The sequence below is a fragment of the Squalius cephalus genome (genome assembly GCF_949319135.1).
Source record: "Squalius cephalus genome assembly, chromosome: 1".
NCBI lineage: Eukaryota > Metazoa > Chordata > Actinopteri > Cypriniformes > Leuciscidae > Squalius > Squalius cephalus.
The window spans coordinates 24,880,948-24,953,036 of record NC_137122.1 but is presented as its reverse complement, the minus strand read 5'-3'; the positions used below and the strand labels follow the sequence as shown (position 1 = coordinate 24,953,036).

Sequence of the window (72,089 nt, the reverse complement as noted above, 5' to 3'; positions counted from 1 at the left end):
TGAGAAACAGAAACAAAACACAGAACAAACTTATAACAATGTAATGTTTAATAGATTATTGCTAGAGTTCAATAAATTACAGACTAACAGACAGAGAGACAGGAAGAGAGACAGGCAGACAGACAGACAGGAAGAGAGACAGACAGACAGACAGGAAGAAAGACAGGCAGATAGACAGGAAGAGAGAGACAGGCAGATAGACAGGAAGAGAGACAGGCAGACAGACAGGAAGAAAGACAGGCAGACAGACAGAAAGAGAGACAGGCAGACAGGAAGAGACAGGCAAATAGACAGGAAGAGAGACAGGCAGACAGACAGGAAGAAAGACAGGCAGACAGACAGGCAGATAGACAGGAAGAGAGACAAGCAGACAGACAGGAAGAAAGACAGGCAGACAGACAGGCAGACAGACAGGAAGAAAGACAGGCAGACAGACAGAAAGAGAGACAGGCAGATAGACAGGAAGAGACAGGCAAATAGACAGGAAGAGAGACAGGCAGACAGACAGGAAGAAAGACAGGCAGACAGACAGGCAGATAGACAGGAAGAGAGACAAGCAGACAGACAGGAAGAAAGACAGGCAGACAGACAGGCAGACAGACAGGAAGAAAGACAGGCAGACAGACAGAAAGAGAGACAGGCAGATAGACAGGAAGAGACAGGCAAATAGACAGGAAGAGAGACAGGCAGACAGACAGGAAGAAAGACAGGCAGACAGACAGGCAGATAGACAGGAAGAGAGACAAGCAGACAGACAGGAAGAAAGACAGGCAGACAGACAGGCAGACAGACAGGAAGAGAGACAGACAGACAAGATTCAGGACACAAATATATTGACAAACCTCTGTAGAAGGTACGTGAGTAAACACAAGCTGACTCTGCTCTGTAGTCAAAGTTAAGGGCTGATGAAGACCCTGAGAAACAGAAACAAAACACAGAACAAACTTATAACAATGTAATGTTTAATAGATTATTGCTAGAGTTCAATAAATTACTGACAGGCAGACAGACAGGAAGAGAGACAAGACAGACAGGAAGAGAGACAGACAGACAGACAGGAAGAAAGACAGGCAGATAGACAGGAAGAGAGAGACAGGCAGATAGACAGGAAGAGAGACAGGCAGACAGACAGGAAGAAAGACAGGCAGACAGACAGAAAGAGAGACAGGCAGACAGGAAGAGACAGGCAAATAGACAGGAAGAGAGACAGGCAGACAGACAGGAAGAAAGACAGGCAGACAGACAGGCAGATAGACAGGAAGAGAGACAAGCAGACAGACAGGAAGAAAGACAGGCAGACAGACAGGCAGACAGACAGGAAGAAAGACAGGCAGACAGACAGAAAGAGAGACAGGCAGATAGACAGGAAGAGACAGGCAAATAGACAGGAAGAGAGACAGGCAGACAGACAGGAAGAAAGACAGGCAGACAGACAGGCAGATAGACAGGAAGAGAGACAAGCAGACAGACAGGAAGAAAGACAGGCAGACAGACAGGCAGACAGACAGGAAGAAAGACAGGCAGACAGACAGAAAGAGAGACAGGCAGATAGACAGGAAGAGACAGGCAAATAGACAGGAAGAGAGACAGGCAGACAGACAGGCAGATAGACAGGAAGAGAGACAAGCAGACAGACAGGAAGAAAGACAGGCAGACAGACAGGAAGAAAGACAGGCAGACAGACAGGCAGATAGACAGGAAGAGAGACAAGCAGACAGACAGGAAGAAAGACAGGCAGACAGACAGGCAGACAGACAGGAAGAGAGACAGACAGACAAGATTCAGGACACAAATATATTGACAAACCTCTGTAGAAGGTACGTGAGTAAACACAAGCTGACTCTGCTCTGTAGTCAAAGTTAAGGGCTGATGAAGACCCTGAGAAACAGAAACAAAACACAGAACAAACTTATAACAATGTAATGTTTAATAGATTATTGCTAGAGTTCAATAAATTACAGACTAACAGACAGAGAGACAGGAAGAGAGACAGGCAGACAGACAGACAGGAAGAGAGACAGACAGACAGACAGGAAGAAAGACAGGCAGATAGACAGGAAGAGAGAGACAGGCAGATAGACAGGAAGAGAGACAGGCAGACAGACAGGAAGAAAGACAGGCAGACAGACAGGAAGAAAGACGGGCAGATAGAAAGGAAGAGAGACATACAGACAGACATGAAGAGAGAAAGACAGGCAGACAGACAGGAAGAAAGACAGGCAGATAGAAAGGAAGAGAGACATGCAGACAGACAGGAAGACAGGAAGACAGACAGGCAGACAGACAGGAAGAGAGACAGGCAGACAGACAGACAGGAAGAAAGACAGGCAGATAGAAAGGAAGAGAGACATGCAGACAGACAGGAAGACAGACAGGCAGACAGACAGGAAGAGAGACAGGCAGACAGACAGACAGGAAGAAAGACAGGCAGACAGACAGGAAGAGACAGACAGACAGGCAGACAGACAGGAAGAAAGACAGGCAGACAAACAGGAAGAGAGACAGACAGACAAGATTCAGGACACAAATATATTGACAAACCTCTGTAGAAGGTACGTGAGTAAACACAAGCTGACTCTGCTCTGTAGTCAAAGTTAAGGGCTGATGAAGACCCTGAGAAACAGAAACAAAACACAGAACAAACTTATAACAATGTAATGTTTAATAAATTATTGCTAGAGTTCAATAAATTACTGACAGGCAGACAGACAGGAAGAGAGACAGGCAGACAGACAGGAAGAGAGACAGACAGACAGACAGACAGGAAGAAAGACAGGCAGACAGACAGGAAGAAAGACAGGCAGATAGAAAGGAAGAGAGACATGCAGACAGACATGAAGAGAGAAAGACAGGCAGACAGACAGGAAGAAAGACAGGCAGATAGAAAGGAAGAGAGACATGCAGACAGACAGGAAGAAAGACAGGCAGACAGACAGGAAGAAAGACAGGCAGATAGAAAGGAAGAGAGACATGCAGACAGACAGGCAGACAGACAGGCAGACAGACAGACAGGAAGAGACAGACAGACAGGCAGAGAGACAGAAAGAAATACAGGCAGACAAACAGGAAGAGAGACAGGCAGACAGACAGGAAGAAAGACAGGCAGACAGACAGGAAGAGAGACAGACAGACAAGATTCAGGACACAAATATATTGACAAACCTCTGTAGAAGGTACGTGAGTAAACACAAGCTGACTCTGCTCTGTAGTCAAAGTTAAGGGCTGATGAAGACCCTGAGAAACAGAAACAAAACACAGAACAAACTTATAACAATGTAATGTTTAATAGATTATTGCTAGAGTTCAATAAATTACTGACAGGCAGACAGACAGGAAGAGAGACAGGCAGACAGACAGGAAGAGAGACAGACAGACAGACAGACAGGAAGAAAGACAGGTAGATAGACAGGAAGAGAGACAGGCAGACAGACAGGAAGAAAGACAGGCAGACAGACAGGAAGAAAGACAGGTAGATAGACAGGAAGAGAGACAGGCAGACAGACAGGAAGACAGGCAGATAGAAAGGAAGAGAGACATGCAGACAGACAGGAAGAAAGACAGGCAGACAGACAGGAAGAAAGACAGGCAGATAGACAGGAAGAGAGACAGGCAGACAGACAGGAAGACAGACAGGCAGACAGACAGGAAGACAGACAGGCAGACAGACAGGAAGAAAGACAGGCAGATAGAAAGGAAGAGAGACATGCAGACAGACAGGAAGAAAGACAGGCAGACAGACAGGAAGACAGACAGGCAGACAGACAGGAAGAGAGACAGGCAGTCAGACAGGAAGAAAGACAGGCAGACAGACAGGAAGAAAGACAGGCAGACAGACAGGAAGAGAGACAGGCAGACAGACAGGAAGAGAGACAGGCAGACAGACAGGAAGAAAGACAGGCAGACAGACAGGAAGAAAGACAGGCAGATAGACAGGAAGAGAGACAGGCAGAAAGACAGGAAGACAGACAGGCAGACAAACAGGAAGACAGACAGGCAGACAGACAGGAAGAGAGACAGGCAGACAGACAGGAAGAAAGACAGGCAGACAGATAGGAAGAGAGACAGGCAGACAGACAGGAAGAGAGACAGACAGACAGACAGGAAGAAAGACAGGCAGACAGACAGGAAGAAAGACAGGCAGACAGACAGGAAGAAAAACAGGCAGATAGACAGGAAGAGAGACAGGCAGACAGACAGGAAGACAGACAGGCAGACAAACAGGAAGAGAGACAGACAGACAAGATTCAGGACACAAATATATTGACAAACCTCTGTAGAAGGTACGTGAGTAAACACAAGCTGACTCTGCTCTGTAGTCAAAGTTAAGGGCTGATGAAGACCCTGAGAAACAGAAACAAAACACAGAACAAACTTATAACAATGTAATGTTTAATAGATTATTGCTAGAGTTCAATAAATTACTGACAGGCAGACAGACAGACAGACAGGAAGAAAGACAGGCAGACAGACAGGAAGAGAGACAGACAGACAAGATTCAGGACACAAATATATTGACAAACCTCTGTAGAAGGTACGTGAGTAGACACAAGCTGACTCTGCTCTGTAGTCAAAGTTAAGGGCTGATGAAGACCCTGAGAAACAGAAACAGAAACAAAACACAGAACAAACTTATAACAATGTAATGTTTAATAGATTATTGCTAGAGTTCAATAAATTACTGACAGGCAGACAGACAGGAAGAGAGACAAGACAGACAGACAGACAGACATAGAGACAGGAAGAAAGACAGGCAGACAGACAGGAAGAAAGACAGGCAGACAGACAGGAAGAGAGACAGACAGACAGAAAGAAATACAGGCAGACAGACAGGAAGAGAGAGGCAGGCAGAAAGAAAGACAGGCAGACAGACAGAAAGACAGGCAGACAGACAGGAAGAAAGACAGGCAGACAGACAGGAAGAGAGACAGGCAGGCAGACAGGAAGAGAGACAGGCAGACAGGAAGAGAGACAGGAAGAGAGACAGGAAAACAGGAAGAGAGACAGGAAGAAAGACAGACAGACAGACAGACAGACAGACAGACAGACAGGAAGAGAGACAGGCAGACAGACAGGAAGAAAGACAGGCAGACAGACAGGAAGAAAGACAGGCAGATAGACAGGAAGAGAGACAGGCAGAAAGACAGGAAGAGAGACAGGCAGACAGACAGGAAGAAAGACAGGCAGACAGGCAGGAAGAAAGACAGGCAGATAGAAAGGAAGAGAGACAGGAAGAGAGACAGGCAGGCGACAGGAAGAGAGACAGACAGAGAGACAGGAAGAAAGACAAGCAGACAGGAAGAGAGACAGACAGGCAGACAGACAGGAAGAAAGACAGGCAGACAGACAGAAAGACAGGCAGACAGACAGGAAGAAAGACAGGCAGACAGACAGGAAGAGAGACAGGCAGGCAGACAGGAAGAGAGACAGGCAGACAGGAAGAGAGACAGGAAGAGAGACAGGCAAACAGGAAGAGAGACAGGAAGAAAGACAGACAGACAGACAGACAGACAGACAGGAAGAGAGACAGGCAGACAGGAAGAAAGACAGGCAGACAGACAGGAAGAAAGACAGGCAGATAGACAGGAAGAGACAGGCAGATAGACAGGAAGAGAGACAGGCAGACAGACAGGAAGAAAGACAGGCAGATAGAAAGGAAGAGAGACATGCAGACAGACATGAAGAGAGACAGGCAGACGACAGGAAGAAAGACAGGAAGAAAGACAGGCAGACAGACAGGAAGAAAGACAGGCAGATAGAAAGGAAGAGAGACAGGCAGGCGACAGGAAGAGAGACAGACAGAGAGACAGGAAGAAAGACAAGCAGACAGGAAGAGAGACAGACAGGCAGACAGACAGGAAGAAAGACAGGCAGACAGACAGGCAGAAAGACTGACAGGAAGAAAGATAGGCAGACAGACAGGTAGAAAGACAGGCAGATAGACAGGAAGACAGACAGGAAGAAAGACAGGCAGACAGACAGGAAGAAAGACAGACAGACAGGAATAAAGACAGGCAGATAGACATGAAGACAGACATTAAGAAAGACAGGCAGACAGACAGGAAGACAGACAGGCAGACAGACAGGAAGAGAGACAGACAGACAAGATTCAGGACACAAATATATTGACAAACCTCTGTAGAAGGTACGTGAGTAAACACAAGCTGACTCTGCTCTGTAGTCAAAGTTAAGGGCTGATGAAGACCCTGAGAAACAGAAACAAAACACAGAACAAACTTATAACAATGTAATGTTTAATAGATTATTGCTAGAGTTCAATAAATTACAGACTAACAGACAGAGAGACAGGAAGAGAGACAGGCAGACAGACAGACAGGAAGAGAGACAGACAGACAGACAGACAGGAAGAAAGACAGACAGAGAGACAGGAAGAAAGACAAGCAGACAGGAAGAGAGACAGACAGGCAGACAGACAGGAAGAAAGACAGGCAGACAGACAGGCAGAAAGACTGACAGGAAGAAAGATAGGCAGACAGACAGGTAGAAAGACAGGCAGATAGACAGGAAGACAGACAGGAAGAAAGACAGGCAGACAGACAGGAAGAAAGACAGACAGACAGGAATAAAGACAGGCAGATAGACATGAAGACAGACATTAAGAAAGACAGGCAGACAGACAGGAAGACAGACAGGCAGACAGACAGGAAGAGAGACAGACAGACAAGATTCAGGACACAAATATATTGACAAACCTCTGTAGAAGGTACGTGAGTAGACACAAGCTGACTCTGCTCTGTAGTCAAAGTTAAGGGCTGATGAAGACCCTGAGAAACAGAAACAGAAACAAAACACAGAACAAACTTATAACAATGTAATGTTTAATAGATTATTGCTAGAGTTCAATAAATTACTGACAGGCAGACAGACAGGAAGAGAGACAGACAGACAAGATTCAGGACACAAATATATTGACAAACCTCTGTAGAAGGTACGTGAGTAAACACAAGCTGACTCTGCTCTGTAGTCAAAGTTAAGGGCTGATGAAGACCCTGAGAAACAGAAACAGAAACAAAACACAGAACAAACTTATAACAATGTAATGTTTAATAAATTATTGCTAGAGTTCAATAAATTACTGACAGGCAGACAGACAGAAAGAGAGACAGGCAGACAGACAGGAAGAAATACAGGCAGACAAACAGGAAGAGAGACAGACAGACAAGATTCAGGACACAAATATATTGACAAACCTCTGTAGAAGGTACGTGAGTAGACACAAGCTGACTCTGCTCTGTAGTCAAAGTTAAGGGCTGATGAAGACCCTGAGAAACAGAAACAAAACACAGAACAAACTTATAACAATGTAATGTTTAATAGATTATTGCTAGAGTTAAATAAATTACTGACAGGCAGACAGACAGACAGACAGGAAGACAGACAGGAAGAAAGACAGGAAGAGAGACAGACAAACAGGCAGAGAGACAGTAAGAAATACAGGCCGACAGACAGGAAGAGAGACAGACAGACAGACAGACAGGCAGAGAGACAGACAGGCAGACAGACAGGAAGAAAGACAGGAAGAAAGACAAGCAGACAGGAAGAGAGACAGATAGACAGGCAGAGAGACAGGAAGACAAGCAGACAGGAAAAAATACAGGCTGACAGACAGGAAGAGAGACAGACAGACAGACAGGAAGAAAGACAGGCAGATAGAAAGGAAGAGAGACAGGAAGAGAGACAGGCAGACGACAGGAAGAGAGACAGGCAGACAGACAGGAAGAAAGACAGGCAGACAGACAGGCAGAAAGACTGACAGGAAGAAAGATAGGCAGATAGACAGGAAGACAGACAGGAAGAAAGACAGACAGACAGACAGGAAGAAAGACAGACAGACAGGAATAAAGACAGGCAGACAGGAAGACAGACATTAAGAAAGACAGGCAGACAGACAGGAAGACAGACAGGCAGACAGACAGGAAGAGAGACAGACAGACAAGATTCAGGACACAAATATATTGACAAACCTCTGTAGAAGGTACGTGAGTAAACACAAGCTGACTCTGCTCTGTAGTCAAAGTTAAGGGCTGATGAAGACCCTGAGAAACAGAAACAAAACACAGAACAAACTTATAACAATGTAATGTTTAATAGATTATTGCTAGAGTTCAATAAATTACTGACAGGCAGACAGACAGACAGACAGGAAGAAAGACAGGCAGACAGACAGGAAGAGAGACAGACAGACAAGATTCAGGACACAAATATATTGACAAACCTCTGTAGAAGGTACGTGAGTAGACACAAGCTGACTCTGCTCTGTAGTCAAAGTTAAGGGCTGATGAAGACCCTGAGAAACAGAAACAGAAACAAAACACAGAACAAACTTATAACAATGTAATGTTTAATAGATTATTGCTAGAGTTCAATAAATTACTGACAGGCAGACAGACAGGAAGAGAGACAAGACAGACAGACAGACAGACATAGAGACAGGAAGAAAGACAGGCAGACAGACAGGAAGAAAGACAGGCAGACAGACAGGAAGAGAGACAGACAGACAGAAAGAAATACAGGCAGACAGACAGGAAGAGAGAGGCAGGCAGAAAGAAAGACAGGCAGACAGACAGAAAGACAGGCAGACAGACAGGAAGAAAGACAGGCAGACAGACAGGAAGAGAGACAGGCAGGCAGACAGGAAGAGAGACAGGCAGACAGGAAGAGAGACAGGAAGAGAGACAGGAAAACAGGAAGAGAGACAGGAAGAAAGACAGACAGACAGACAGACAGACAGACAGGAAGAGAGACAGGCAGACAGGAAGAAAGACAGGCAGACAGACAGGAAGAAAGACAGGCAGATAGACAGGAAGAGACAGGCAGATAGACAGGAAGAGAGACAGGCAGACAGACAGGAAGAAAGACAGGCAGACAGGCAGGAAGAAAGACAGGCAGATAGAAAGGAAGAGAGACAGGAAGAGAGACAGGCAGGCGACAGGAAGAGAGACAGACAGAGAGACAGGAAGAAAGACAAGCAGACAGGAAGAGAGACAGACAGGCAGACAGACAGGAAGAAAGACAGGCAGACAGACAGAAAGACAGGCAGACAGACAGGAAGAAAGACAGGCAGACAGACAGGAAGAGAGACAGGCAGGCAGACAGGAAGAGAGACAGGCAGACAGGAAGAGAGACAGGAAGAGAGACAGACAAACAGGCAGAGAGACAGTAAGAAATACAGGCCGACAGACAGGAAGAGAGACAGACAGACAGACAGACAGGCAGAGAGACAGACAGGCAGAGAGACAGACAGGCAGACAGACAGGAAGAAAGACAGGAAGAAAGACAAGCAGACAGGAAGAGAGACAGACAGACAGGCAGAGAGACAGACAGACAGGCAGACAGACAGGAAGAAAGACAAGCAGACAGGAAGAGAGAGATAGACAGGCAGAGAGACAGGAAGACAAGCAGACAGGAAAAAATACAGGCTGACAGACAGGAAGAGAGACAGGCAGGCAGACAGGAAGAGAGACAGGCAGACAGGAATAAAGACAGGAAGAGAGACAGACAAACAGGCAGAGAGACAGTAAGAAATACAGGCCGACAGACAGGAAGAGAGACAGACAGACAGACAGACAGGCAGAGAGACAGACAGGCAGAGAGACAGACAGGCAGACAGACAGGAAGAAAGACAGGAAGAAAGACAAGCAGACAGGAAGAGAGACAGACAGACAGGCAGAGAGACAGACAGACAGGCAGACAGACAGGAAGAAAGACAAGCAGACAGGAAGAGAGAGATAGACAGGCAGAGAGACAGGAAGACAAGCAGACAGGAAAAAATACAGGCTGACAGACAGGAAGAGAGACAGACAGACAGGCAGACAGACAGGAAGAAAGACAGGAAGAAAGACAAGCAGACAGGAAGAGAGACAGATAGACAGGCAGAGAAACAGGAAGACAAGCAGACAGGAAAAAATACAGGCTGACAGACAGGAAGAGAGATAGACAGACAGGCAGACAGACAGGAAGAAAGACAGACATACAGGCAGAGAGACAGGAAGACAAGCAGACAGGAAGAGAGACAAACAGACAGGCAGAGAGATAGGAAGAAAGACAGGAAGAAAGACAAGCAGACAGGAAGAAATGAATGGAAGTGAAAGTTCTGACACAAAACAAAGTTGTTACGTATCCTCAGGATTTTTTAAGTGGGTATACGGAAATCCTTGGCATTTTCTAGTGGGTATACGGCGTATACCTGCGTATCATGTAGACTACACCATTGCCGATACCTGAATTTGGATATCAGCCGATACCGATACTATTCCGATACCAGAGCTGTGTTTGCTTTAATATTATTATTATCATTATTGTGTATTTTATATGACAGGAAATCCTGTTAATAGGAAAAATCCCATTCTGAAAAGAAATGCAACTGTAAGGGTTTCAAATTGATTGTCATGTCAATATTTATTACATTCCCAACATGTCAAATACTTGAGTATTGAAATATAAGAAAAGTGTAAGTGTAAACATCTCACACACACACCATCTGAAGGGTGATCCGATGCGGCAACTCTCTCTCGATGAATGCTCGATCAACATAAGCATCTTGCTAACAGACAAGCAGATTTTGCCTCAGACGCGCGTCAATTTTGTTTCAAACTTTTAACGTTACTTTTTACACGCGTCAATTTTTCTCTGGACGCACGAATTGATTCAAAATATTCAAGCGTCCGGTTTACGTGAATTTGACGCGCTATTTGCGTTTGGTGTGAACGCACAGTAACATGGTGCTTTTTTAAATGTTTGATTGCGTTCGTTGTGTTGTACGACGCGAGGGAGTTTCAAAGAGCTCTGAATTACGGCTTTGCAAATGTTGCATTTTGCTGTCTTGCTCTGCAGTGTTTTCCACTGTGAAGTATTTCCACACAGCGGACGTTGTTGGCTAGCCGAAAACTGCGGAATGGATTTTCTGAGCGGGGGCGTGTCTCATAACTCTGTGTCTCATTGAGCCACGCCTCCGTTCAGGAAATCCATTCCGCAGTTTGCAGCCAGCTAGCAGACTCGCCGGCGGGAATCGCTTGTTTTGGAGTCATTTCAGCAGACAACGTTAAAGCGCAGACATGACTCGTGGATATCTCCGCAGGTTGGATCGGGAAAATCCGATATGTGAATTACGCTGGTATCGGTCCCGATACCGATACTGGATCGGATCGGCTCCATCCCTATTTTTCACAAGTTATTGAGTTTGTCAGCATAGGTTTGACACTTCTGCATTTAACACTACTTATAGTTAAAAATACATTATTTTTTCAATAAAAAACCATTATACCCTACCTTCTTTATACTGCGTTTAGAACGCCATGGCAAGTCATCTCCTCCGTAGTCGTAAGTAATTTCTTGACCTTCATTTATGTCAGTAATGGCGAATAAACAAAGATGAGGTACACCATCCAGCACAATTTTCTTCATCTTGGAATTTGGCTTTGTATCATCATTAAGTAGCCTTCCAAGCGATACATCCTCTGCAGATGCATCAATGCTACAGGGGTCATAAAAACCAACCATTATAAATATCAACAAATATTACACTTAAGAAGATAAACCATAATTGGTAAGCATTTCAACCTGCCTCAGAGCATTGGTTTCAGGGTTAAGAAGATAGCTGGCATAGTACCAAATGAAAATTTATTCAATATTTGCTCAACTTTTGTTTTTATTTGTTTTGTGTGATACGGCTACTCACCAGTATTCACTTCCATTGTGCTTAAAAATATATGTGTATTCAGTTGTTGGTTCAAAAGGGTGCGTTATCTTGCTTAAAACACCACGGTATTCAACAATGAATGACCCTTTTGTAATAGGGCCTTTTGCAAACACACCTCGTCCTGTTAAAACAAAATTAAAAGTATGGTAAACAGTTGTTTTATTATGCAAAACAATGTTTTAAAATTAACCACAGAGCTGGGGCTCGTTCTTCGTACGTTGCTTAAAACATCCGAGATCAAATGAGACATGCAAGATGATATTATTGTGCTAATCATGATCCGGCTAATTAGGTTCTTCGAACACACTTGCCGGATATGATTAGTATAGCTGGATTGAGTTATCTGAGATAATTGCACGTTCATGCGCTGGTTAAAAGGGGATATGTATCGATAGTAGAAACATTGATCAGCAACGCTGCTATTGGCTGTTCAGCGTGGCCAAAGTGCGGGCTCAGTTTTTCTCCTCAGCAGAGCAAGAACTAATAATCGAAGTTTATTCGGAATTTTAATGTTTAATCAAAACGGCAGGGAACACCTCAAAGTCTGCAAAAGCCAGGAGAGAGGGCTGGCAAAAAGTAGCAGACAATTTAAATCCGTTAGAAGTGGCCATGTTAGATGTTTTTAAAGGGATACTCCACCGTCTTTTCATATTAAACTATGTTATTCCCTTAACTAAGACGAGTTGATACATACCTCTCTCGTCTCAGTGCGTGCACTCAATCGCTCTGGCGTGCGGCGAAACTTTGTTCACTCAGTTCATTTAATACGGGCCAAGCAGAGAAGCTACCAAACACCTCACATTTTCCCTATTTAAACACAGTTACTCGCGTAGTGTAACTCGACCTAGGGCGGTGACACAAAACAAACCGTTGCGCTTTTCTAAGCGTGTAAAATGGATAACTATATTGTATGGCGGAATACCATAGCAAGTGCTTATGAGCACTTCGACTTGGAAAAGTAATATCTTCACTCGTGAAAAATCCTCTCACCGGCCTCCGCTCCCTCTGGTGAAGATATTACTCCGCCAAGACGAAGTGCTTACAATGGTAATAAAATATTTCTAATAATACTTTATTATATGATAATTTGATTAAAAAAAAATCTAACTTTAAAAATGTAAGGGTCAAGAGCCCAATGAATACAAACACTGACCACTATAATGGTTACATACAAATTTAGTTTTTCTTCTTTGGTGATTCTGCTTGTTCACATCAGGTGTCTTCAATAATGATCAATCATCACTCAATTAATCACCTAATTATCTCATTAACTTTAACTGTGCTTCAGGGTTACTTTAACACTCTTATTTTAACACTTTCACACTCTTGAGTGTGAAAGTGTCTTGTATGTACTCTTGTATGTCTTGTATGTACTCCCAGGAGAGTTAAATTCACTCTGGATTTTTTGCTGTGATAACTGTGGTTAACCTGCAATGAGACAAAGTTCACAAAACAAATATTACCTTTAGTTTGACTGATATATTTCCAAGTGATGCTTTCCTTGTCTTTAGCCAGCCTCACGTAATATTCAGCCTCTTTGAGAGGATTTAATCCTCTCAATCGACTCCTCACCAAATTCACTATTAAAACATTATATCAGTTTATAACATTAATAACACATAATATGCAGTGCAATAATAATAATACAAGATACTGTAATATTTCTCTATGAAAGGGACCAAAATAGAACAGAGTAACAACAGTTAGGCTACCTAATTTAAAACCATTTGACAAAATATAGGCTAGTACTATAAATAGAGTGCTTTCTGAACTCTGTTTACCTCCTTCAGTTTAAGATAACTTAAATGTTTATGTAAATGTAAATCAATAAAAATGAATCATTTTATATTGATTGACTACTGGTTTATATTCAAGCTTTGATTATAAGTTAACTCCCTGCATCAACACTTTTAAGGGTAAATTCATCCACATGTACAGTTTAATTGAACAAGGTTATCAGACACAAGGCTTTTGGGAAAATATAGCGACAAATTCATATTAATTCAAAAGTTTAGTTCAATCGTGCTTAATTCACATTTGGTTAAATTGTGTCCACGTAATACTAATGTGTACAAGACTTAAACACAGATCACGGTTGGATCACATACAGTCACTATACTGAGTCCTCATATACCAAATCATGGCCTCATAACCCATGACTATAACACACACACACAATAAACACAGATCACTGTTGGATCACATACAGTCACTATACTGAGTCCTCATATACCAAATCATGGCCTCATAACCCATGACTATAACACACACACACACAATAAACACACACAAGACTTAAACACAGATCACTGTTGGATCACATACAGTCACTATACTGAGTCCTCATATACCATATCATGACCTCCTAACCCATGACTATAACACACACACCAGGGCTCGACATTAAGGCTTGTCCGCTTGTCCGGGACAAGTGGATTTTTTTGTAGGACAAGTGGAAGAGAAAATTAGTTGTCCCACTGGACAAGTTAAATTTCAAACAAAATAAAATGCCAAGTTACTTCACGTTATGTGCCACTCATTACGTCTATAATTTTACAGATTTAATTTTACCGATTTGAGACGTCGCATAACTGCCGGATTCAAACTGTGCTTTCGCGCGTTGGCTGGCGCTGAGCCAGAGTCGGACGCGTTCAGCGCTGTCATATATCACAGCTAAGCAGTGTTTTCAACCTCATAATGTTTATTTTAGGTTTCAGATATTTAAATACACATAAGCACGAGTAAAACAATACATTTGGAGTTTGTAAAATACACACTGATGTCTGTGGAAGCAGCAATAACAATCTGTTAAAATATAATTTGCCGAAATGTGTTATTCATATCAGTCAAACAACTCTATTCTTCTCAGTTCACCGGCCATTTTCTTGCATTTATTTTGGGAGAAACTGATGAATTCACGTGCTGTAAGTTAAATCCGACAGGACAACATTGCGGCGCCCATCTCATAAGTTATAGATCAAGATTTATAAAGGTTTTAAGACCAAACACTCACTTACACGTATTTGAGAATCGGAATATCAGATAGGCTAGTTGATGACATGGTAAGCAAGTTTGAATATTTTTAATAAAAAAGGAAAAGCGAAATAAAAGCGACACATCTGTCATACAGTATTATTGTGGCTGCGGTGTATCGCGTGACGCGTCGCCATGGAAACATTAAAGGGAACGTTCGCCTTGAAAACTCTCTCTGGGGGTGGGGGGGTCAGTTAGAATATTTTAAACTTGCGCGTGAAAGGGTTAAAGAAAAGGTAAAAAATAAATATTTGTGTGTGCTGTAAAGTGGTTTGAAAAAAAATAAATCGGAATCGGCCTAGAAAATTGTAATTAGGGGTGCACGATATTGACAAAAAGTGATATTGCGATATCGATAATGAATATTGCGATATCGATATTAATTTCGATATTTTTAAACATATGTAAAACTACAAAAGTTATGGGAAAACGCATCAAAATAGATTCATAACAAATAAAACAAGTTTTCTTTCAACAAGGTTTATTGAGCGCATTCGAGACGGATTTGAATCTGATCGCTGAACCATGAGGAGATCTGGGCCGCATTCCAGACGAAACTGGACAAGTGTAAATGCATCTGGTTGTTGAAACCACATATGTAAAATGTACTCCTCCCAAAAACACAAAAAAATAAACGTGTGAGAACGTGTTATAGGCTACATGTCATGTTATGGCCAGATATGACGACGCTACGTCTGCAACACGCATCACCGCATGAGCAGCTGAGCATCTACCGGTCAAGCCAACGCACAAACTATCGCAAATCAAAGTGAAAGTAAGTTGCAGACGCTTTACACACAAGTTATCTTAATTAAAAGTAAAGAAGCGAAATTATCTTACCAGGGCTGTTGCCGTTCTCTATTATTGCGGTATTTGATTTTGACATTTTAGCTGATGATCTATAAAATGCAGCTCATAACTGTGTTCGGTGACGTGAACTCCATTAAATCTGCATATAGCGCGGGAATTGAAGATCGGATTTATATCCGTTGTGCAAAAAACACATTTATGTGAACAGGTGTAAAAGGAATCGTTTTGATAAATTAGATAGCTATCCGATCTGTGATAACGCATGAAGTGGCCAGGTGGCCTGATGTTTATACTTGCACGCTGGTGTGTGCGTCGAGCCGGCAAGTGTGTGTGTTGTGGGGACTGTGTGGTAGAGCAAGGGAGAAGTGAAACAAAGTGTCTCCCCTGTTCTTTCTGACCACTGTTGGAAATCTGTATCATGAAAAGTTAACCCTCTCCTTGATTTCATGTTTATGGAGAAGGAGAACCAGGAAATCAGTCGGGGGAAATGCAACGGTGCATGTCGGACGGGACGCATCATAAACAAAATATCGCATAAATATTGCGAGACTTTCGATATGATATCGAGCAACGTGATATCGCGATAACGATATTGATTCGATATATCGTGCACCCCTAAATGTAATCGGTGCATCTCTATGTCTACAAAATTATTTTAGATATAGTATACAGTAAGTCTAGCTAGCTTGCAAATACTGAGGATACCTACAAGAGTCACCACTTCCTCTGGTGATACACTGCGCACCAGTGTGCAAAGTATTACTTTGTATTATGGAGTCTGGAGATCCTTATTTCTTGTTGAAGGGGAACTCTGTTCTTGGGACACATTCCTTTCTACAGTTTCAACTGAATTTGATTAATATTGATAGTGTTTGGATGCTTTCAATGGTTTGTTCGAATTCTGCATTAGCAAAACACACACAAAAAAAAAGATACAATTATAAATCTTTACCCGGACAAGTGACTTTTGTGCATGGACAAGTAAAACATAAATTTACTTGTCCGAAGGACAAGTGCCTCAAAAAGTTAATGTCAAGCCCTGCACACACAATAAACACACACAAGACTTAAACACAGATCACTGTTGGATCACATACCAAATCATGGCCTCATAACCCATGACTATAACACACACACACACACACAAACACACACAAGACTTAAACACAGATCACGGTTGGATCATATACAGTCACTATACTGAGTCCTCATATACCAAATCATGACCTCATAACCCATGACTATAACACACACACACAATAAACACACACAAGATTTAAACACAGATCACGGTTGGATCACATACAGTCACTATACTGAGTCCTCATATACCAAATCATGACCTCATAACCCATGACTATAACACACACACACAATAAACACAGATCACTGTTGGATCACATACAGTTACTATACTGAGTCCTCATATACCAAATCATGACCTCATAACCCATGACTATAACACACACACACACAATAAACACAGATCACGGTTGGATCACATACAGTCACTATACTGAGTCCTATACCAAATCATGACCTCATAACCCATGACTATAACACACACACACAATAAACACAGATCACTGTTGGATCACATACAGTTACTATACTGAGTCCTCATATACCAAATCATGACCTCATAACCCATGACTATAACACACACACACAATAAACACAGATCACTGTTGGATCACATACAGTTACTATACTGAGTCCTCATATACCAAATCATGACCTCATAACCCATGACTATAACACACACACACAATAAACACAGATCACTGTTGGATCACATACAGTTACTATACTGAGTCCTCATATACCAAATCATGACCTCATAACCCATGACTATAACACACACACACAATAAACACAGATCACTGTTGGATCACATACAGTTCAGGGCTTGAATTTCGGTGCGGGATTGCGGGTATTGCGCATATTTTTTATCATTCCCGCAGGTCTCCCATTTATAATGCGGGAAATTCCCGCAAACATTGATTCACTTTAGCATGTAGGTTCAGGTTGTATTAGTAAATTAATCCACGCAGATGGAAAATCAAATCAGTCATTTTAAAACTGTCTGCGAGACGCAATTTCACAAACAGCGTGAGTGATTCAGCGGCGCTGCGTCTTCTATCTCGCGTCTCTCAAAATGGGTTGCACAATGCAATCGTTAAGCGCGCAGCAGGCGGCGGAAATACACTCTCGCGTTTCGGGAGTCGATCGGGCCAGCATTGCATCACGAGTAACTAAAGTTTACCATTTGCACGTCTTTTCAAGTCTCACCAGTTTAAACAGTCACGCGATTTTAAACTCTTCGGTAGGCTACTTGCGCGCTGTCTGAGAGATGCTTTTTTCTCTGCACACATACATAGAGTAAAGCAGCCTCACAAACAGCTCGCGGGTAACAAAAGTTATTTTTCGTGGATTATAAATCGCTTTAACAGTCAAAAACATAAGAAAATGATGTCAATTTCGGTCTTGGAGAGTATCCTCTAATCTAAACACAGTCGGTTATGTCTTAAATAAGCATAAATCGCACGTGACCGTATAATGAAAACAGGATCCGTGTTCGGGAGTCGATCGGGACTCTTAAAGGGACAGCAGCCATATGTGTCTTTCATTAATTTGTTTGTCAAAACAACAAAACATAGCTTTCATTTTAAGGAATCAGGATTAATAGCCTATGAATTTAATTTAGTCAGGACTAAAATACTACCCAGTGTTATTTTACATTTGATTAGGCTACTTTATTCAGTCTCTGTAGTATTTCTGAATAGCCTACTAGTTTTAGACCTAAGCAAAAACTTTTCTCTTTATTTCTCTTTATTGATATCTTTATTCTATTGTATTTATTTGTGCTACTTTTTTCAATTTAATTCAAAGATTGAAATCAAGCTTCCTTGAGTTGTGTAAATTCTTAAGAACAAAATGACCCCATTGTAAAAATGCAATGAGTAGGCTAAGCATACATTTAGGCGAGATAAATGTAATTTAAAAAAAAGTCTAAACTCCCCCCTCAAATTAAAAATTCCCCCCCATAAGAATCACCTAAGGGGGGATTTCCCCCCCATTTTCCAAAATGAAATTCAGGCCCTGCAGTTACTATACTGAGTCCTCATATACCAAATCATGACCTCATAACCCATGACTATAACACACACACACAATAAACACAGATCACTGTTGGATCACATACAGTTACTATACTGAGTCCTCATATACCAAATCATGACCTCATAACCCATGACTATAACACACACACACAATAAACACAGATCACTGTTGGATCACATACAGTTACTATACTGAGTCCTCATATACCAAATCATGGCCTCATAACCCATGACTATAACACACACACACACACACACACACACAATAAACACAGATCACTGTTGGATCACATACAGTCACTATACTGAGTCCTCATATACCAAATCATGACCTCATAACCCATGACTATAACACACACACACAATAAACACAGATCACTGTTGGATCACATACAGTTACTATACTGAGTCCTCATATACCAAATCATGACCTCATAACTAAGGCTGGGCGATATATCGATATAAAAAATATATCGATATATTTTGAAATGCGATATGGAATTAGACCATATCGCATATATCGATATAGTTCAAATTTTCAAATAGTCCGCCCCTCCTTCCACTCTGCGTGCGTGTTTAGAGCATGTTATGTTATGAGAGGCGAATCATGACTACTTCAGAAAACCCAGCACAATAGGAACTACCAGGCAGTGACATAAGTGTACCTATTTTTCACCTCAGAAACACGGACTTTCTTGTCCTGTCAGCCGTTATACTGTTCTCGGAGCGCACCGCACACTCTTCAATTGCGCGCGCTGTGTAGCCTATCGCTTCACTGTAGGCTATATAAAGTGCAAAAGAAACTACGAGCATGCAACACCGTTACGTTGTAAATTACACGAAATAAAAGTAATGCAGGTATGATTTTCATTCTATTCACCAGGAGCAGTTTCCATGTTTCATTAACAGTTATTGTTAATATTGTGTATTCACCATGGTAACTGTCGTTCTTAACCCCAAAATGCCACTTTATTTTTCTTTGTGTTATTTTTTAGATTTTTAAATGACTGTAGTGGCTCATACCACATTGTATTAACAAAAACTAGTTTGGGACTGCTATTTAATAGCTTTAGCATAGACCTACTGTTTATTTATTAGTAGCCTACTAGTCTTTACTAGTCATATTCTTACAATTTATGTTAAGTAAAGGGGGACAGTACTTGTCATAATCGTGCAGCCCTAAGGTGAAGAAACCTGTTTATAATTTATTCATTTGATTTTGCAACTGTTCACTGAAATAGCCAGTTTCAATAAAACTACTTGTGACATGTCATATTTGGCTTTGACTTTGACTGAACATTTGCTCTCACTTTGCGGAAAAAATATCGGGATATATATCGTATATCGATATTCAGCCTAAATATATCGGGATATGACTTTTGGTCCATATCGCCCAGCCCTACTCATAACCCATGACTATATTAACACACACACACAATAAACACACACAAGACTTAAACACAGATCACGGTTGGATCATATACAGTGACTATACTGAGTCCTCATATACCAAATCATGACCTCCTAACCCATGACTATAACACACACACACAATAAACACAGATCACGGTTGGATCACATACAGTGACTATACTGAGTCCTCATATACCAAATCATGACCTCCTAACCCATGACTATAACACACTAGGGCTGTCAAAATTGCTCAAAAATGACGTTCGAATATTCCCTCTAAAAAACACACGAATATTCGAACTATTCGAACAACTGGTTGCGCATTTTGTCAATGACGCGCATTACGTCAATAACAGGACAAATTAATACAAAGAGACATAACTACTTGTATAGGTAGTTAATTTAAGTTTAAACATATTTGACAATGTATTACCAACACAAAACCAAGTAAATAAACTAATGGCCAAGACCGCAGACCTCACTCTCGCTCTCTCTCTCTCTCTCTCTCTCTCTCTCTCTCTCGCCCGCCCTCGCGCTCACGCTCTCTCTGCGCATAACGGTTTAAATTAACAACAACAATAAGCACATGTTGAGTGCTGATCAAGAGTTTTGTGCAAGCAATTTAAGGTCGCGACTCTTGTCACAAATATAGCAGGCTTCATTCAGTGATTGAAACAAATTTATTAACATTAATTGAAGTTTTACAGTATAGAACCGACATTGAACGCTCCGAGCGAGCTGTGCTGTGGTAAACATGGAACTTTTCTGTTTAACGTTAAATAAAATGAGGCACACAATTCTGAGAAATGTGACAACAAAGAACTTTTACCCTGAGGTTCATAAAAAATAAAGTGCTATTCAAAAAGAAAAAGGCTACTTACATTCTTGGTGCTTGTATTAAAAAAAGGAAAAACTGACTGCAATTTATTCCATTGTCTTTTTAGTGCACGGTCAACTTTCAGCAGTGACGCTGTGCTAGACAGTGCGACTCGTGTGACCTGTCCCTCAGGCAGCGCGCGCGCCCACTCGCAAAGCAGAGAGCCGCGCATCTGCTTCCGCGGGCGTGTTTTTCCATATTCGAAATTCACATTCGAATATTAATTTTCACGTTCGAATTTCTGTTTTTTAAAACTATTCGAATATATATTCGAATTTAGAATATTCGTTGACAGCCCTATAACACACACACACACAATAAACACAGATCAATGTTGGATCACATACAGTTACTATACTGAGTCCTCATATACCAAATCATGACCTCATAACCCATGACTATAACACACACACACAATAAACACACACAAGACTTAAACACAGATCACGGTTGGATCACATACAGTCACTATACTGAGTCCTCATATACCAAATCATGGCCTCATAACCCATGACTATAACACACACACAATAAACACACACACAATAAACACACACAATAAACACACACACAATAAACACACACACACAATAAACACACACACACACAATAAACACACACACACAATAAACACAGATCACTGTTGGATCACATACAGTTACTATACTGAGTCCTCATATACCAAATCATGACCTCATAACCCATGACTAACACACACACAATAAACACAGATCACTGTTGGATCACATACAGTTACTATACTGAGTCCTCATATACCAAATCATGACCTCATAACCCATGACTATAACACACACACACAATAAACACAGATCACTGTTGGATCACATACAGTCACTATACTGAGTCCTCATATACCAAATCATGACCTCATAACCCATGACTATAACACACACACAATAAACACAGATCACTGTTGGATCACATACAGTTACTATACTGAGTCCTCATATACCAAATCATGGCCTCATAACCCATGACTATAACACACACACAATAAACACACACAAGACTTAAACACAGATCACGGTTGGATCACATACAGTGACTATACTGAGTCCTCATATACCAAATCATGGCCTCATAACCCATGACTATAACACACACACAATAAACACACACAAGACTTAAACACAGATCACGGTTGGATCACATACAGTCACTATACTGAGTCCTCATATACCAAATCATGGCCTCATAACCCATGACTATAACACACACACAATAAACACACACACAATAAACACACACAATAAACACACACACAATAAACACACACACACAATAAACACACACACACACAATAAACACACACACACAATAAACACAGATCACTGTTGGATCACATACAGTTACTATACTGAGTCCTCATATACCAAATCATGGCCTCATAACCCATGACTATAACACACACACACAATAAACACAGATCACTGTTGGATCACATACAGTTACTATACTGAGTCCTCATATACCAAATCATGACCTCATAACCCATGACTATAACACACACACAATAAACACAGATCACTGTTGGATCACATACAGTTACTATACTGAGTCCTCATATACCAAATCATGACCTCATAACCCATGACTATAACACACACACAATAAACACAGATCACTGTTGGATCACATACAGTCACTATACTGAGTCCTCATATACCAAATCATGACCTCATAACCCATGACTATAACACACACACACAATAAACACAGATCACTGTTGGATCACATACAGTCACTATACTGAGTCCTCATATACCAAATCATGACCTCATAACCCATGACTATAACACACACACAATAAACACAGATCACTGTTGGATCACATACAGTCACTATACTGAGTCCTCATATACCAAATCATGGCCTCATAACCCATGACTATAACACACACACAATAAACACACACAAGACTTAAACACAGATCACGGTTGGATCACATACAGTGACTATACTGAGTCCTCATATACCAAATCATGGCCTCATAACCCATGACTATAACACACACACACAATAAACACAGATCACGGTTGGATCACATACAGTCACTATACTGAGTCCTCATATACCAAATCATGGCCTCATAACCCATGACTATAACACACACACAATAAACACACACAAGACTTAAACACAGATCACGGTTGGATCACATACAGTGACTATACTGAGTCCTCATATACCAAATCATGGCCTCATAACCCATGACTATAACACACACACACACACAATAAACACAGATCACTGTTGGATCACATACAGTCACTATACTGAGTCCTCATATACCAAATCATGACCTCATAACCCATGACTATAACACACACACACAATAAACACACACAAGACTTAAACACAGATCACGGTTGGATCACATACAGTCACTATACTGAGTCCTCATATACCAAATCATGGCCTCATAACCCATGACTATAACATACACACACAATAAACACAGATCACTGTTGGATCACATACAGTTACAGTGTTTCCCCTACAATGTATTAAGCAGCGGCGGATTTTCAGCGCCGCTGCAAAATCTTCACATGATCAGTAATATCACGACATTCACTTACACACACCTAAAAACACTGAAACATGGCGACCGGCGGCGCTGCTAATGCGATGGCTCAGAATCCACTTGTTGACAAGAAAGGAGGAAAGAGCCACAAAATGGAAATATTTTTGATTAGGCTCATGTCACGTTGCCAAGGGGCCGTTCACGTGCACATGCAAATATTTCAAATGTGGGCGCGCGGCAAGAAGCTCATAATAGAAGCGACGCGGCGCGTTCGTTTTCTCAGGCGCGCCTCTGTTCATGGTTGGATATTAACGACAGATGCCACGGGAGAGCAAGCACGCGCTTGTGGAAAGGAGAAAGCGGCAGGGATGGAAATTAACTTTTTTGTCCACCGGCCACTGTGGCTGGTGGATTTCAAAATCTACCAGCCACTCAATGTTTTTACCAGCCACTTTCTTGTTTTTAACCGACAATGTGTAACTGCATGTGAAAATTAATACTACAAGATCTACTATACTCAAGCAGTTTATTTAATCTCAAGTCTCAATGAAATACTGACATTTTCTCTTTCTCTCTTATACACACACACCATGAACTGATATACATTTCATTAAATGAGTAGGGCAGATTAAAAATTTGGATGATTCGTGGTCTTTTATGGCTTCCAGTTAGGGCTGCACGATTATGACAAAAATCATATTTGTCGATTATTCCCTTGAAATTGTAATTACGATTATTAATTACGATTATCATAATTCACATTGAATGATGTTTTGAATAGTGTGGCTATGGAACCCACATTTCCCCATGATCATCAAGCTGCGACCCACCCTTTTAGGAATTATGTAGGCCTATTATAATACATTTGTTTACACAAAAATTGTTGACACACACAAGTTATGTCCCCCTTTACTTAACATAATAAAATATAAGAATATGACTAATACTGATAAATAAACAGTATAGGCCTACAAAGTTAAGCTATTAAATAGCAGTCCCAAACTAGTTTTTGTTAATACAATCTTGGTATGAGCCACCACAGTCATATAAAAATATAGAAATAAACAATAAGTGGCATTTTGGGGTTATGGAAACAACAGTTTGGCTACCATGGTGATACACAATACTTACAAGAACTGTTAAAGAAACATGGAAGCTGCTTCTGATAAATAGAATGAACATCATACCTGCATGCAAAACACATGACGTACCAATAATCTAATTTATTGGTATTTTACTTTTATTTCGTTACTTACTAATTTACGATGTTGCATGCTCGTATTTCTTTTGCGCTTTAGTGAAGTGATTAGGGATGTTAACCGATGACCGTTTGACCGATGGTTGACCGTATCAACGTTGACCGGTCAAAGTTGTCGGTAGTCGGTTAAAAAAAAAAAAAGTGATCTCTAAATTAGGCTATTATAGACAGTGGACTTTACTCTACTACAGTTAGCCATCTCATTCCAAGATGTTTTTGTGTGAAGTGAACAAATCCCTCACACTTAATTTTTCATAACTCACCTGTTTGTATTTAATAAACCAATAAAAACATTTGGCCCGAGGTCACAGCGTTTGGGTTCGCGCGCTCACAGGGTTTGCGAAAAGTAAAGGCTACAGGCTAAAACACTCGAGGTTAGAGCCAGGGCAGACGACAGGATGAAGCGTGTAAAGAAGTGTGTGGGACCATTTCACCAAAAAGAATGACACAGATGTAAGTTGCAACTTGTGTGATACAGTGCTTAAATACAGTTAACTCATCAACTATGATCACCTTAAAACGCGACACCCGCAAGCCTCTTCGGGTGAGAAAGGTAGCCAAAGCGGGAGGCAGAGCGGCAGAGAGATGCGAAATTGCAGGCACGATATTGTACAATATTGGGAAAATATTAGATAGCCTATTGGGAAAAAATTAGCCTACATTTCGATAGTTTTTTTCCCAACGATATATATTGCGAGTCATGATCAATCCAGGCTAAAGTCAATAATTACCATTCCATGATATTAATAATTTCACTAATAAGCAAGCTTCATTACAAGTGACAAAAAGGTCACTTAATATTTTATTCCAAAATTAGAACATATTTCTGTCAGAATTCGGTGAACGTTCTACGCAGTCCAACGTGGCGGCGCTCTTAAAGGACAATTCCGGTATTTAACACTTTGAGTCTATTTTGTAGTTTGTTTTGGATGAACAAGAGTGGTGGACAAAGAAATTTTGACAATGGTTCCTGTCGCAACTTTTTGACTATTTTAGAATTGCCCATGACCGCTTTAGAATGGGAGTCAATGGCCATGCACGAACATGTCCTTAAAACAACCCTTAACGTTCGTTTTCAAAACTGTGCAACTCACCGAGTGGTTAGTGGTGTTCGTTGATGATCAAAAACAAGTAGCGTAGCGAAATACAGTTTCTGTCGTGTTTTATTTGGCATTTTGTAAAATCCATTGATTTCCGTTGGAGGACTCATTGCTCGCTGATATTACTGCGCTACCGGAAACTGAAAGGGGGCTGTTTACATTTGATTGTAGTCTTTTAGGTCTTTCCGCTCGGTTCTCTGTGCTAGCGTGAGCAGAGCAACGGAAGTTGCGGAAGAGCGGAAGTTTATACGTGGTTGTGAGGTATCTGAAAAAATAGTTCCACTATAGAAAAATAAACGGATTGAAATCATACATTGCGCCGATATTTGTTTTTAATCATCAACGAACACCACTAACCACTCGGTGAGTTGCACAGTTTTGAAAACGAACGTTAAGGGTTGTTTTAAGGACATGTTTGTGCATGGCCATTGACTCCCATTCTAAAGCGGTCATGGGCAATTCTAAAATAGTCAAAAAGTCGCGACAGGAACCATTGTCAAAATTTCTTTGTCCACCACTCTAGTTCATCCAAAACAAACTACAAAATAGACTCAAAGTGTTAAATACCGGAATTGTCCTTTAACAGATGTTTGTTTGTTCATTCCTCAAAATAGGTACAAAAAAATCTTATTCTCTCTCTCTCTCTCTCTCTCTCTCTCTCTCTCTCTCTCTCTCTCTCTCTCTCTCTCTCTCTCTCTCTCTCTCTCTCTCTCTCTCTCTCTCTCTCTCTCTCTCTCTCTCTCTCTCTCTCTCTCTCTCTCTCTCTCTCTCTCTCTCTCTCTCTCTCTCTCTCTCTGGTGCTGGTGCAGTGACGCGTTCATGTAAACGGCACCTAAAAGCTGTCACAAAGAACCAGCAAAAGTAATGATTATGAATATGTAAAATATTGCGATGAGACATTTTAATTATCTATTAATAAACAAGTGTTTTCTGTGTCGGCTGCAAAGATGAAATCTGACTCGCGATCTTCGCAGTAGTGAACGCGCCGGAGAGAAATACACATTTCACGGATTAAATCGTTTTATTTTGTTTTGAATGGTTCTTTTTTTTTAGGTGTGTGAGACGAGTAAGCTATACCTTATACGTTGAGTTTCGGTTTATGGATGATAGCTTAATGTTAGCTCCAGTTCAGGCGCTGGCGCCTCCGTGTCGTGATATCTATCTGCTATATTTACTTTTTTTTATTAAATCGAGAAAATTGGATAATGAAACGCTGATTAAAATTAAGATACAATTAATACAAAACGAAATTCGTTTTAAAGAAAGGCTTTGTGCTTTCTGTTTGAGGTCTCTGTGAAAGTTTTAAAGCAGTCTTTTAGTGCCGCTTTGAGCGGTCACGTCCGTAATGGAGAACTGTCACGTAAAATTGTTTTTTCCTCATAAATGCGAACACGAAAAATAAAAGACAAAAGACTTTTTAAAAAAGACAACCATCCACAACTTTATAACACTCCAGTCAACATCCTCCTTTTTGTAGACGAAATAGTCCCAAATAGCTGATTTTGACTTTCTTTTTAGTAGCCTACGAAATATCATTCTCTTAATACACCATGGGTGCTATACCCTTCACATCGCATGTTCCGGCGATGTGACTATTGCTCATGCGCACAGCCCTATATTTTAAACTAATCGGTTAACCGGTTTCAACCGGCTAATGAGGCTCGGTGGTCGGTCAAGAAAATTTTTAGTTTTCGCCATCCCTAGAAGTGATACAGCACGCGCCGGCGCATTTGCGCGTGCAATTACAGAGTGCAGGCTACGAGCACAGTATAACGATGACAGGACATGAAATTTGGTTTTTCTGAGATGAGATTTTTTTTTTCGTAACAAGTTATGAAAATAACGATAGAATAATGACACTGACATATAGCCTGACACCATCTCGTCTGACCGCAGATACTGAATCTGGACAACGCGGGTTTTTTATATAGTGAAGCGATATACAGCGCGCTCCACCGCATTTGCGCTTGCAATTGAAGAGTGCGCGCTACTGCAATATAGCGGCTGAGAGGACAGGAAAGTCCGTTTTTCTGAAGTGAGTTCATGTTTTCTCTGCAGACCTCTTAACGAACGCCTGCGATGTAACGCCACTTTTTTTTTTGAAGGGTGTGCCTTCTCTAAAAGTGTCCGCCGTCCGGGTGAAACAGTATGCTATTTTTATTTACCCGCCACGGTGGCCGGTAGGTGAAGCGAGTTTACCCGCCACAACACAAAATCACCCGCATTTGGCTGGTGGCGGGTGCTAATTTCCATCCCTGGAAAGCGGTACGAACTTTTCTCCGTTGAAGTCTATGGGGTCGCTGTGTCCATTTTTTTTTACTGTCTATGGAAAATATGGCGTCCCGCCCCTCCGTGTTCGGCGATCGGGTTTCATTTTCGCGCAGGTTGTTTAGTAACTTCACGTGCGGGTCTTTTCCGCTCTGTGTTTGCGCCGCACTCTCGTTCCGTGTGTGTGTGTCGGCGCACTGCGCTCTTTGTTTGCGCTGCGCGTTCTGCTCTGTGGTTAACGGCCCAAACGCTCCAATCTGACCAATCATGTAGGGCTGTGCAATTAATTGAATTTCGATTTCAATTTCGATTTTTGCTCCCAACGATCACCAAAATAGTATAATCGAGTAAAAACGATTATGAAAGAACTGTTTTGAAAGAACGCTCTTATTTTGTCTTGTGTTCTGAATGACGCGCGCACGCGCACATCCGCCCCTCCCGATGCCGTAAACTCTCTCAGCTCGAATGTTTAAACTGATAAGACTTAAAAAGAAGTGAAAATGATAAACTTTAGTTACGATGCAATGCTGGCCCGATTGTACAAGTGACAATTCCATCATGTCCCGACTCATAAACGCGAATGTGTAGTTTCGACGCTTGCTTTGTCCAGCGCATTTTGAGAGACACAGAGAGACAGAGAGAGAGAAGACGCATCACCGCTGAACACTCACGCGGTTTGTGAAATTGCGTCTTGGAGAAAGTTTTAAAATTATTGATTTGATTTTATAATCTGTGTGGATTCATTTAAGATACTCATACAATCTACATGCTAAAGTGAATCAATGTTTGTGGGGAATTTCCCGCATTATAAGTGGTAGACCTGCGGGAATTATTAAAATACTCATTGAAGTATTATCTGTTACATTATTTATTCTAATAGTTCAAAAAGTACAATCAATGTTCACATTTCGATTTTTAAGAATTGTTGAAAGGTGTCTCTGGTAACACTTTACAATAAGGTTCATTAATTAGCATTATAACTAACTTACCTTTGTTAAAGGAATACTCCACCGTCTTTTCATATTAAACTATGTTATTCCCTTAACTAAGACGAGTTGATACATACCTCTCTCGTCTCAGTGCGTGCACTCAATCGCTCTGGCGTGCGGCGAAACTTTGTTCACTCAGTTCATTCAATACGGGCCAAGCAGAGAAGCTACCAAACACCTCCACGGTTTCCCTATTTAAACACAGTTACTCGCGTAGTGTAACTCGACCTAGGACGGTGACACAAAACAAAACGTTGCGCTTTTCTAAGCGTGTAAAATGGATAACTATATTGTATGGCGGAATACCATAGCAAGTGCGTGTAAGCACTTCGTCTTGGCGGAGTAATATCTTCACCAGAGGGAGCGGGGGCCGGTGAGAGGATTTTTCACGAGTGAAGATATTACTCCGCCAAGTCGAAGTGCTCATAAGCACTTGCTATGGTATTCCGCCATACAATATAGTTATCCATTTTACACGCTTAGAAAAGCGCAACGTTTTGTTTTGTGTCACCGTCCTAGGTCGAGTTACACTACGCGAGTAACTGTATTTAAATAGGGAAAACGTAGAGGTGTTTAGTACCTTCTCTGCTTGGCCCGTATTAAATGAACTGAGTGAACAAAGTTTCGCCGCACGCCAGAGCGATTGAGTGCACGCACTGAGACGAGAGAGGTATGTATCAACTCGTCTTAGTTAAGGGAATAACATAGTTCAATATGAAAAGACGGTGGAGTATTCCTTTAAGATTAACTAATAATGAACAATAATTCTACAGCATCTTAGTTAATATTAATTTCACCATTTACTAATACGTTATTAAAATGAAAGGTTGTATTTGTTAACATTAGTTAATGCACTGTAAACTAACATGAACAACCGATGAACAGCTGTATTTTTATTAATAGCATTAAAAAAGATTAATAAATACTGTAACAAATGTTTTTATCATTGTTAGTTCATGTTAGTTAATACATTAACTAATGTTAACTAATTAACATTATTGTAAAGTGTTACCGTGTCTTTTTAATAAATGCAACATGTTCCCAGTCATGTGAAATAATCGTGTTACATAATCGTGATTTCAATATTGACCAAAATAATCGTGATTATGATTTTTCCCATAATCGAGCAGCCCTACAATCATGTACTGTAGGCTACCGATCACGCACTGGAAAAGCAAAGTCCGCTCAAATAACATGAAATTTCTCAGTAGTAGACTTCTGTTTGCTGAGCTGGAATATGATGGGCAACAATGGTAAAATGACCTGCTCTGATCACATGCTCTGGTAATAATAGCTTTATGACTATAGGCTACTTTATTTTGATAATTAGTCAAAAAATAAATCTGTTAAATCTGAGTATGTTGCATAGAACTGAATGAAGAATAATATATTGATGTTTTATATTTTAATATAGGGCTATTTTCTGTCCAATTTGTGTGGACATTTTTCTTTTTTCCCCTTTTTTGCGTGTTTAATTAAATTAGTGATTTTACATTTAAATATTGATGATTACAAGTTTGGGGGAAATGCGATTAATTGCAATTAATCACAGCAAATTGTGCGATTAATTAGTTAATGTTTTTAATCGATTCCCAGCCGTAATCGATTAAATATATATATTATGTGTATATATTAGGGGTGGGGTAAAAAAATCGATACTGCATAGTATCGCGATATTTTCTGTGGCAATACTGTATCGATACACGGGCGCCAAGTATCGATCTTTTATTATTTAAATTACACATGAGAATTTAACTTTGGTAGTAGAATGCTAAAAATCAATTGCTCATTCAGTCCACTAGATGGTGCTGTTTGTTTTCTGGTGAGGTCAGCGGGGTGACTATCGGGTTGACTGTCAGCGTGCAGGAGGACGTAGATAAAATAAACATGGCAGCATCAGAGAAAGAAATCAGAAATGCACTCAGTGTAGTGTTTCCCACACATAAACTAATTCGTGGCGGTGCGCCACAGAATCAACACTGGCCACATATTGCGTTTCGTTATAAAAAAATTTTTTTACGCAATTTAAAACACGCAGCATATTCATTCAGCTGCATTTCCTTTCCCTGCCCTCCGTCTCTCTGTCACTCGCGCGTCTCTCTCACAAGCAATTTTTTGTCTCGCCAAAGCCTTATTTGATCGGTGAGTGATGTACATGACTGCTGCGCTTGCGATAATGCGCATATTCCTGAAAGAACGAGCAGAGAGAGAGAGCCCCGGTCGCGCGCGCGCACCCTCGCCGTCTTCAAACTGTCTTGCTCTCTCTCACTCTCGCTCCGTCGCGCATGTTAATCAAAATCAATTGAGAATTGACACGATGGTAAAAGATCGGAAGACCGAAGTTTCACGTGCAGCATTCGGGTATTTTTTCCCTGAATTACTGCTGGGTGTTGTGCAAAAAAAGTTGCCTTATCTTTTCTGAAAAGCGTTCCGCACATTCAGCTGACATGAAAAACACTTTCAATAAGCAAAACAAAATCCAATGATGAAATGTTTTCTGTGTTGACAAATCTTGTGCGATGTCCTGGCTGCCGGGATAATCACACGCGTTGTACAAGTCCACTAATGACACGTCCGATTCGCGAACTAATGACTCCTTTGAACCGATTCAACCAAAGCAATCTTTTAGTTTAGACTGTTTGCGGTAAATGCAGTTGGGTTGTCGAGGTCAAAACTCTAAATAAGATGTGAATCAAATAAACTTACTATAAATAATGTTATGTCATTGTTTTACTCTTACACTGAATGTTTGGATTTTGTGAAGGTGTGAATCATTTTTGATTAATATTTAATATAATAAAGTTCTGTGTAACAGATTATTAACGGAGATTATTAAAATTGATGTGACATGAACAAACAGATGTTGACAGTTTTCCTTTGCGGACATAATTTGAAGTTGGAAAAAGGTAATAAATTGCAATATATTGCAGAATATCGCAATATGTTTAAAATCGCAATAATATCGTATCGTGACCTAAGTATCGGGATAATATCGTATCGTGGTGCCTCTGGTGATTCCCACCCCTAGTATATATATATATATATATATATATATTAGTGCTGTAGCGGTGCGTCGAAAAAAAAATGGTACCATTCCCGGAGGTACAGCTCGCCCGCCGTGTTATTCTGTCATGTTTTCTCCCTTTCTTTCCAAACCGCGACAAACGCCAGTCTCCTTTCTCTGCAGAATGTGATAAATCCGCTCAACTAATCACAGCGCACCATTCCACGCATTGTAAACAGTAACGGTGGCGCTTTGAATACACTCGGCATCCTAGTTTTCCTTATCTACTTTGTACTTTTTGATCAACAAACAAACAAAACATGTAATACATTTGACGGCATTGATGAACCTGTGGTGGATTCTGCCGTAGGGAAGAAATGTAAGCCATTGAAATCTAATCATATTACGTGAGGAGATTAACAAGATGCAAGCACGCGGGAGGAAGAGAAATGCCGACTGTTGCTTGTTCTCACACGACAGCGTCAAACTTATGTCGAATGCTGACACGTTAACCCCAGGGGATCTTTTAAAAAACTTTCAATTTTTGTACTCAAAGTCAACGAAAACCAAGCAGGACCAAGCCATTTTACAGCTAATCGCCGTCAAAAAAATTCAGAAGGTATTTCTTAGCGATCGCTGATTGAATGTAGCCTATGTTTAGTCCAGTACGTGCTAAATATAAGATTAGTATTGACCGAGTTCAGAGGCTGTCATGTGGATCAACTTACTTTGTTGTTTATTTTCAACAATTTCAATATGAAAAATAACTTTTATATTGATTCAATGGATTAATTGCATTAAAAAAAAAACGTGAGATTAAAAAATTATCTGTTTTTATAATAAATCTTTGAAAATCTAAATCTGGATTTGAATTATTTCTGTTATTATAACCTAAAGATGCTATGTGAAAGTTTGAAACAGAAAATAGTGGTTTTCATCTTGCCACTTTCTTGGTAAAGAAACATTTTTTACTCAAATTAATCAAAATGGATTTATCAAGTTTATACTATATTATTCAGAAGTAAACATTGTAGCTGACAGTGTGTTTATGTCAGAATGTTTATTTTTTAAACCACAACCTTCTAAGTGCTTCTTTTACTGATATATTTAACAATATCTTTTGCATTTCTCATCCAAACAATGTCAAACTTGGCACTGCACTTACTCGTGCCCAGACAGCTGTCGAGTTTGAAATCCATCGGAGTAACGGTTCGACAGAGATATGCGAATAACAGACAGGATAATTAATTCAAATTAGTCGTTAGATTAGTCGACTAATCGATAAAATAATCGCCCGACTAATCGTTTAATAAATAATCGTTTACCCCAGCCCTAATATATATATAACATATTGCCCCTTTCTTACATTTGAGCCCCTGATGAACTCTTTGCACGTCCCTGGAGGTTAGTGAAGTAAAATAGGCTATGCAAGCTAGTCAAAAGTTGAAAAAGTTGAAAAGTTTCATTTGCATTTTAATGTTCAAAATGTCTACAGGATAAAATAAATTAAAGTATTGGTTACATGATGATGTATCTAAGTGCTAAAGTGTGTTACAGAAAAAAAGATCAGTAGTGCAGGTGAGGGAGGAAAGAGTTTCATTTTTCCACTATCAATTTCTACCTTACAGCTGAAAATTAACAATAATGAAAAACATGAATAATCCTGTCCTAATCCTGTTTGTGGCCAGTTCAAGGTACATGCTGCAATAATCATGCCTTCTGTTGATGGTGTGTCAAATTTGTATGTCTCAAAATGGCCATTTCTATCCACAAAACTTGTCAGAAGTCATGTTTTAAGGGGTTATAAAAAAAAAACCTAAAAAAACCCCGCGAGCGGCTTGGTAACAACCTCCGGCACGTAACAGCACAGCTGCTGTAGAAATTTATAGGGGAAACACTGAGTTACTGAGTCCTCATATACCAAATCATGACCTCATAACCCATGACTATAACACACACACACAATAAACACAGATCACTGTTGGATCACATACAGTCACTATACTGAGTCCTCATATACCAAATCATGGCCTCATAACCCATGACTATAACACACACACACAATAAACACAGATCACTGTTGGATCACATACAGTCACTATACTGAGTCCTCATATACCAAATCATGGCCTCATAACCCATGACTATAACACACACACACACAATAAACACAGATCACTGTTGGATCACATACAGTTACTATACTGAGTCCTCATATACCAAATCATGACCTCATAACCCATGACTATAACACACACACACAATAAACACAGATCACTGTTGGATCACATACAGTCACTATACTGAGTCCTCATATACCAAATCATGGCCTCATAACCCATGACTATAACACACACACAATAAACACACACAAGACTTAAACACAGATCACGGTTGGATCATATACAGTCACTATACTGAGTCCTCATATACCAAATCATGGCCTCATAACCCATGACTATAACACACACACACAATAAACACAGATCACTGTTGGATCACATACAGTTACTATACTGAGTCCTCATATACCAAATCATGGCCTCATAACCCATGACTATAACACACACACACAATAAACACAGATCACTGTTGGATCACATACAGTCACTATACTGAGTCCTCATATACCAAATCATGACCTCATAACCCATGACTATAACACACACACACAATAAACACAGATCACTGTTGGATCACATACAGTTACTATACTGAGTCCTCATATACCAAATCATGACCTCATAACCCATGACTATAACACACACACACAATAAACACAGATCACTGTTGGATCACATACAGTCACTATACTGAGTCCTCATATACCAAATCATGGCCTCATAACCCATGACTATAACACACACACAATAAACACACACAAGACTTAAACACAGATCACGGTTGGATCATATACAGTCACTATACTGAGTCCTCATATACCAAATCATGGCCTCATAACCCATGACTATAACACACACACACAATAAACACAGATCACTGTTGGATCACATACAGTCACTATACTGAGTCCTCATATACCAAATCATGGCCTCATAACCCATGACTATAACACACACACACAATAAACACAGATCACTGTTGGATCACATACAGTCACTATACTGAGTCCTCATATACCAAATCATGGCCTCATAACCCATGACTATAACACACACACACACACACACACAATAAACACAGATCACTGTTGGATCACATACAGTCACTATACTGAGTCCTCATATATCAAATCATGACCTCATAACCCATGACTATAACACACACACACAATAAACACAGATCACTGTTGGATCACATACAGTCACTATACTGAGTCCTATACCAAATCATGGCCTCATAACCCATGACTATAACACACACACACAATAAACACAGATCACTGTTGGATCACATACAGTTCTATACTGAGTCCTCATATACCAAATCATGGCCTCATAACCCATGACTATAACACACACACACACACACACACACAATAAACACAGATCACGGTTGGATCACATACAGTCACTATACTGAGTCCTCATATACCAAATCATGACCTCATAACCCATGACTATAACACACACACACAATAAACACAGATCACTGTTGGATCATATACAGTCACTATACTGAGTCCTCATATACCAAATCATGACCTCATAACCCATGACTATAACACACACACACAATAAACACAGATCACTGTTGGATCATATACAGTCACTATACTGAGTCCTCATATACCAAATCATGACCTCATAACCCATGACTATAACACACACACAATAAACACACACAAGACTAATTAAAACACAGAGAACTGCTTACTCTCAAACAGGAACAATAACAGAATTTCTCTAGAAAACAAGATTCAGGAGACAAATATATTGACAAACCTCTGTAGAAGGTAACTTTACGTGAGTAGACACAAGCTGACTCTGCTCATAATACTAATGTGTACTTAATACCTCGTGTAGATAAATCTTGAACACCTTGTAAGTTACTAATTCCATAGCTCGTTTTATTTACGTTACATAAGCCCAATTCGGACGTAACGTTATGTAAAAAAAAAGAAAAAGTACTTATCTAAAACTCATGGATTCTAATGGGGATTTAACGTTATGCACAGTGGAGGAGCGAATTCTTACTTTAACGTTGTTCGTGAGTGCTCAAAAAGGGTTTTAACACTGGATTTTGAATCGATTTCTTCTCGTAAACTTAGAGATGTAAATGTGGACGGTAGTTAAATTATCACACGACCTCATAGTTTGTCTAAAAACAGAAGCCTAATGTAAGGTAACTCGGCCGGGGATTTTTACGAGGGTGGTGAGAGATCAACACCGACAAAAGGCGAATTGGTCTGAATCCATGATCCATCTCAGTTTTATCGCTGAGATCATAAAAAAAATATTTTTACAGACGTCCATGTGAGAAACCATTAGCCTACCGTCCGAAACGAGCTAAGGAATTAGTATTTATCTAACTTATATGATGTAATTAGTAGACAGCAGTATCACGTGGGCACAATTTAACCAAATGTGTGAATAAGTAGTGTTATTTTGTGGTTATATTTTCCCAAAAACCATGTATCTGATTACCTTGTCTTCAATTAAACTGTACATGTGGGTGAATTTACCCTTAAAGTGTCGATGCAGGGAGTTAACTTCTAAGTAACGTTAGGACTAGCTACTGCTGAAATCACTTAGCTAACGTTACGTCCCCACGAGAAACATTTTCCTTCCGAATAGGGCTAAGTTATAATGTGCACATTTTAAACAGCGCTCTGTGTAAGTTTAATAAATGTACAGAATATAAAATAAGAAGGACTTACTTTTTTTCCAGCTCCACAAGCGCGACGAATCATCTCCACGCTCTTGGTTGGTACTGACGTTTACCCGCGATTGTATGAAACGGCGCGAAAGTGTGTGTAGTTTGGCGCGAATGTGTTTTGTATTGCAATACCAATTCCCGCCTACAGAGGCGCTATTCGAAGTTCACACATACACATCATGGTTTAAAAGGACCTTATTTGTTAAGGTCATAAAAAGCATGCCAACTGTTATAATGGCCAAATAACAATATGAACCAATAAAATAAGTCATATAATGATCATTTAGGTCATCATATTAAATAATCATAATTTAAATCATATTTTTTTATCAACTTAAATTCTCTGAATTATGAGGACATCAAAAATGGCCTCATAAACCAAATGGTCTCATAATGCAGGTGTGTAAACCTGAAAATTGGTTTCATAAACCACATATGCCAACACACACACACACACACACACACACACACACACACACACCTGTGACCGCATTACATCAGTATCACTGCGCAACTGCGTTTTTTGTTCTATGTTGCTGCACATGTTGCATAGCAACCTCCTTGGAACTACATTGCTTGGCGGAGGAATACATGTGTTATATAACGTTATATTTTTTGTTGCTGGTGTTTATTTTATAAATAAAATAAATATCAAAATGAATATTTTCATGGAGTAACCGTTTTATAAAAGCAATAAGAACAGCGGGTAACAACGCCCCTTAGCTGTTCTAAATCCACTGTAAAACACGGCTTTGCGAGGCTTATTGCTTAATTATCCAACATTATGAGTGCTTGCTCAAACTCCCACAAGTGCTGATAGTGATTTAAGATAAGGGTTCAGTCTTATCCTTCATTTGTAATTCTGCTTCTTTTTTATGTGTTTTCTTGGCTTTGCAAATATATGTAAATATGTTGATAATTGTGGCATACATCTTTTTTTTTTTTACTCATGTAGGCTAATGGTGATTTTCTTTTAAGACTGAATCTAGCTGTAAACCAACTTCAACAATCCAAACGAAACCAAGAGAGAAAAATCTGTGCTATAAGAAACAAGCATCCACAGTGACCTGATGGATGGACATCAGAGACTTGAGACTGAATAAAGCAATTAGAGAATTACGACAGACAATTTATAATGTAATGTACATTTAGTTTATAATTCAGGAGATTCAGAGAACAAAAACTAATTTAGAGTTATTTTGAGTCTAGACTCAAAATAGACTCAACTAAAAAGAGTCTATTTTGCAATAATGTTTATTTATTCAAAATTACTTTAAACTCATAGCCTACTGATTGTCTCATACGAGCTCGACAGCGCCTCTACAGGACATGAAACGGATATTAATGCTCATAATAATATAATAATAGGACATGAAACAGATATTAATGCTCATAATAATATAATAATACAGCCGAGAAAAACATCCTCTCAGAGCCGACAGCACCTCTACAGGACATGAAACAGATATTAATGCTCATCATAATAATATAATAACACTAACACATTCATACTGAATCACAGCTTTCAGAACACCATTTATGGATATTAAAAATGATATTTACCTTTCTGAATGTGTGCAGAGCAACAGCCAGAAAACCGTCATCAAGAGTCCAGAACATTCCCTGAGAGCAAAGATTACGCCGGTGAAATAAATTAGTGTTATTCCTCTAATGTGACTGAATCTGGGTTCAAAACTTTCGTTCCTTCCTCTTGCTGGACAATGTCTGTAATTCCTTCTTATAAAGTTTCCAGCCCAGAATGAGTCCAAACGTAGAGGCGACAAGCACATGCAGATCAGCCGTTCTCCTCACAATAATGACTCTAAAGATCATAAATTTGATTAATTTATAACTCGAAATTCTACCATAATCTCTAATGATGGTCAAAACGTGGGATTTTGTATGTGAATGATGAATGCGTTCAGATGTCATAGTTTTGTGTGAAGAACAAGCTGAAAAAGTCTTTATTTACTGTTTCGAACGTTATCACTCGATTGAATGGGCGTTATCAGTGGTTCTCTTACGAGACGTCTCTCGTACTGCGTTAGATATCTAACGCTAGGGGAAAATCCTTTTTCCGCGAGATATTGAAGCCAAAAATTATCCTTAATTTTGTAATAATGCAAAACGCGTTGCGGCAGCATACAGACATAGGCGAGGCAGCTCGCGCGCCTATTGGCTGTTCTGCGGCAACAGGCTTTATGCCCAGCTCCACTACTTCCTGAACTTCAGCCAGCTCCTTTGTTTCCTGTCTGCCATTATTGGACAAACTGATTAATCCAGGTGTGTCTGATTATTGTTGTTGTGACTACTGAGGTCAGGCACACCTGGATTAATCAGTTTGTCCAATAATGGCAGACAGGAAACAAAGGAGCTGGCTGAAGTTCAGGAAGTAGTGGAGCTGGGCATAAAGCCTACTGCAGCAGCCTATCGAGCGAGGCCTGGCGTGGTCCGAAACGGGCGTGGTCTAGGCCTATAAATACCGCTCGCAGGCAGCTATTATCCGATTTTTTCATCCTTCAAGCGAAGCACACGCATCGCTGGAGCTGGAGAGAAGCCGCGCCGTCTGAGAGAGAGCACCTTCAGCGGGACGAGTCACTGAAGTCGCTGGCCGTGCCGCCTTCCTTGCCTTCCTGCTGCGCTTTCCGGCTTTATATCCTTTCTTTGCTACTGTGTTTATGTATGTGTGTACAATCTTCTCCGAGACTGCTCCTCCGCCCCCCCCCCCCCCAACCCGCAACCCGCAAAGCTCGCCGGTTCGCCCGCTTGCCTTGCCTGCTTGGGGGACGATACCTGTTCTCCCTCTGTTCGAGCCGCGCAAACCGCGCCGCTCACAGGGGATGTCAGGAGAGGACGGTCACGGGGCTAGCTTTCTCTCTCCCTCTGTTCGAGCCGCGCAAACTGCGCCGTTCACAAGGGAGGCTGGAAGCGGACAGTCGGGGTTAGTTTTTCTTTACGTTATAAGAAAGCTACCCTGCCTCTGCGCCCCGCTCATATATGCTCGTGCATCTAAAGCCTTTGTGTTCCCCCCCTGTCTCAGTGGAGGAATCGTAGGTTTTTCGCACGAGAGACCGGTGTTCGAATCCCGGTCTAGCGGCAGATAAAATTATGCCGCCAATGCTTCGCTCTGTCAGTTCCCCGAAGGCGACTGCAGACGTGCATTTTGCAGCCAACGAGCGCGTTGTACAACCCGCTCGCCTGCACCCAAACACCGTTTCTATGGTTTCCGTGCGTCACTGGCGTAAGGAGGAAAGAGAGTGTTTCCGGTCCCGCTGCGGACGGACCGACCTCCATTCCTCAGACATTTCTCATTCCCCTCTGAAGTTCGGGCGACTGGAAATGTCTATATTGCAGTGAGCAAGCCTGTTGTAATACACGCATGCCTGCAAACAAACGCCAGCACGTTGACGCTCTCGGATAATACTCGCGCTAACTGAATGACCATGTGTCTCCCCCTGTGGCTCAGTGGCAGACTCTCAGTTTTTGCGCGCGAGAGACCCGTGTTCGATCCCGGGTCTACCGGCAGATAAAATTATGCCGTCAATGCTCGCTCTGTCAGTTCCCTGAAAAGGCGACTGCAGATGTGTATTTTGCAAAAAAAAAAAAAAAAAGTCGTCCTAGCACGCCTAGGAAAAAGACGGTGTTCGAGTCCCGCTGCGGCCGGACTCCCAAAGTTATTCGCTCGTCCAGTTCCAGAAAATGTGACTGTTCCAGTGTTTTCTGCAGCCAACAAGCCGGTTCTGTCACCCGCTTGCCTGCACACAAATGCCGTTTTCACGGCTACCCAGATAAATCCCCAAGAGAGTGTATTTTCTGGTGTCCCGGCCACGGCCGATGGTGTCTCATGTGTAGTAAGAATGCCCACTGCCCAATGCCCATCTCTACACACAAGCACAGCCTGTCACACAGGTCCACATAAAATCGACTCAGATCGGTTGCGCTTCAAACGTGGTAAATGTGCCCACTACCCAGTGCCCAGAAACACCACGTTGTGCATGTCTCACGGTTTCTGTAAAAACGAAACCAGCGTGCATTCGCTTCACTCAAGCGAACAACGCTTTCGGTGTGATAAATGTGCCCGCTGTCCCGCGCCCACATCCACACATAGACATGACAGTTAACACGGGACTCGCCCAGCCCTCCCCCTCGCGGTTGACCGCCGCAGAGGAGTCGAGCGCGGGCAATCTGCCCGCTGTTATCAGCGCGCCCCATGCCTCAAATGTCACGAGCGCGACGCTTGTGTTACAGCACACCGAAGCCTCCCCATCGCTGAGCGAACGGAGCGCGCTTCGTATTCAACCCCTAGCTATTCATGCAGACGCATGGGCAAAGCTGCCGGGGTTTCGAAGTGGGTGCTGGACATTATAAAAAGAGGCTATTGGCTACAGTTTCGCCGACGCCCTCGCCGCTATGCAGCGCGCGTCGAGACCACGGTAAAAGCAGAAGTAGCACATTTACTTCAGGGCGAAGTGGCGAAACTATTGAACAAAGGGGCCATAGAGCCTCTCTCTCAAGTTCAGAGCGAAGGAGGGCTATACAGCAGATACTTCCTGGTACCGAAGAAAGACGGGGGTCTCAGACCCATACTAGATCTAAGGCGACTGAACAGAGTGCTTGTGAAGCGACAGTTCAGGATGCTCACGACCAGAAAAATCCTCGCGCAGGTTCGCCAAGGAGATTGGTTCGTGTCAATAGATCTGAAAGACGCGTATTTTCAAATACAGATAGCGTCACGTCACAGGCGATATTTGAGATTTGCCTTCGAGGGCCAGGCATATTAATACACAGTCCTGCCGTTCGGTTTATCCCTGGCATCCCGTACATTTACGAAGTGCATGGATGTGGCGCTCGCACCCCTCAGAATGAGGGGCGTGCGAGTACTGAACTATTTGGACGATTGGCTGATTCTAGCGCAATCTCGCTCAGTGCTCATAGAACACACGACCATTTTACTCAATCACCTCGAGAATTTGGGTCTCAGTGTCAATTGGGCGAAGAGCTCTCTGTCCCCCTGTCAGACGATATCTTTCCTGGGCACAGAGTTGGACTCGCTGTCCATGATAGCGCGACTATCACCACAGCGCGTGGTAGACATTCAGCGTACAGAGAACTCGTTCCGCTGCGGCGCGTCTGTCCCGCTCAAAAAATTTCAGAAGATGCTGGGTCTCATGGCCTCAGCATCATCAGTGCTCCAGCTGGGCCTGCTCCGCATGCGCCCGCTGCAGTTCTGGCTGAAAGCGCGAGTCCCACGCCAAGCGTGGACATCCGGTCTGCTTCGTCTCAAGGTCAATCAGAAGTGCGTCACAGCTCTGAAACCTTGGAGAGCGGACGACTGGTACCAATCAGGTGTAAGCCTGGGGACTTCCTCAAGGGTGAAAGTGGTGTCCACGGACGCATCCACCTCGGGATGGGGAGCGCTGCTCGAGGGCAGAACGTTCTTCGGCCAGTGGTCAGAACGGGAGAAGCTCCTGCACATAAACTGCCTCGAAATGCTGGCAGTAGACAACGCGCTGACGCGTTTTTGTCCCCAAATAAAAGGACACCACTTCCTGGTCCGCTCGGACAACATGTCTGTGGTGTCCTACATAAATCGCCAGGGCGGCCTCAGGTCCAGGAACCTGTACAGGCTAGCAGAACGCCTCCTGGTATGGGCTCAGCGCAACTTGCGCTCGCTGAGAGCAGCGCACGTGCCAGGGCTCCTAAACATAGGACCAGACAGACTGTCCAGGAACAATGTTCCGGCAGGCGAATGGTCTCTACACCCACAGACAGTCCAACTGCTGTGGAAGAAATTCAGCAGAGTGGAAGTAGACCTGTTCGCGTCTCAAGAAAACGCTCACAGCCCGGAATTTTTCTCCAAGAGCAGGGACGCGTTGGCTCATGTGTGGCCCCGCCGCCCGCTCTATGCTTTTCCCCCCGTCTCTCTCCTGCCTCAGGTGATAGAACGGATCAGGGAAGAAGGATGCTCAGTACTGCTTGTAGCACCGTTCTGGGAAAACCAGCCTTGGTTCCCAGTTGTGATGCAGCTAGCGAGCACTGCCCCGTGGCCAGTGCCAGTGAGGAGAGACCTCCTCTCTCAGGCCCACGGCTCGATCTGGCATCCTCACCCGGAATTGTGGTCCCTTCATGTCTGGGCCATCAACGGGTACATGTTGAACTCCCTAAGGGAGTATTAAACACGATCACGCAAGCTAGGGCTCCGTCTACGAGACGGCTCTACTCCTCGAAATGGTCAGTGTTTTCGGGCTGGTGCACAGCCCGTGGCGTGTCACACACAGACTGTGGAGTGACGGAGGTGCTTTCCTTCCTACAAGAGCTTTTGGATAAGGGCAGGACCCCTTCCACGCTCAAAGTTTATGTGGCGGCTATAGCAGCATTCTCAAGAACAATGCTTTGTCAGTCAATAGGAAGGCACGATTTAGTCATCCGCTTCCTTAGAGGGGCTAAGAGACTGAATTCTCCCAGACCTCCCTCAGTCCCCGTATGGGACCTTTCTACGGTGCTGGAAGCCATGAAAGGTGGACCATTCGAGCCTTTACAGACGATTGATCTGAAACATCTGTCTTTCAAGACTGTGTTTCTGCTGGCTCTCGCTTCAGTGAAGCGCATAGGGGACTTACACGCGCTCTCTGTGAGCGTGACGTGCATGGAATTTGGGCCTAATGACTCAAAAGTTATACTCAAACCTAAGCACGGTTATGTTCCAAAATCCCTAAACACACCGTTTAGGGCGCAGGTCATCTCCCTGTCAGCCCTACCGGTCCCTGATGAGGAAAGAGACGCGGGCCTCCTTTGCCCAGTCAGGGCATTACGAGCTTATGCGTCTCGCTCGTCTGCTTTCAGACAGACAGAGCAGCTCTTTGTTTCGTTCAGCGGGCGTTCTAAGGGACTAGCCGCGTCAAAACAGAGCCTATCCAGATGGATAGTTGATGCTATAGCGCTAGCATACGCCTCCAAGGGCATGCAATGCCCGTTGGGTGTCAGAGCGCACTCCACGAGAGGCATGGCCTCTTCGTGGGCCTGGTCGAGTGGGATTGCCTTGCAAGATATTTGTACGGCGGCGGGCTGGGCCTCCCCGTCTACATTTATAAGGTTTTACAACCTAGAGGTTCCCGCCCTGTAGGCCAGGCTGCTGTCGGTCTAGTTAACCAGTATTATCTGACCTGATGCTATCAGCTCAGAATGCTGCGTCTACTGAGCACAGCTCGGTGATCGACTGCGAAAAGCAGCAGTACAAGATGTGAAAAAAACGGATAATAGCTGCCTGCGAGCAGTATTTATAGGCCTAGACCACGCCCGTTTCGGCTGGACGTGACGCAGCGGGCGCGAAGCACCCTCATTGGGTCTGGCGTCACGCCAGGCCTCGCTCGATAGGCTGCTGCAGTTGCCGCAGAACAGCCAATAGGCGCGCGAGCTGCCTCGCCTATGTCTGTATGCTGCCGCAACGCGTTTTGCATTATTACAAAATTAAGGATAATTTTTGGCTTCAATATCTCGCGGAAAAAGGATTTTCCCCTAGCGTTAGATATCTAACGCAGTACTCGTTCCCTCTTCTAGAGAGAACCGAGGTTATGTTAGTAACCGAGTACGTTATCAGCTTATAGATATGGGCCAGAAGGTGGCCTCCTGCGCCTACTGGTAGGCGCAGAAGGCTGTTATCATCCATCCACATGGTTAACCGACAAATACAGAAGATTACAGATCCAGTCCCACAGGAATCCAGCTCGACGGTAATCGGGAAATCTACTGAATGACGCGGGCGGCAACGTTGCGATATTTCTAGCTTGATATTTTCAGGTAAGACCATTAAAATGATAAAACTGAGCATTTAAACTGCAATTAATTAGCCAATAAGGGTAAAAAAGTCATTTTTACAGTTTAACTTTGCGTTTAACTAGAAACTAAATTCCCCCATTAGCTTCAAACGTAAAAACCTGCTTATTAGCAACGAATGTTCACATAAAGCATGTAACGTAACGACAGGCTAATAACGTAATAGGGCCTATAGCCTGTAACGTCTGCAGACATATCGCAATACGGTAATCTCATGTCAACAATCATGTCACGATCACGCAATACGATTTTATGTATTGTTTTCCCTTATTGGCTAATTAATTGCAGTTTAAATGCTCATTTAAATAACTTAAATCATTTTAATGGTCTTACCTGAAAATATCAAGCTAGAAATATCGCAACGTTGCCGCCCGCGTATAATCCAGTAGATTTCCCGATTACCGTCGAGCTGGATTCCTGTGGGACTGGATCTGGAGTCTTCTGTATTTGTCGGTTAACCATGTGGATGGATGATAACAGCCTTTCACCTTCTGGCCCATATCTATAAGCTGATAACCACTGATAACGCCCATTCAATCGAGTTTGAATCGGGTGGTTTGAACACAGTCTGTATTTTTTGTCTCGTCTTTTTATTGCAATATCCATCCATTATTTCTAATGAGGTAAAAACATGTATATAATATTTGTATTAATGTTAAATTGATAAACTGGGAAACTGTATTTTGACTATTACTATTTACATAATATGCACATTTTCTGTTTCGCACAAAACATCTGGATGGATGCCCTTCGACATTTATTAAAATAAGCAAATAATGTACAGGAATACTGTATCCTACAATGCGATACAATGTGTTCCACTTGACTTTTGAACGAATAACAAAATCGTATTAACCCTTTCATGCATGAATTATGATAACCTCAGTCAGGATTTTTTTTCCTATGTGTTTTTATTGCTCTTAGGGCATGAAAAACAAGAATTGATTTTAATTTTATTTTTCAAAGAGATCTTCAGATGTCCACTTGAGTGGACAGCATGCGGTTGGCTTAAACTGAAGATATACTGTATTTAATATAAGAAAATAATCAAACAGATAAAGTATGTGAATTTAACAAACTAATCAATGCAATTATATCAAATAATGTGAAAACTATAAAATATATACAAAAAATATAAATGCAAAATATTGCAAAGGCTTCATACAACTTCATACAAGTTGAACTTCGCGCATCTATGATATCAGAACATGAGGACGTGATTCCATCAGAATTTTCTACAGCCTGTCAAGGCACAACTGTGGAAACCACTCAGATGCTCCCTCCAGTGCACCAGAGTATGGAGATTTACCCTTATTAGCTGATCATTCTGATTATGTTCAAGATGGACATGCACATTTCTATCATAGCCCTCCTCTGAGAAAACCTAGCGATACGTTTTTTCAATCTCATCTGAAATGATCAGTGTTGGGGGTAACGCATTACAAGTAACATGCATAACCCATTCAGATTACTTTTTTGATGTTACAAGTAAAGTAATGTGTTACAAGTAACATGCATTACCTAATCAGATTACTTTTTGATCTAACAAGTAATTAACTACAAGTAATGTGCATTACCTAATCAGATTACTTTTTGATATAACGAGTAAAGAAATGCATTACAAGTAACATGCATTACGTAATCAGATTACTTTTTGATGTTATGAGTAAAAAAACGCATTACAATAACGCACATTACATAATCAGATTACTTTTTGATGTTATGAGAAAGGAAACGCATTACAAGTAACATTCATTATGTAATCAGATTACTTTTTGATGTTATGAGTAAAGAAACGCATTAAAAGTAACATGCATTACGTAATCAGATTACTTTTTGATGTTATTAGTAAAAAAACGCATTACAATAACATGCATTATAAAATCAGATTACTTTTTGATCTAACAAGTAAAGTAATGCATTACAAGTGTCATACATTATGTAATCACATGACTTTTTTCGATGTCAATGAAAATTACATTCTAATAATACAAATACATTTATTTACAGTAGAAAAAATCAATGCATATTAAGTTTTTAAGTTTTAAATTTCAAAAACAATATTCACATTATAATTATGAATTGTAGCTGAAATATAGCCATTGCATGCATGACGTCCACTACAGTGGACATGTGATTAATCAGAGTTTTCTCTCAATCTAAAATCAAAACTTGGAAAATTTTACTGTGATATGACTCATTAGATATTGCTTTATGCTGCAATATTTTTTTTACCTACAAGAGTCTCGGATAGAAGGAATGGGTGGATATTCTGGAGCAACTTGGCATGCCTGACTGACCCTTGGCCATCTTGGTTTGGAGGGGGAAAAAATCGAAACACAAAGGCTTGCCACTTGGTTGCAATTTATAGGATGATGCACCAGGGTCCAATGAAGAGATTGATGTGCAACTTTGCCATAAAAACCCATGCAAATTCAAGAAAATGCTTTTTTAATAGCTGTCCACTGTAGTGACCACTATGCGTGAAAGGGTTAAAAAATGTCGGTAACAGTTGACAGTAGCCATTGACTTCCATAGTATTGTTTCCTACTATAGCCTATATTTTCCTAATAACTACATATTATATTATTATAATATTATATTATCGTCATTACTAATTATTTTGAAAATTATAATAATATTTAGCAGTAATGTATCATTTTACAGTACAATACCGTATAATTAATTACAGCAAAAGCAGACCAAATTACGAAATACAGTAAAAATACAGTAAAGTACTATTTGGTAGTTTACAGTACTGATCTTGTGTACTGTAAAGTGAATTACATTACAGTTACTGGAAATCGAAATACAGTAACTTGCTGGCAACCGTGCTGCCAGTAATGTACTGTAAAAATACAAGAAAATCGTTTACAGAGAAATTGTTTCAAAGATGCACACAGGAAATTACTGTAACGTGAATGCATTGATTGATTCCTAGGTTTATTTTGTTATGAATAAACAAATGTGCGATCTATAAAGCAAAAACCTTACAATTAAAGTTGAAATGTTGTAATGTTCAAGTTTTTGATCTAAAAAAATAAAGATGCACAAAGAAAATGACTCTAACAGGACCATATCGATTGATTCTAAGATATTTAGTTTGTTACAAACAATGTGCAATCTGTAAAACAAAAACCTCAAAATTAAAGTTGAAATGGTATACTGTTGAAACGTTTTTGACCTTGAGAAAATGCTTTAAGTATATACCAACAATTTTTATGTTTATTATTTAATTTTATGTTGGTACATTTTTGTGAAGTACACCTGTTTTGACCTGACGTCCATTGAAATGGACAAAAAAAAATTACAATTAAAGCCAAACATTTTTTTTATTTTTTTTATTTGTTCTCATTTATAGAAGCCTCATGAGCTGTGAAAATGTAATTTTATATTTTTCAGAAACTTTAAACATATTTCAGGTCTGAAGGGGTTAAAATGTAGTTATTGTGTTGATATTTGCATGATAACTGTCTCCTGACAGATGAGGAGTGTTTCTACTCCACTAGATGGCAGAATCGCTCAGCTGGATTCATGAAAAACTTCTTCACTTTCTTCTTTCCTGTTTTTTGTTGTTGACAGCAAATCAAAAAGCACAATCCAGCTGGAACAGCATAACCCTGCAGAAATAATCATAAAACAGTATCAGACCACAAGCATGTTATAGAGCAGCAGAAATGTTTCTCATTTAATGTGAAAGTGAAGCCTCACCATCCACAAAACAGCATCCGGATCATTTATCTGAAGATAAACACACAAATAAGCGGTTAATTAACATTAATCACCTCTTATGTAATTTACGTTCATTGTATGTAAATAAACCTGAAGTAACATTTACCTGCACGAAAGTCGCCAGCGAGAAAAACACTGACATGAATAAATTACAGACTCTCCAGATGATCTGAGAAAACGAGACTCTGATCTTTCGTCATTTGGACTCTTCTGTATTTATTCATATGAGTTTATTAACATCTCTCTGCACTAAACACTGAACTGTATAACTTTACAGTTTTCCGGATATGACGGAATGCGGGATGAAGCATTATGGGAAATGAAGTTTACGACATTTGTCCTCACAGGGCATTGGATTTACAACGCAAACGAGAATTAGTCAAACAAACACTAAATCCATGTTTATTCATTATTCATTTTTTTTTAATTATATGTTTTTTTTGTGTGTGTAAATATAATTATTTAATTATATTTTATTAAATATAGCCTAATTATATTATATTTTTAAACCAGTAAAAAGCTGAATACCATACTGATTTATTTCATTTTCTATTTCTGCACTATATTTATTTGGTTTATTTGCATGTAATATTCTATTCTATTCTATTCTATTCTATTCTATTCTATTCTATTCTATTCTATTCTATTCCTCATTATTGTTATGGTCATTCTCATGGTCTGGGTCAATTCTGGTAAACCTTCAAATATTTCCTCTTTCATTTGCAGCATTTGTGACGTGTTGGTGAATGAAGAACATCTTTAGGTCATGTTGAATGTTGTTCAAAAATGTAACAATATTTATTATATGTTTTATTGTATTTTATTTGTATTTTATTTATGTTGTTCTGTTTTGTTTTGCTCTGTTTTGTGTTATTTTATATTCTTTTATTATATGTATTTCATTTTATTTGTTTTGCTCTGTTATATGGCATTTTATTATTCTTTTTTATAATATTTTATTTGGTTTGTTATGTTTTGTTTTATATTATATTAATTCATATTAGTTTTTTTTTCTTGTCACAAATTATTTTCTAACTATGTGTGTGTGTGTGTGTGTGAGAGAGAGAGAGAGAGAGAGAGAGAGAGAGAGAGAGAGAGAGAGTCAGTCTGCTGTCTGTCTCTCTCTCTGCATTGCAGCCCAGCGCTGGCTGCTGGAAGTCAAACCCAAATGGCGACGTCCAGCTCCAGTAGTAACCCTTCATCATCTTCATCCTCCTCCTCCTCCGCACAGCAGCACCCGAGCCAGAGCCAGCAGCACATCAGCAGCAGCAGCATGAGCACCATGAGCAGCATGCAAGGTCAGAAACACACCCGAACCGCCCGAACCAGCCGAGCCGCAGCGTTATATCATCAGATCCGATGACAGTTTACACACATCTCACACACACACACACTGCGTTGTCAGCGCTGCAGCTTTCACTCAGCCATTGATTTAGCATCGCATTTACTAGCTCTGAATGTTAGTCTTATTTCAAATCAGTCGCCTTTACACTTGTAGTTTTCATTCTAATGTTAGAGTCATGTTAGCCGCTCGGCTAACGTTAACTGCTTTAGTCAAACACTGACAGGCCTGCGAACATCTCATTTCTCAGCCTCATAAATGCATTATTTACCATGCAAACTGTTTATAAATTAATATTTTGTATGTCCATGTCTCTGTCAGTATTATATTAATTCGTTTAATGCCGTTGTTTGCTTTGTGGCTGTCATTGGAGTTTGTTGACATGTTTAGCTGGAGGGCTAACAGGCTAACGATACCTTAATGCTAATGTGAAATTCAGGTAAATGCGCGTGGATCTTTGGGGATTAAACTGTTGTTTATTAATCAATGAAAAGATTAAGATGTTGTTTAAATCATTTGTGGATCATCACACACATATTCACAGCTGGTCTCTTAAGGAAGTGACTCTTGAATCAATGGAAAGATGATTTATCAATCACATAAACCAGGGGTTTTCAATCTTTTAGATGCTAATAAGGGCCCCAAATATGATCATCAACATTTAAAAGTCATCTTTATAGTTGTGTAAATACGCAAGTTATACTATGAAAACATAATATTAAAAATGTCCAAAATATGATTTTAAAAATATTTAGTTTCTACTTTTACATTACGTTTTTTCTACACATATTGTACTTTACTATTGTAATAATTTCCTTATTTAGCCTATTCATTTACTAATTTGTTTACTTATTTTATTCTATTTTTATTCGTTTATATATTTACTCGTTTGCTTATTTATTTTAATCAATTTTTATTTAATTTATTTTTAATCTTATTTTAAATTTATTTACTTATGCATGCTTTATGTATATATAGAAAATTTATTTTAATAAAACATTTAGGCTATTTATTTATTTCCTTATTTATTTTAAACGCATTTTTTCTTATGATTTATTTTACACTCTTTCTCTAATCTTTTCAACGCCCCCATTTTGAAAACCCCTGAGGTTAACTACAACATAAATCTGTTTATGGTTTTTACTTGGGGATTTTTATGACTCAAATTACCACATGATATATGTTTAGGATTGATATTTTTGGGATCGAGTCATTTAGGGCATTATCTACCATAACTTTACATTAACATTTTAAGGTAGAATGTGGCTTAATTTAGGACATTGACCAGCCATAATCGTGTAGGCTAAATTTTTTTGTGTTTAACATCAGATGTGGATATGTGTGGAAAGCAGACAGCAGCTCTAACAATAATTAGTACTAATTTTAGCTTGAAATGCGACTCTTTCAGTGGTCTTGGTTTATTTTGGTAATGGTTTGGTGTAGTGGTTAAAAGATATGAGCTGGTGACTGAAAGATTGCAGGATTGAACAAGGACACTGATGTGTTTGAATTGTGTTTATCATAAAGTCATCAACAAGATCATTACAATTATTGTAGTTTTATTAGTCTTGATATTGAAGATTTTTCAGTTCCTCTATTACTGCCACTATAGACTTTGAGTATTAATATGTATTTGAGTTTTTATACATCATGATAGTATTTGTTTTACTGCTTTTAATTCATGCAGATTGTTTTGTATTAAAATGGCTGTACTACAATATTTTAAGGTGCTGCAGTAAAAATGACAGTAAAACACTAAAAATAATTATTTACTTTATGCAACTCTTTATATTTTTAAATTCTTATTTTGTGGTGAAATATGAAGCAGACCTGTTTTATGATGAGATGATGACGTGTCAGTGCATGTTTGCTGATTAGTTATTGTGTAGAAATACTGCATATGTAATTCTGGTTTCAGTTTCTTTACAGTTATTATCCAGTTCACTGAGTTTTACTTCTAGGATGAAGTTAAATTTGAATCTCAACGTAAAAACCCTTCAGTTTTGCGTCAGTGTTTGGCCTGTTTTTGTCTGAAAAAGTTTCTCACTTCTTCCGTGGTTCTCCAACATCACACCAGTCCATTCCTGTATTTCCTGAAAGCGCTGTCGGATGTGATTTGCCTGGTTTGGTTGGGAAGGTTATTCATTGGCTTCACATGAACAGGAGGAGGAAACGCACATGAATCATCTTCACATGATTTATGAAGTTAATCTCAGCGTTCTTGTGTTCAGATAAACCTAGATCATGTTCATTACGTATTTGTGTTGCAAAACTTCCTTGTTTTTAGACTAAAAATGATTTTGCAAAGTTCTAAATAAAGCTGTTATTGTAGAGTTCCACTCCGTTCGGAATTTCACTTTTAATTCAGTGACAGTGTTTCTTTTTTACATAAACTGCTGCAATTTCTGTGTGAAAATTGTAAAACCAAATCAATGTTTTTCAGTGTATCTGTCATAACCTAACATGAATCTCTTTCCAACATAGGCTGCATTTCTTAGCGCTCTGAAGTTCAGCTGGACGGACTGTTTAAAATGTGTGAAATGAAATGCATAATTTCCCCTCATGATATTTCTCTCCTTTATCTCTTGCCTCCTCTTACCCACAATCCTCCCTGATGCCGGACCACGGTGAGACCTTGTGAAATTGTTCTTCCCAGAACTGCCGAATATTTTATTTTCTCTTCTTCATGTTTTTATTTTATTTTTTTATAGTCTGGTATTTTCCTTTATTTTACATTCTGCTGATTTCCGGTTGCTGTTGTGTGTGAAACTCCTCTGCATGTTTCCCATGTTTACCGGTTCGCTGATGCACATCCCGGCACAAAGGTTTGCTTTAGTGCGGTTCAGATGCTCGACGTGAGCCGGTTTTCTTACATTTTGAGGTTTAATGGGAACTTTATGGCTATGAAGATCAGGTTATGGAGACAAAATGAAGGTGTTTTTCCAGATCAAACTCTGTTTCTGTGTTGATGAGTGAAGTGTTCGTTGTTCTTCTCACCACCAGGGTTTCAGATAAACCTGTCTGGACTTCCCCAAAGTAAGCCAAGCCTCCTAAACGTGTCTGTCCTCTGTGCTCGCATCTGGGGAAGCCTGTCCTCTGTCCTCGACACTAATCTGTCCTCACGCGGGCTCTGCTAGACTTGTGCCGGTCTACGACTGACCGCTCTGCATGCTAGAGTTAGTCGCTCTGTCCTGAGAGAGTCCTAGATCAACTTAGAGGGATAGTTCACCCTTGAATGAAAGGCATAATTTACTCACCCTGGTGTTGTTCTAATGCCGTACGCCTTTTATGGACCACAGAATGAAAATTTAAAAAAATATATATCTTGCTTACACTTGTCCATATATTGACACTGAATAGCAACTTAGCATCAAGCTTTTTTTAAAAAGACGCAAAAGTATCGCATGTGACACATGCGTGTTTGGTGTTTTTTGGTGTTTGGTGTTGAAATTGAATGTATTATTTAACACACTTCTTGACATGGCCGTTGCTCTTCTGTGCACGACGCACGCATTCAGTTTGTGAGACTCTATTAGCGCTGAAGTTGACTTCGTCTCGCCCAGAAAAAAGCACACAAGTTCTGAGAAATATCAAAAAGATACAACCCATGTTCCTTCTTCTTTGAGCTGAATATATCCGCTGTGTTCGTCGTTATAAGTTGTTATCGCGTTGACATCTGTCATTATAACTATCATCTGACAAACAGAGTTCAGGTCTTGTGATATTTGACTCAGTGAAGAAAGTACACAGATACTTTTTGGGGATTTCTTGTCCAGCCAAAAGAAAAAGTCACGGTTTGGATTGAAATAAGAGTGTATGATTTGGATCATTGTTGCAGTGATTATTATGTTTCTAGAATGTTATATGTTTGGGAACAGTTCTTCTAACCCTAATTGATGGATAGTGTAGCATGAATCGGCTCCTCTGAGTCCAGATCTTAAACTCATTGAAAGTCTTTGGGATGTGCTGGAGGAGACTTTACAGAGTGCTGGACTCTTGCATTGACAATACAATATCTTGACCAGAAATAAATGTTGTGATGTTATTTCCATCAAGATGGGCATACATTTTAGGTTAAGATATTGTATTGCCAATGCAAGAGTCCAGCACTCTGTAAAGTCTCCTCCAGCACATCCCAAAAAGACTTTCAATGAGTTTAAGCTCACGATTCAAGAGGAGCCGATTCATGTGTGAAAATGATTCTTCAAGCTCCTCACAACCATTCTTTCACAGTTTGAGTCTGATGAATCTTGATATCGTCCTCCTGGAATATGGCCATGATGTCGTGTCTTCCTGCATGGCTGTTTAAGAAATTAAAAGGTACACACCCCATCAATTAGTGTTAGAAGAACTGTTGCCAAACATAACATGCTAGAAACATAATAATCACTGCAATAATGATCCAGTCATATAATCCAGTCATAAAGTATTTGCCTATTTAAATCCAAACAACCACTTTTGTGGACCAGAAAGTGTATTTCGTGTCGCATTTTTGTTAATCTTGATTTCTTAAAGGTCAAGAATTTTGTACATTAAATAATACATTCAATTTTGTTTTTCACCAAACCCTATCGTATTCCCCCAGAACACTTGGACTATACGGCACGTGTCACATGGGATCATTCTGTGATACTTTTGCATCTCTTTTAAAAAGCTTGATGCTGTTCGCCATTCACTGCCATTATATGGATGGGCGGAGCGAGCCATTTTTTTTTTATTTCTCCTTTTGTGATCCATAAAGGGCATACGGTCGGCTTTAAGACAACGCCAGGGTGGGTAAATGATGATTTAATTTTCATTTTAGGGTGAACTATCATATCACTTTAACATTGAAAAAAACGTATATATTCCCTAAAGCATTTTTGTGCACATCTCATTTATCATCAGGCTGTGTTATGTTTATATCAGCATTATTTCGGCCACTCTTCTCTTTAGATGTTGTAATTAAATAACACACATTAGTCGACCTCTAGTCAGCTCTTCCGTTTGATAATAACTCGGACATCTACATAAAGAGGAGTTCAGCGAGAAATCGGCACAAGTCTAAAGCTTCGAGCTTCCATTGACTTCTGGACAGTCGATTGGTCCTCCTCACTTTCATTTGATTTAGTCCATCAAATTCATCAAAATCAGCCTTTACTTGATCCAGATTACTGAAATAATCACACAAGTGTGTTTCTGTATTGATCAGTTTGTGGTGTTTGATTCACACGCAGTAATGGAAGCTCTGGTGGATGTTTCTTCTGGTGTTTTAGACGGCTTTTCTACTAACCGGTGCAGTGATGGTTATTGCCTTGGGGGTTGTAGCTGTCTTCCCGGTTTCTTGGGTTTGCATTTTGTTTAGTGTTCGAGCACTGCTGGTGCTGGGATGTTTTTGGCATGTGCATCTGGAACAAACACAAGCTTGTTGGGACATGGACGCTCATGCCGTGAGATTTCAGAAATGCTGTTCCTCTGGTATCCGAATCCTCACATTCTTGTGGTGGAGGGAAAATAGGCTAGTCCTTAATTTCACAGAGATGTGTTAACCCTCAAAAAGACTCTTTAAGCATCAATTCTCTATTAATCTGAAGATATTTTTGGTGCTTAAACATTATTTGTTCTCAATCGTCACATAAATGAATTTTCAGTAATTTGCATGTCTAGTTTGTGTATATGGAAACAGAAGCATTGAATAGCTTGGTGAATGATATCTCTGTAAACTTTTTGATAACAATAACATTTTGAAAGTCCTTCCCATAATTCCTTGTAATTGTGAGCTGAATTCTGCATCTCTTTATTATGAGAAGAGCAGAAATGGTGTCACAAAACTACCCTGTTATTATACAAAACACAAAAATATACTGACCAAAATACAAAAATATTGGAAAAGGATGTAATAATATAAAATATAAAATCATTTGACTGCAAGTCATTTAAAGATATAAGTCGGATAACTCTGCACTCTGAGTTAAGTCAGCACTCTGACATACAGTATTCCTTAAAAACTCAGTGTTGAATTTGTTTTAATGGTCTTTTTTTAACATTATTTTAAAGTTTTGTCTAGTGATGCACCCAAATTGTGGCAACCAAAAAAACAAAACAAAAAATTTTGAAAGTGAAAGAAAGTTTCGGCCGAAATAGTTTCAGAGGAAAGATTTATGTTTAATTGCCACTTCTTCATTTATGCATTTTGATGCACTTTTGATTCTAGAGTCGCAATAATGTATAATTTGTCAAAATATCAATAACTTTACTACAAAGGCCTTTAGTTTATCTCCTGAAGACACAACTCCTTGAACACAAAAAATTCCCAAATATAATTACCTAAACTTTATTTTCGGGTTTGGTCAATGAAAACTTTAATTCCGTTTTCAATCTCTTGTTTAATGTTGTCAGTGCATAACTAGTTGTCATGTTGTGTGCATTGGCTTCATTGCCGTGGGGGATATTTGTAGTGCTAATGATGGACGCTGCACCTTCTCGTTTGTGGTGCACATGATAGATTCATACATCATTTAGTGTTTGGGTTTTGCATGAGGTGAAGGTAAGTTTCTTCTGTGTCTCCTGTTTTGTGTCCGGATGTGATCAGATCTGTGTAACGCTCTATTGTCTGCCGTGAGTGGACACACAGTAGATGTGGAAGATTTGCTGATGTGAAGCGCAGGGTTTGAGCATGTCGGACTGCAGTCACTGTCCTCTGCTGCCAGATTTGCTAAAGCCGTCGTCGCCCTCCGTGTGTTTCCACACTGTACATTGAACATGTTTCAAAACCCTAAAGGCCTCATTATACTTCTGCGTCGGACCTACGCCGGAGCCTCTACGCTGTAGGTAACGCGTTGGTTTTCATTTATACTTCTGCGTCGTTGTCCGCGTTGACGTGCAATTACACTTGCAGAGGGAGCGGTCCTAGCAGACCAATCACAGCGCTTGTGTCCGCGTAGAGTTGACGCACTGTTACATTTTTGGAGAGGTGCACGTCAGGGTACGGCGAAGGGTACGCGCGCTACACACAGCCTACGACGTAGCTACGGCGTGAGTTCGACGCAGAAGTATAAATAGGCCTTAAGCATGTCCTGATGGCTTTAGGAAATCTGGCTTTCGGGTTCCTCTCCTGGTGCTCCGATGTGCATGTCTCTAGTCAACTGTTGTCTCTTCCCACATCTTCCATGGCTTAGTTATAGATGTCATCATCATCATCATCATCATCCTATGGCAGCCTGAACAAAATACACCCGCAACTTTGTCTTCAAGCCGCCTGAGTGTGTTTGTGTCTCTTCCTCCTCTGTCAGGTAAACGTAAAGCCCTGAAGTTAAACTTTGCCAGTCCTCCAGTCAAAACTACTTCCAGAATCACTCTGAACACTGCCGGACTTCCTTTCCAGAACCCACACATGTGAGTACGATCATCTGACGGCTCTTTCACATCTGACTGATACTAAAACATTGATCAAACTCAATCACCTTCTCGCAGAGTTTAGATCCAACTCCTGTGATGGCTTGTATTGTCATGAAATATAAACTAGAGGTTATGCGTGTTTATAAAACGGATAGTTCCAGTCCTTGATTCTGATTGGTTGAGCCGCATTCGAAGCTGTTGTAAATTACTCAACAAACACACACCTGTGACCGCATTACATCAGTATTACTGCGCAACTGCTGTTTGTGAATCTTTGTTGCTGCATGTGTTGCTTAGCAACCTCTATGGAACTACATTGCTTGGCGGAGGAATACATGTGTTATAACGTTTTATTACATGGCTTGGTTGAATTCTAATGTAGAATGCGGTCTGTTATTTCTTGATAACACGCTGCTAAGTATAACACACCGTTGCCATGAAAAACAGAGCGTTGCTATGGACGCAGGATTCTAACCGTAGAGACGGAACGGACTATTTTCTTTAGCGGAAGCAATACAATCATTTTTAAATCAATAAACTCCTTTTTAAATCAATATTTTGTGTCGAATTATTGATTTATTTGGTGGGTAGCCATGTAATAAGCGGGATAATGTAGAGCGAGGCGGTTGTTATAGCGAATACAACCCCTTCAGGCTGATTCAAGATCCTGATCAGCCTGTCGGGGTTGTATTCGCTATAACAACCGCCTCGCTCTACATTATCCCTTACATATTTTTTGTTGCTGGTGTTTATTTTATGAATAAAATAAATATTAAAATTAATATTTTTATGGAGTAACCGTTTTATAAAGCCCCTTGAAGCCGTGTTTTACAGTGGATTTAGAACAGCTAAGGGCTTATTGCTTAAGTCGTCACCGTCAGCTGGAGTGACTGCGGTTACGGCCACTGAGTGGCAAAAAGACTGAGTGGCAGTATTTGTTTTCAGCGTGAATGCTGCGAAAACGCACAAAACACATCTAAAACAGGAAAGAGCTTTGAGCTTGACCGTACGACTAGATTTGACAAGACAAGGTATATTTTTACAGACTGCCGAAGAAAGCTACAGAACAGAGAAGCAAATGTATCGCTGCAATTCATAGAAACAACTGGATCCATTCCAGGCAGCGAAAGGTGGATTTGCAGTTTTACATTGCAGTACTCATCTCAGTTAAATATTTACCATTGTATATTCTGCATAATTGATTTTTAAATAAACACTGACAAAAAACTATAAAAGTTTTAGGGCTGGATGAGATGATATAACATTGATGTAAGTGATCATCACCCAGATTATATTGTATTTATATAAAGTGTTCACAGGCAAATTTAGCTTTATGTATTTCCTTGATGTCAAATTCAGGCACATATAAATGTCAGGAAACACGATTCCTGGCTGCATGTCAATATCCATGATCACTGGATCTTTGGTAAGTTGTAAGAAAAACTATATCGAGTCCAATCTTTAGTTAAACTGATAATTGTTTGTTTTACTCGCGTTTTCGCAGTTTCTGTTAAATCCAGTCACGCAGAAGCTCTTCTGCCACTCAGTCCGGGAAAGTGACATCAATGCATTCCCTCTATATTGTTGCCCGTCTCTAATCTGCTAAAATCTCAGGTGATGTGTATGGTAAATTTAATGAATCAGGAAACTAGATGAGGGAAAATAAACCCTTTGTACGAGTTGACGTTCTCTTTAGTGTGCAATAATTCTGCTAAATTGTAGAAAGCAATTTGTCAAATGAGACAAATGTTGAGCTCAAGTGTTGAGCAGAATTATTGTGATGATCAGCCAAATCAATCATAGTGTCATTTCTGTTCTACACCTCCTGCATCTGAGCGTTCTGAACTTGAACTCTGTGGAGAGTTTCATGACTAGTCTTCGGTTTGGCCTTTCCAAGCTCAGCCCTGAACCTCTTTGCATTGCACGTCTGTGTTTCTCAGAGAACGGCTGCGAACACACAGTATCGAGTCGTCTGGGAAGCTGAAGATCTCTCCGGAGCAGCACTGGGACTTCACGGCGGAAGACCTGAAGGATCTCGGGGAGATCGGCCGAGGAGCGTATGGATCCGTCAACAAGATGGTGCACAAACCCAGTCAACAAATCATGGCTGTCAAAGTAAGACACACTCTTACAAATATGTCTTCTTTATTGGCTTCAATGGTTCCATGTAGAACCTTCAACATCCCTAGAATCTTTCCATTCCACAAAAGGTTCTTTATAGTAGAAAAAGGTTCACACTAAGAATTATTATATATATATTTTTGGTTCTTTGTGGTTCTTCTATCTATGGCATCACTCTGAAAATCATCTTTTGGAAGCATAATTTTTAAGAGTTCAGATATCATAAGATATTGACTGGTTTCATATATACTTTAGGTTGTTTTTGAAAGTTAAACTCGTTTCACAGATTAAATTGAATAAAAATTTAACACAAAAGTTGCAAGAACTTTCTAAAAAAGGCAAGCTTGCTGGATGCAAATCTCCCCGAGTGATCAATTGCGTGAGGTTCGTGGTGGTCCCTAAACAATATTGAAGAATGTAGCTTGATGCGACTAGTACCACCTGAACAGGGGATCCTTTATCTTTGTTGGTCACACAGTTATGTCCTCAAAATGTTTAGTACTTACTCAGAGTAATGACACTATTTGTCTTCTGTAGAGCTGCTTATAGCTGAACTGAACTCTTTTCATAAGTGATAAACTTAACACGGTTATTTAACTGAATTGAATCAATATTTAACTTCAGCTGAATAATGACTTTATTGTCTGTTTAGAGCAGCTTTACTGCAGAATTTGCATTTCTTTCTCATATTTGATGAAGTTAGCATCATTAATTCTGTTATTTTCCTCTCTATTACTGTGATGTTGTATAAAGCTCTATAGAAATAAAGGTCACTTCACTTGACTTCTAGTAGTTTTAGATGACTGGAGAATTGGACCATCTAAGTTGGAAAATTAATAATGTACAAAATACAAAGTGCTTCTGTTTTGTCAACCATTTATGTAAACATCTATTTGGAGGACTTTTTGACGATTAATCACATCTAGCATAAAAATTTGTGTTTATGTAATATATATGTGTGTGTATATACAGTATGTGTGTTTATATATATATATATATATATATATATATATATATATATATATATATATATATATATAATATAATATATGCATACATATTTGTGTATGTACACACTCATATATAAAAACAAACTTTTATGTTAGATGCGATTAATTGCAATCAATTTGTCAGCACTAATCATTTTACATATTAAAAGGTGTAGGCTGACCTTTCTTTCATAATAAACATCACTTCCTCCATTGTTTCTATTTGCTCTTGCCCTTTTTTGCATTATCATGTACATCTCCATAGGTTTATACTGACTCTCTCTCTCATTTCAAACAGCCTCTGAATGTTTGTTCAGTGCTTGTTTTATACATTATCTGTGCGATATGAAATCAATCAGATAATAATAAGCTGCGATGTGGATCAGACTCTGCTGATGGTCATGTTTAATGCTCGTGTGTGTGTGTGTGTGTGTACAGAGGATCAGGTCGACGGTAGACGAGCGCGAGCAGAAGCAGCTGCTGATGGATCTCGACGTGGTCATGAGGAGCAGCGACTGCCCCTACATCGTCCAGTTTTACGGAGCTCTCTTCAGAGAGGTTCGTCTGTTCGTCTGCTTTCCTTCTCATGTTTTCAGAGAGAGTCTTTCTAAACACATAAACACTTGTTTTGTGCTTCTTCTTTTTTTTCTTCAGGGGGACTGCTGGATATGCATGGAGCTCATGTCCATCTCCTTCGACAAATTCTACAAATACGTTTATTCCTCTTTAGACGAAGTGATTCCAGAGGAGATTTTAGGGAAAATAACATTAGCTGTGAGTTGCATATTTTATTCAGAGCTTTTAATAAGCGACGCGTTGGTTAGCGTTCATTAACGTGCTCTTCTGTGTCGGTTTCAGACTGTGAAAGCACTTAACCACTTAAAAGAAAGCTTGAAAATTATTCACAGAGGTAAGAGAGGCAGAATGATGATGCTGTGTTTTTTATTTTATTTCTGACCTCCATCAGTTTAGTTTTGTTTGCATGTTGTAAGAAGACTCTCGGGTTTAGATGATGTTTCATGATCTCTCTGCAGACATAAAGCCATCAAATATCCTCCTGGACCGGAAGGGCAACATTAAGCTGTGTGATTTTGGCATCAGTGGACAGCTGGTCGACTCCATCGCCAAAACCAGAGATGCCGGATGCAGACCGTATATGGCAGTAAGAGTCATTCAGTTATATATTCATGTATATATGAAGAGTTCAGATGCAAAAGCCTCTAAGTGCCATCTGAAATTTTCTTCTAGAATGATCATTTTTATCAAGGTCGTATATTTAAGTTCAGTAATTTCACTTAAATGACAATTAATAGGTAATCTTCATTGCCATTTAAGTGAAATTATTAAATTTAAATATACGAGCTTGATAAAAATGATCATTCTAGAAGAAAATTTCAGATGGCACTATATATATATATATATATATATATTAGTATCATTTATCTGATCAAAAATACAGTAAAAAATATTATTGCAATTCAAAATAAGATATAAGAGACTGTTTTATCTATGTGAATAAATCCCTGTGATCAAAGCTGAATTTTCAGCATCATTACTCCAGTCTTCAGTGTCACGTGATCCTTCAGAAATCATTCTGATATGATGATTTGATGCTCTAGAAACATTTCTGATGATTATCAGTGTTGAGCTGATTCATATTTTTTTGTGAAAAATGTGATGCGTTTTATTTTCCAGAATTATTTGATGAATAGAAAGTTCAAAAGAACAGCATTTACTTGAGATATAACATTTGGTAGCATTATAACTGTCACTTTTGGTCAATTTAATGCATCCTTGCTGAATAAAAGTATTAATTTCTCAACAAAACAAAAAAAACACTTAACTTTTGAACGGTACTAGTGTATGTGTAGCATGTATAGCTCATTTCTCTCTCTCTCACTTTATATATGTAGAAAAAATAGTATGCTATCAATTATTATTGTATATAATTATAAGTTATTCTATTCTAGTTATTTATATATATAAAAAATGCTTTTAATGACATTTCTTGGACACGGTCTTCCTTTGATGCGGTCAGAATTTGATTATAGTTTTTAAATAGCATTGATATCACATTTTGTAACAATATTTGAAAAACACATCAACTATTAAAGTCAATTATTGACAAAAACTGTTAATTTCCTCAAGCATGTGTGTAATGTCCTGTCTAGTGTGTGTAGAATGATGTAACTGCAGGAGTATCTGTGAATGAACCTCCGCTCTGCAGTCGCTGCTGCTGATGATGTCATAGTCTAATCTGAGCGAGTGATCTCATCCCGACTGCATTATGACATCATCAGTCTTTAATCATGTGTTGACTGACACGCACAGCTGTTAGCATGTTACACACACACACACACACACACACATGCTGCTGTCTGTCTGGACAGAAGCACATCTGTTTTCCTGCTGTTTTGACCTGTGAAGCGTCTGATGTGCTGGAGAGTCACTCTGCAATTGCGCAATTGTTTTTTCCCGGACATTTTATCAGTCGCGTGTCCATTGAGAAATGAACCCGTGATCATCGTGGCTCTTTAAAGTCATGAAACATTAATCGGCAGAAGCTGCATAAAACGCCAGAACATTTGCACTGCATTTAACCAGTGATGTCTGTGTTAAACAGAACATTCAGCTGTGAATCATGTCGGACAGGACTGGGTTTGATCAGCCAGAAGACATTTTTCAGGATTAACTGTATTATATTTTATGTGGAAAAATCGATTTAAAGTAAATTATTACTTATATTTATTAATACAATTATTATTATTATTATTTATTTTTTTTAAATAACATGCACTTATGATTTGTGCCAAAATAAGAGCAGCAAAATGTGGTAAATTAAATGATATCACCTGTGAAGCGTCTGGGTCAGCACAGACAGTCTGATATGATTATATATTTATCTAAATCAAGCTTTCAGGCTCTTTATCCGTACGTGTGTGTGTCTCCTGAATGAAGGAATGCATGACTTTAAATAAACGCCATGAAAAAGCCATTCTTTAGAATCATGAAACCACTTTAGCAACACGTTTAACTTGTGTAATAATGTGACGTTTATCAGTGAAACAATATTCAGCAATAAATCACAAAAAAGATGGGACCTGACTTTATCGTTTATCATTGGTTAAACTTAAAGGTATAGCAGAGGATTTTCCCGAATTTTAGAAAAGAAAACTCTCCACTTTTTGAAAAAAAGCACATGCGCAAAGGGAACGCCTATTAAACGTGTGCACGAGCTAATCATAGCTTACATTAACTTTTACTAGCAGTGATTTTAAATGGATTTCTCCAAATAGCATGCCAAACTTTTACCTGTCGAGTAGAAACTTCACGACTGAGGCATCAGTGGGAAGCCCAATCTGTGTTTTGAGCACACGCCATCGTGTGAATCGTGTGCACGAGCACATACGACGGCCTTACGTAAACATATCACCAGAATGATTGACACTTAGGAGGACCAATAGTCTTGATGATCCACCCGGAAAAAGAAAATCCTCCGCTATACCTTTAATATTATTTTCCCTGCCAATGTTTAAGCAGAAAAATCTAGAAATGGAGGAAGTGTATTATTTTTATAATAATAATATAAATAATATAAATAATACTTATTATTATTATTATTATTATTATTATTAATAAAAATAATATAATAATGATTTTTTAGAATGACATGCATTAATTCTTTTTCTTTTTCTTTTAATCTTTATTTTAATTTGTAAAAGAATGCATTTAAATACATATTTTAGTTCTAATAATATTAATACTATTTTAATATATTGTATTTATTGTATTATATACAAATATATTAATTGTAATATTTTAATATTATAAAAATACATTGAATATGAATACTAATCGATAATACTTTGATTAAATTAATATTCCTAATATATTAATATACATGATTATTATTTTTCTAATTTTTTAATACACACAATAATACACTTAAATACATATTTTATTTTCAGTTAATAATAATAATAATAATATATTATTAATATATTTAAATATAAATTGTATTTTAATAAATATATATCTAGTAACCAAATGTATAAGAAGTACATTGAATATGAATAATAATTGAGAATATTTGTATTATTAAATTGATATACCTAATATATAGAATAACATGCTCTGATTATTTATTAATATTCCTAATATATTAATATACTGTTTTTATTTTCAATATACTATCTTTAGAATAGCATGCCATGCACGGATGATGAGTGCAGAATTGATAGAGAAAGTAAGTAAAGTAATAGTTGACTCTATGTGTGTGTGTTCCAGCCGGAGAGGATAGACCCCAGCGCCTCCAGACAGGGATATGATGTGCGCTCAGACGTCTGGAGTTTGGGAATCACACTGGTGAGAATGATGTGTGATCCGTCATGTGGTGTCAGCGCTAGTGTGATGTAGAAAGTGTGATGCAGTGCTGTTGTTGTGTGTGTGTGTGTTTCAGTACGAACTGGCCACAGGACGGTTCCCCTACCCGAAGTGGAACAGTGTGTTCGATCAGCTGACGCAGGTGGTGAAGGGCGACCCGCCGCAGCTCAGCAGCTCCGAGGAGAGGCAGTTCTCCCCCAAATTCATCAACTTCGTCAACCTGTGGTGAGACACACACACACACACACACCCTGTGATCTCTGAGCGTTTCCTCTTTCTGGGAGTCTGCAGACTCAGCACAAGGGATGTAATAGCTCTGATCACATGACGCACATGATGCCTCCTGCTGGTCGTTCAGAGACACTGCAGGAGCTCCAGATCGCACTGGTGATGAATTATGGGCTTAATTAAACATTGTATTGTTTTTGTCTCTAACAGCCTTACAAAGGACGAGTCAAAGAGGCCAAAGTACAAAGAGCTTCTGGTGAGTTTCTGTTTCCTGCTAAAGTGACACGTTCAGCACTTCATGAAAGCGTTTCTGCCATTTTAGGATAATCTGTTACACGCTAAGTTAATCAGCATGATATTTGTCCTGCAGAGTTTCTACTGTTATGGGAAACCTGGACATATCAGGGATTTTTTGGGGGTATTTTTTTTGTTGTTGAAGTATTTAGGACTGGAGAAATTATGGTATTTAATAAAACCTTGGTCATGGAAATGATGCTGCAAAATGTTTGATTGGCTGAAAATTGCTCTTTGTCTCTATAAAATTATTTCAAAAGTCATTGGGTATATACACTTTTAAACAGCATTTGTATAATTCTTATACAACAACAACAATATAATAATAATAATAAATATATGTATTAATACAACATATATTTTTTATTATTATTGCTGCAGTATTATTTTAGTATCTTTGCGATACTACAACAATTTTTTTTATTCTATTATTCAATATTAAATAGTACTAAAATTATTATTTTTTCTATTATCATTTAATATCATTTATCATCGTTTTTGTCATTTTTGTTAGTTATTTAGAAAAATGTCTTACTGTCTAAATAATGTTTATTCATTTATATTTTAGTTTGCTTTAATTATTTTAGTACGTCAAGCTAAAGTTTTTTATATTTTATTTTATTTCAGTTATTGTTTATTTGTTTTGTTAACAATATTGTTTTATTATTGTTAAATTATTTAATGATTTCATATTATCTAAGAGATCAAATAATAATAAAAATAATAAATTTGCTACACTGATGGACTATGTAGTTTAAAAACTGATTGACAGCTCCTGAACTATGCACGTTCCCTTATGCATATTATACACTTTAACTTAAAAGCTTGATTTTAGATACTTACAGAATTTAAGAACTGAATTTCCCAGTATTTTGTGAGGAGTTTGACATTTTTTCCCCTGAAGACTTTGGGAATTCTGCTTCTTAAATAAATATGAAAGTTGTTGAGGTAATAAAATAAAATAATATGTATGATGTCAGTTTAAGTCTTCATTTTTTTTTCTTCAGTTTTATATTTTTCTAAAGTATGTGTCTTATTTTAAGCCATCTAAAAGGAATAGTTCACCCAAGGAGTATATGACTTTATTTTCTTCAGCTGAACAGCGATGCGTTTTGTAAAAATCACATAACTTTATAAAATCATAACTTTATAAACTATTATATGAGTTAATAAAGTTGTAAATATGGGTGTTTTTCATACCCAAACGCATGGCTTCGCTTCACAAGGCCTTTATTAACCCCTGGAGCCATATAGATTACTTTTATGACGGATGGATGCACTTTTTGTGCTTCAAAATCTCAGTTACCATTCACTCCCATTATTAAGCTTGAAAGAGCCAGGATGTATTTTAATATAACTCTGATTGTGTTCGTCTGAAAGAAGAAAGTCATATACACCAAGGATGAGGCTTGAGGGTGAGTAAATCATGGGCTAATTTTCATTTTTGGGTGAACTAGTATTCCTTTGAGCCACATCTTGTGACCTGTTAAAGGGGGGGTGAAATGCTCATTTTCACTCAATCTCCTGTTAATCTTGAGTACCTATAGAGTAGTATTGCATCCTTCATATCTCCAAAACGTCTTTAGTTTTATTATATTTATAAGTGAAAGATTGGCTGTACCGAGTCTTTCCGGAAAAAACCGAGCGGCTGGAGGCGGGCCGTGTGGGCGGTGTGCTATAGCTGTGCTAACTGATCTAACAACAACACAGAGAGACATTTGAAGTAGTTTACTCACCGTGACTGCTCGATCCTTAAGCATTAGACGATCTGCAAATAAGTCGATCCGGGCTTTGTTTATAAAACAATCATCGTCGAAATGCAGGGAACAAAGAGTCGTGCACAACCTCCGTTGATGCTTCGAAAAAACAAACTCCATCCACTATTCCCTTAACGCTGGGTTCTTTGGGAATCTGTGCAGGGTTGTCTTGCCCTGCCAACCAAAAACCCACTTCTTTGGTGACATTGACTTCCCTAAAAGCCGAGCATAGCGCTTTGAGGTAACGTACTGCTTTCGCTCTCTTCTCTCTCTGGTCTGCGAGTGCGCGCGCGGCCGCGATCTTACCGGAGAAGTGCCCTTAGGACCCATATAAGGAAATTCCGCTCTATCTTACGTAAGACAGAGCCATACTCGAAAAAAACTTTCCGAAACTTGTGACAAACCGGAAGGAGTATTTTTGGAACAAAAATACTCCTTCAAACGTACAACTTAACTTTTGAAACTTTGTCCATGTTTAGCATGGGAATCCAACTCTTTAACAGTGTAAAAAACTCAGTATGCATGAAATAGCATTTCACCCCCCCTTTAGCGCTTCAACTGTGATAAAGGCGTTTGAGAGGTTCATTGCGAGGGTTTACGAGGAACTCTGAAGTGAAATAAAGCAGAAGTGCTGTCCAGTTAAAGAAATGAAAGTAAACCAAACTTCTCTCTCTCTCTCTGTCTGTCAGAAACATCCCTTCATTCAGATCTACGAGGAGCGTACGGTGGACGTGGGCAGTTACGTCTGCATGATCCTGGATATGATGCCCGCGTCTCCCAGCTCCCCGATGTACGTGGACTGACACACACACACACACACGCGTCTGACCACGGTGTAAAGATTTGCTTCATCACAGAACTGCAGTATTAAAACGGGAAAACGTACACAAGAGCACCGCAGACCGGTGTTTAATTCAAGCTCGACTGTAATATACCTCCTACCCATGATTCCCTCTCTCTCTCTCACTCTCTCTCTGTCTCGTCACACACACACACATCTGTAAAGCGTATAAACACACACACAGGCCTCTGATGGGACACACGCGACGGTCTGGCCCCAATCTCTCTCTCTCTCTCTCTCTCGCTCTCTCTCGCTCTCTCTCTCTCGCTCTCTCTCTCTCTCTCTCTCTCTCTCTCTCTCGCTCTCGCTCTCTCTCTCTCTCTCTCTCTCTCTCTCTCTCTCTCTCGTGGATGCAGAATAGTGATTTTAAACCGATATAAAATAATGAATAATAAATAAGCCTGGAATTGTATTTATACTTCTGAAATGAGTTGTGGAATATATGATTGGGAAGCCGTCGCCGTACTGGAATCTGCTCGTGTCCGGTCCCCTCCTCTTCATGTATGTGATATTAAACACGTGTTTTGTATGTAAAGGTGAATGACGCAGAGGTGGCCGGGCTTTCTGTAACGAGGACATCCATCCTCACTGTACAACGAATATGTGCTGATATTATAAATAAAACTGAGGAATATGGAAACGACTCCATGTTGATACTTTTTTATTAAAATGTACATCATCTTGTAAGAAATGAATCCAGTGATTTGACATTGAGTTTTTTATGCTTGTTTTGATCTCTTTTTACTCCATTGAAGTTCTGTTGCCCATATATTTAATTTAATTTCAAAATTAAATATAAACATTTAAAAAGCAGAATCTAATGATGCTGAAAAGTCAGCTTTGATCACAGGAATAAATTACATTTCAATATATATTTAAATGGAAAATAGATATTTTAAATTTGATTAATATTTCACAATATTACTGTTATTTTTGTTTTTGTTATTAATTCATATTGCTATTAATTTACTGTATTTTTGATCGAATAAATGCTGCCAAGAGACACAACAATTACTTATTAAAAATGTTTGACTAGTAGTGTAAACATCTAGCCATATTTATAATCCATGTTTGGGCCTATAAAATACAAAGCCAAATTATTATATTATTAATATGATACAAGACAAGGAGTTTTAATGGGGCATTTTATGGAGATTATGTTGTGGACTGCCATTTGTTTGTTGGGTACTGGATCCTTAAAATGAACTTATTTAATACATCATATTTAAAAGTCCATGTGAGGCCTGTAAGACAACAATAACAACAACAAAACTTGATATTCCTCATCGGAGGATTCGACTTCCTCGGCTGTCTCGCGCCCCCAGGTGTCCGATATGAATATTATTAGATCGCAACATTTGCTGTCAAAAATTAAAGATGACGTTTATTAAGTGAAGGGTAAGTGTTTATATTTGATACGTAATAAAAAACTATTATTTTCCCTCTAGAAGCGACTGGCGGCTCAGAAAGCTGATTTCCCTTTGAGCCACGTTCAATTTTCACGAAGTTTTATATCTTACTGCTGAGATTTTGACACTTTAACGTATAATCGTTCCAATCTAATAAACATAAAGTAATAAAACACAAAGTAATATCTGAAATTCAAATGAGAACGCTGCACAACAATGTCCAATAAACCATGGTGTGGAAATCATTATCCAGCATTCAGAGACGCCTGTGATTGGTCCGTTCTCAACAGCGCTGAGAAAAGTAACGGTTAGAAACTGACAGCGCGTCGTTTCATCAGATGACTGAACAATAATCACAATGTTTAACTTTTAATAATAGACATTAAATTAAAAATACAGAGTTAATAATCAAAATAGTCGTATCTGACCTTTTTACAACCTTTTTACTATTTATGGTAGACAGAAATGTTGATTCGCTACATTGAGTGCGACTGGTTAAAGGGATAGTTCACCCAAAAATAAATATTTTGCCATCATTTGAAGAACTGTTTGGTTACAAACATTCTTCAAAATATCTTCATTTGTGTTCAGCAGAAGAATGAACTTCATACAGGTTTGAAACGACATGAGGGTGAATAAATAATGTCAGAAATTAAATTTTTGGGTGAACTATCCCTTTAAGATACCAATTTTCATTTTTTTCCCCAAGTATTATCAAAACATTTTTCCCAATATAATGAAAAATTAGAGAACAAATAATCAATCACGTAAGTGGAGAACATTTCCAGAAAATAATGTAGTAAAATTACAGTGACAAAATAAATGCACAAGAGTCTGACAAACACACATTTTGTCGATATCAGATTTAAACTAGATGATCTATTAGCGATGAAAACCCTGTTGAATAATTTTAAAAGGCACGTTTATATTAATATCTAAAATATTTTCGCGTCATTCCACCTGATTCTATTTCTAGTCCAGACGTCATCATCACGCGCCGGAAGCGTCCAGCAGCATCAACACACACACATGTGTGAGTGAGTCCTTCAAACTGCTGTGCTGTACAGAAACAAACAGAGCATTCTCGGGATATTCTTTTATCTTTATTGAGCTGATATTATGAGCCGCTCCTCGTAGGCGCTCGCGGTGTTTATTATGCTCGCGCGCCTCCGCGGCTCTTTCCTCACACACACACACCGAGCTCTGAGTCTGAGAGCCGCTGAAGAGACTCTGATGGACACACACTCCTCCGGGAAGACCAGACCACAGAAAGACACGCGGCGACATGTGAAGACGAGGGACAGCCGCAGGCAGGGCGAGCTGCACGGGCCGTCCACCGTGTATGTGCAGGTCGCGGGCGCGGGGAGTCGCGATAACGGCGCGTCGCTGTACGTCTTCTCCGAGTATAACAGGTGAGCCTCACGCGACATCATGCAGTGTCACGTGACACAGGATCTGTCATGACATGAGGGTCAAACATCACACTATATAACAGCAGCACTCATCAATAATCATCATTACATCAATACATCTGCAGTTGGTGTACAGTAAAATATCAGCTTATTTAAAAAAAAAAAAAAAGTATTAAAATAGAATAAAGGTAACATTACATAGGTTTCAAATAACACGAACAAACATTAGCACATTATGTAATTTAATGCTTAACAAATCAGTAGTTTATAAATATAAGTATGACTCAGGGAAATGTATTAATATATTGATTTGAATGATGAATATAAAGAGAAAAATAAGAGTGATTATAAAAAGCGATTATAAAATGTTACTTATAAAAGCACAACATAACATTAGTTGCTTGGTAACATTAACAAACATTGTCACATTATGTTATGTTTAACAAATCAGTAGTTTATTTACATGCATGATATACTTTTATACAAATTTTATTTGAATAAACTTTATTATGAATAGAAATTTTGAATACATGCTTTAAGATATATCATGATATTTCATGTTTTACTATTTAAACTTGATCTAATATAACGTTATCTGAGTTGATGAATTATAAATATAAAATTACATAAATGTTTTAGAAAAAATCACAGTGCTACCTATAAATATTACATATAAAATTAATATATGTTATAAAATCTCAAACTTTATTTGATTATTATTTGACTTTATTTATTTGAGTATTTATATAATCACTTATCTTTCATTTAAAAACAACATTTACAGAAATTCCCTTATAAGAGACTCTGATACATCACAAATAAGTCACATATGTCGGTGCCTTGGATAAAAGCATCTACTAAAGGAATATATAGATGTTTTATTATTTATATTTGAATATACATGAACACCTAAGCCGAGTATAGTGTGAATTATTAGTGAAATTGAGTATAAAATGACAAGCCACCTTTATGTATAGCCTAGCGCTCTATATCTCCAGTATATTAACTGTAAAGCTTGTGTTTGACATGCAGGTATCTGTTCAACTGTGGTGAAGGAACCCAGAGACTGATGCAGGAACACAAGTAAGAGATCAACTAACACTGCAGATTCACTGTGACGTGACGTAATGACACTCTTCTGTGTTCACACGCCATGTGTTTGTGTTTTGACTGTGTATCCAGAATGAAAATTGCTCGCTTGGACAACATCTTCCTCACCAGGATGAGCTGGGAGACGGTCGGCGGTTTATCAGGTGCTTTAGCATTTCATTCTGTTTTTTTTTTCCATCTTTTCCAGTTATCATCTTCTTCAGGGGCGCATTACAGAAAGATCCCAACTTTAGAAGATCCTATCTTATCTGTTTGGTAACCATGGCAATTCCAGTTAGGACAGCTAT

The 72,089-nt window shown here is 39.5% G+C and overlaps 3 protein-coding genes across 5 annotated transcripts in view; 2 read left to right on the top strand and 1 right to left on the bottom strand.

Annotated features, from left to right (window-relative positions):
* Window positions 1-38,499: 38,499 nt before the first annotated feature.
* On the bottom strand, window positions 38,500-48,735 carry tmem220 (transmembrane protein 220; the record flags this gene model as incomplete). Its single annotated transcript, XM_079892973.1, is given in 5 exon segments — window positions 38,500-38,711; window positions 38,714-38,796; window positions 48,309-48,427; window positions 48,519-48,548; window positions 48,646-48,735. Coding segments are annotated over 5 exon segments (399 nt in total), but the record flags the coding sequence as incomplete, so codon positions are not given.
* Window positions 48,736-49,606: 871 nt separating this feature from the next.
* On the top strand, window positions 49,607-67,839 carry map2k4a (mitogen-activated protein kinase kinase 4a). 3 transcript variants are annotated; one of them, XM_079865141.1, is made up of 12 exons: window positions 49,617-49,837; window positions 52,885-52,917; window positions 57,153-57,255; window positions 59,199-59,373; window positions 60,807-60,926; window positions 61,023-61,142; window positions 61,227-61,278; window positions 61,403-61,530; window positions 64,656-64,733; window positions 64,828-64,976; window positions 65,190-65,235; window positions 67,720-67,839. In XM_079865141.1, exons 1-12 carry the CDS (start codon window positions 49,708-49,710, stop codon window positions 67,831-67,833), a joined length of 1,248 nt encoding a protein of 415 aa, XP_079721267.1. In that variant the 5' UTR covers window positions 49,617-49,707; the 3' UTR covers window positions 67,834-67,839. The 3 variants fall into 3 exon arrangements, with proteins under 3 accessions (XP_079721265.1, XP_079721267.1, XP_079721266.1); XM_079865139.1 differs by lacking the exon at window positions 52,885-52,917 and having other exon boundaries at window positions 49,607-49,837; XM_079865140.1 differs by lacking the exon at window positions 52,885-52,917 and having other exon boundaries at window positions 49,622-49,837; window positions 57,165-57,255.
* Window positions 67,840-70,272: 2,433 nt separating this feature from the next.
* elac2 (elaC ribonuclease Z 2) overlaps window positions 70,273-72,089 on the top strand; it is an 18,866-nt gene continuing 17,049 nt past the window's right edge. Inside the window, exons 1-3 of the mRNA XM_079865750.1 lie at window positions 70,273-70,692; window positions 71,725-71,775; window positions 71,875-71,945. Coding sequence (XP_079721876.1) covers window positions 70,436-70,692; window positions 71,725-71,775; window positions 71,875-71,945 — 379 coding nt within the window. The 5' untranslated portion in view covers window positions 70,273-70,435. The remainder of the gene's footprint in view (window positions 70,693-71,724; window positions 71,776-71,874; window positions 71,946-72,089) is intronic.

What these genes read in the sequence shown, in the direction of transcription:
- map2k4a (XM_079865141.1), top strand. Translation starts at nt 49,708, where the DNA reads ATGGCGACGTCCAGCTCCAGTAGTAACCCTTCATCATCTTCATCCTCC. An exon ending in CACCATGAGCAGCATGCAAG is followed by an intron (nt 49,838 to 52,884) that starts GTCAGAAACACA and finishes TCTCACCACCAG; the next exon opens with GGTTTCAGATAAACCTGTCT. An exon ending in CCTTTCCAGAACCCACACAT is followed by an intron (nt 57,256 to 59,198) that starts GTGAGTACGATC and finishes TGTGTTTCTCAG; the next exon opens with AGAACGGCTGCGAACACACA.